Source organism: Myotis daubentonii, chromosome 1 (assembly GCF_963259705.1).
Source record: "Myotis daubentonii chromosome 1, mMyoDau2.1, whole genome shotgun sequence".
NCBI classification, from domain to species: domain Eukaryota; kingdom Metazoa; phylum Chordata; class Mammalia; order Chiroptera; family Vespertilionidae; genus Myotis; species Myotis daubentonii.
Genome location: NC_081840.1, coordinates 150,976,790 through 151,048,878, shown reverse-complemented (window position 1 = coordinate 151,048,878; position 72,089 = coordinate 150,976,790).

Here is a 72,089-nt window from a genome sequence, read left to right as displayed (position 1 = left end):
TTACCTTACTAGAAAATTAATCAAGACTGACCTTTTAACTCTCTTTGATAATAAACATGCCCAACTGAAAACTCCCATTAGGATCAGAGGTATTACCTATTTCTGGGGAAGAGCAGCATCTTTGCAGATGATAACTACTATACTCTATGAAGTTCATGCTGGGCCAGTGGCTCATTCAGCTTTGTGGAGGCTGACCATGCTTGACTGAATGATAGAAAGCCCCTGAGGATCTTCAGGATCATTTACTTCATAAAAAATGTCACTTAAAATTATAATTCCCTAAGTTCTTGAATTTTTTCCCCCTTTCCAGTTCCATTTCTAGCTCATGAGGATAGTCATTGGAATAATGCATGTTATTCCACTTTCAGAAAAGATATTTCTGATTTACAAAGCTGAAACACATCAGAAATTGCTACCTACTGACTGCCCTAGCACTACAGATACAGGCACTGATAAGACAGCCCTGCTTTCAAGCAATTCTCAGCTTAAGCCTATCTAAGTCATTACCATGGACATAGGCCTCTATATTAGGAATGTCTTATAGTTCACTGTCAGCCAGCAGGTGAGGGCTATGGATATCGGTGAAAAATACCCATTTAAGAGAATACATACCTTGTGGACTATGTGAGCTCTTCTGTCTTTTTTGTAACACTTGAAACGAGATTAATTTATGTTCTTACTGTCTTAATACCATTAGGAACTAGTCTAGTTTCAAGGCCTTTTAAAACAGCAATCTATTTGATATAGTTGTTTATGCAAAGTGGTTGTGAGTCATGGTTAAGTGGTTGTGATACCTTTCTTTTTCTTCTTTTTGACAGATTCATTCATTTATTTTACTTGAAAAATAAGTTTTCCCAAGAGAAGTGTGTTTTGAAATATTCCTAATTCTTAAAAAATCTGTACATCTTTTATAATGCTGAGATTTCATTGGAACTAGAGAAGTGTTCCATAGACAATGGTTTAGTCTTTACCAGGGCTGGGAGATAAACTCTTATGAAAAGGCAATTTATAACTTTAGGTGAAGAAACAGTTTTATATCACAAATATTTAAACAAATGTAGCTTTCTATAGCAAATATTTATAGACTCAGATTTAAAAATCTATCTTCCTTAGATTTATTTTATTTTATTTTTTTTAAAGAACTTGTGACACATTTGAAAGGCAAACTTATGTCACAGAAAAGAAGAGCTCTCTGAACATATGATTACATACAGTTTTGTAAAATCATCTAGAAACTTTGATTTGGGAGAGGCCGCATCACAGAGAAATTCTGAGAGCACGCTGGTGATGAAAAACTTTAAATACATATCTGAACTAAATTTTATATGTGCTCAAATTGCCACCTGTTTTGTGACCATCTGTGTGCCTATCAAACATTTTTCCAGACTCAGTGTAAGTGGATATTCTAGAAGTCCTTGGAAAGTGTATACATCCTCTCTGATATTTGATTTTAAGTTTATTTCTAATATTCACTGAAAGTATGATAATATAAAAAATTTCATTCAGGATTTCCATGTTTTAATTCCATTGCTTTTCATAAGACTATAGAAATAATGGAAGTAAAAAAGAAGGCACTTAAGAAAGTTGAAAGGAAAGTTGCTTATTTATTTGATAGTATGTGGCATTCTTTAGCTCCTAACTTTCCACTCTGAATTCATCCAAATAAACATTTTTCTTCTTTTTTATTCATCCAAATCAACCAGTTGGTGATAGTTTCCTAATGTTCTAATTCCTCTTGATTGCTGCATATGTTGTCACCTTACTGTGTCTTTTATGTGCTTTTTATCAATGCTTGCAACAGCCTACAGGACATTACCAGAAAGAAAATTACATTATTATTGGCAAAGTTCATTTCATGAGAGGCCAAATTTACTTTTCCTTCTGGTTCTGTTCCTTTTCTTTACCCACAGTTCTCCAGGCATTTTGCCTAATTTTCCCCAGTTTCTGATTTCATCAAGGGGTATTTTCCTCCTCTATGTAATAGGAAAGGGCCTTAGATTTATATTTAAGATAGTAAAAATAAATAACCCATTCTCCAGTTGATTTCAAGAACCCCTTATAACATGACTGTGTTGCCAAATTTAAAGGCTCTCTCCCTCTACCATGTCTCTTCTGTCTCTTAACTTTTGTGGAGAAGAAAAGAGAGATGGGAGAGAAAAATGAGTCAGATCCAAGCTCTACTTTGTTGAAGTTTTCCCAACACTTTTCTCTAGGCTGAATTTACTGGATTTTCATCTGTATTTGCACTGTTTGCTGTGAATTTCTTAGCATGTTCATTCTCCTAGTTGACTTTCTTGTCTGTTTCTTCATTAGACTGGATACTTTTTAAGAACAAGAAAATTCCTTGTTTGTCTGCCTGTCTTGAGACCTTAGGCTTATAACAGATGCTTTGAATGTTAACTCAATTCTGCCAAACTCACTGTGATAGAAAGCTGTTTTAAGTGTTTTCATTAGAGATTTCCAAACTATTGAAAAAATATAATCAGCACTCAATCACTACTTTTTTAAAAATATATATATTTTATTGATTTTTTTACAGAGAGGAAGGGAGAGGGATAGAGAGTTAGAAACATCGATCAGCTGCCTCCTGCACACCCCCTACTGGGGATGTGCCCGCAACCAAGGTACATGCCCTTGACCGGAATCGAACCTGGGACCCTTGAGTCCTAAGGCTGACGCTTTATCCACTGAGCCAAACCAGTCAGGGCTCAATCACTACTTTTAAAAAATATTTATAAAACCCACATATTATAAAATTTAGAAATTACTGAACAGTTTCTAGGAGAAAATAAAATTTTTATAATTGTACCACCTAAATAAATCCTTTGTGATTTTTAATATGATTTAGAATTTTTGTGAGTTGGCATATGTGAATACCTATATATTTACATTTCTTTCAAAATTATTTAATTATTGTTCTATTATGTGAAGTTGTTTTTTTCCTAATATTTGCTTTTATGTATATCCTGTTATCAACTTCCTTTAATATATATCTTTATTCTCATCTATTTCTTTTAGATTAAATAGCAATACATTTACTTATCTTTGTCCATGTTGTCTAATTATTTTCCAGAGCGTTTACTAGTGTACCAGGTTTTCCCACCAGCTGTGTGTGAGACCCTTCTCACTACACTCTTGGCAGCACTATTGTCTTAAAATGAAGACAACTAGCTATCAATCAATGCTTCTATCTTTTAATTGGCATCTCTTGATATTAATAACTTGAATATTTAATTTTACATTTTATTAACTATATGTCATCTTCTATACATTTTCTATTTATACTCTTTCTCCATTTTCAATTAAAGTGTTTTATGAGTTTGAGTTTTTAATATGGTAAATATTATTGAACGTCTGTCATTGTTCGTATAATTTTTTCAATTTGAATTGTCTTACAATTTTATGAGGCTTTGTCCTTTAGATTGCTTCAAATTCTACATAGGTAAATTAACATTTCCTAATGGTGTATTCCACTTGTTTCTATGTTTAGAAAGTGCTTATCTACTCTGAGATAAGTTAAACAATCATATTTACATCAGTTTTCTGCTTTTATTTTTAAATAAAATTTATTTTAATAGGTGATATTAAAATTTATTTTAATAGGTGATAGCTCTGGTCCAACTTAATTTATCCATCAAAAGTACAATTTGCCCAAAACCATTGGATAATTCATCCACATGTGTTGGTTTGCAATGCTTCTTCACCCATTGTGATTTTGGCAGTTTTATGATTTTAAGACAGTCTCTAATGTTCTGTTGATTTGTTTGCCTACTCCAAAACAATATTTACAAATGTTTTATGGATGCACATTCCCTGTTAGTGAAAAACATACATTCATGCATCCACATATCCAACATTTGTTTTAAGTCAATCCAAACACCTTCAGAAATCAGGCAAGTGATACCAATGTGCTCAGCAGCCAGATGTGACTAATTAGGGAATGGTGCCAATGAGGTGGCGGGGAGAGCACATACCTGGCCTAAAGACACAAACTCAAACATTAAAAAAAAAAAAAAAAGATTGCACTGACAGCTTCTTGCCCTCAGATATGTTTATAGAGTAAATTTGGATATTCTCTCTCTCTCTGTCTGTCTTTTCTAGAGAAAATATTTTATTTTATTAAAAATAATCTTTATTGTTGAGAGTATTACAGATGTCCCCTGTTTCCCCCTCTACCTGGTTTCTGCCCTGCCCCACCCCAGGCCTTCACTACCCTATTGTCTGTGTCCATAGATAAGATCTGGGTTTAATTGCTTCCCACTCCCCCTCCCTCCCCCTTCCCTCTGAAATTCCTCTCTTTATTTCCAATTCTAGCATGTCTAATTATGGATAGAAGGATTTTATTTGAAACACAGCAAAGCAATTGGAACTGCTTTTGTTTTCTGAGGAGGCAAGAATGATGTATAGATTTTATTGGGAAAAGAGATTGGAGTGGGAGGAGAAAGGAAAGACTGAAGTTTTCAAAGCTTCTATCAGTTCATCCATGTTGCACTCAAGCTGGTGTGTCATTTACTTCTCAGAGCATATGATCTAATCTTTAAACGTTTGGAAAGCTAAATTACTGTGCAAATAAATAGTACTGATGCTTAGGGGTGGCACTTTGGTGAAAGAAGAGATTAGTGACTCTGTCCTTGTTGAGAAGTTAAGTGATGAGAAGTAAAGTTTGCAATAATATGCATTAAGTTTAAATAATATTGTAAAAAATAAGCAGACTACAGTCTGAGGGTGGAAATACTTGCATTAAAATAAACAAAACCTACAGCACTCTAAGTACAAGGAAAGTGAAATCAGATGAACCAGGTAGCAACAGTTATATTTACCATAGAAAATACGTGTTTGGTTCTTTGTGGTGTTCCTTCAGCATTATGCAAGATCCTTTGCACAGACTTGGAAGCAAATTAATTAACATGAAAGTTCTCACCAAGGATTAATTGTATATTTGCTAGATGAAATTGCCGAGGACACCAAACCACTTACCAACATATAAAGACATGCCAAAGGATGAAGCTGGAAGTAAAGGCTTGCTCTTCCATGCCAGAGAACACCCATCGGAGAGGTGAGGAACTCACACATGCCCCTCCATGAGATACCTACTCTCTCAATGTCTTTCACACAAGAGGCCACCATCAGCCACATTAGCCAGACGAGTAGCACAAACCAGCACAAACCAACAGGGAGTCCTCTCACAGGGAGGGAACACGGAAGGGGAGTTTGATGGAAAGAAAAAAGGAAATACAGGAAGAAGGTTTTGTTTTAGTTTGTTTCTGTATGTGTACATCTAAATAAGCACTGTTTATTAAGACATGGTGGAGTATAAACATGAGAAGTTTTATTTTGCTCTAACAGTGCATTCTACATTTATCACATTCTCTATTTGGCTTTTTAAGAATGTTGTAGACAGATTCCATAAACTTTGGACACCCTCAGATTTAAAAACTCAGCCCATCAAGTTTTAAATTCCTCTGATAGATGGTCTAAAGCTTTTCCATGTTAAATTACCTCTTACAATCACAGTTCAAGATTCTTTCAGTGGGAGGTTAAGATGGTCTGCACTTCCTGACCTTCCCTGCTCCTGTTGGGAACAATAGGGAGGAAAGGTGGAAGTCAATCTGTTTTAACTGGTTATAGTTGTACTGCTTCGTTTGTTGGTTTCTGCTGCTCCTCTGGCTAATTCTGACAGGCTGCTGATGGTGGGCGCTTTGTGTAAAAGGCCTTGATAGGGTTGCTGTCTTCTGGAGGGGTACATGTGAGTTCTGTGCCCTACCCCATGAGATCTCCCTATGGTTCACTTCTCTGACATGGGGCATCTCTTCTGGCACAAGCACTTCTAATTTCTTCTACTCAGTTCCTGTCCACAGTGGTATATGCCACAGACTCCCATGCTGTACTCCGTTAGTCGGGAGGGTTGCTAGCAAAATGATCTCAAGATTAGCTCCTTTTCTGGTATTCCCCGGACCTGTGAGAAATTCACACACCCTTAGCACAGCCAATGGTAAGAGTCTTGGCTGCTCTATTGCCACCTTCTGTCTTAGCTTACCATCATTTTTCATTAATTCACAAGAAAAGGTCAGCAAATCTTAGCAGATAGTCATTGCTCAAATATAAGGCCAGGTGCTCATCTAGGAGGATCAAAAATTTCCATTCAGCAATCTCTGAGAGAATCCCCTCTTGTAATCTTGACTTGAGGCCTGGGGAAGTACCTTTTTCCATGAACACTATATTCCCTATAAGCCCAATGACCTTCTCTTCTCTACCTTCAGTTATCTTATGTAAGTGGTGGTGGGGGGGGGGGGGGTAGGGCCTGGCTTGGGGTTGTAGGCTTTTCATTAGATCTTGTGAGAGATATTGAACCCCAGAGCCTCTTTTTAGAATGTAGTATAATAATAGTACCTCTTTGTCTAAAGTTTGACTTAAGTTAGGCCAGTGTAATTAACAAATTTAATTAATGAATTGTACATGTGCATATCCATGATGCTGAATTATTCTATTAAATGTTGTTTCACGGTAAAAATGATGGACTAAAATAAGGCAGATTATCATGTTCCTATGATCTGTGTGGAATTTAAGCAATGGAGTTATCTTGTTGCTTAATATTCTCTTCCTGTTCTTTTTTTTTTTAAATGCTTTTTTACTGATTTTAGAGAGGAAGGGAGAGAAAAAGGGACAGAGAGAACACATGCGCACAAGAGAGACACATTGATGTGAGAAACACTGATATGAGAGAGAAACATTGATGTGAGAGAGAAACATTGATGTGAGAGAGAAACATTGATCAGTTGCCTCCTGTGTGCATCCTGACTGGGTCTGTGCCACCTGGGTCTGTGCCCTGACTGGAATTGAACAGGCAACCTTTGGTGCATGGGACAATGCCCAACCAACTCAGCTACACTGGCCAGGGCTCTCCCTGTTATTATTGCCCTGGAGGGTTAGGCTGGTCCTGTGGGAAAAAGTCAAAAGACTTGAATATTTGCACATTAAACACAGAGTGTATGAAGTATTATGTTGGTAAACTGGTCATTTAAAGAAATGAACAAACAATCTATAAAATATATATATATCAGAAAACTACAAAAAACTCCAATCCCAAACCAAACAAAAACATAAAACACTGGTATTTGAATTGTTTGCCAAGTTACAAGATATAAATCCTTTCACAATGCGGATGTCAACCTGACAGGAAGTCACTGAATGGGGGTAGAAAAGAGATCCACGTAATCGGCTATTCTGGGCCATACAAGCCAGCTGCAGTGCATCTGCAAGTCTATGTGTATTTGACATGTCTCTACAGAGTCTGATGGAAATTATGGCGATATTGTAACCCTTATGATACATTCCATCCAAGCTACCTGTGGAGCTATCTCTATGTTAAAAAAAAATTACGGACAAGTTATCTCTGAGAGGAGGCAAAACGGAGTGGACCTGAAAACAGAGCCACAAGGGAAATGTTGGGGCATTCTTCCGGGGGGAGGTAGAGTTAGGTAACAGATGAGAAGTTAGGTTTATCAGAAAAACGAGTGAAATTGATGGTGATGGGGAAGCCTAATGAGCTAGGTGTGACAGAGACTGCTAGTTGTACCGGAGTATCATTTCTCCCCTTCTTTCTCTGCAGCGGAAGCCCTGAATTTCAGCTCGGAGGTGGCCACCCAGAATAAAACTTCATTTTACAGCCCCCTTTGCAGGTAAGCCTGGCTATGTGACTAAGTTTTGGACAATGGGAGGTAGAGCAGTTGTGGATGGTGACAAGGACGGGAGTGCCAATCTGGTTGTGGGTATCTGAGTTGGAAGTGAAAAAGGTTTCTTGGAACAAGTAGGCCAGGGAACTGAAGTGCTAGGTTTTGATGGGATGCTGATGTCCTTTAGGCAGATGGCAAGATTCCTCTCACATGGAGGGGGAGGGAGACGGAGCCAACTGACGAAGGCCAGCTGACAAAGGCTTTCATTTCACTTGGTCACAATAACAGGAAAAGGGCAGCGAGTGTAATAAACTGCATGAGTCTGAGAATGAGTTTCGACAGGATGGGGAGTAGTAATGGTCTAGAAGAGTGGTTGGCAAACTGCGGCTCGCGAGCCACATGCAGCTCTTTGGCCCCTTGAGTGTGGCTCTTCCACAAAATACCACATGCGGGAACGCACATATAGTGCGATTGAAACTTCGTGGCCCATGCGCAGAAGTCGGTTTTCAGCCGGGGAGAGTCTATTTTGAAGAAGTGGTTCGGAAGTGGGGGGTGTCGGTCGGTCGGGCAATGGGAGACGCAGCGCGGGGGAGGTGCACGCGATTCATGAGTGAGCCAGTCAGTCAGCAGTCTCATGTGCAGTGGTTAGTGCTAGTCGCATCCGTAAACCGTGCACGGGTGACAAAAGTACCTACTCGAAGCATAAAGTTACCTGTATTTTTCCAACCAGCTGCAAATCCTACAGGTATTTTTGTCATCAATTTAAGAATTGTAATTCTTTTGTGTTGGTGGCTTTATTATTATTAAAATGAAACATTTTTTTAGGTGCCTTCTTTGACATGGCTACAAAGAAGAAGCAAAGAAAAACGGAAGGCAAAAACCGTGAATTTAAAGTTGAACGGACCGAGACTTCCTCATTTATTCAAAACTAAAATGGCCTTCCGACCTGTCGTATTTGTCAGGAAAAATTGGCGCATAACAAGAAATCAAATTTGGAGAAACACTTTACAACTAAACACGTGTCATTTAGTGCTAAATATCCTGTCTGTGATGCAAGGAAGAAAGCAGTTGAGGAACTTCAGAAGAGTCAAGAAAAATCAAGTTCTGTATTTAATTACTGGATGCAATCTTCCAACAACGTTAATATTGCAAGTTTTGTGGTTAGTCAAGAGATTGCTAAGAGAGGAAAACCATATACAGACGGTGAATACATAAAAAGTTGTTTTATAAATGCATCTGAAGAGCTATTTCAAGATTTCAAGAACAAAGCAGATATTCTAAAAAAAATGAAAGAGTTACCATTGTCTGCTAAGACAGTGAAAGATCGAACAGTCAAAATGCCTTCGAATATAACCAACCAGCAAGTCGAAGATCTTAAATTGGTTTCAGCTTTATCAATAGCAGTTGACGAGTCTTGTGACATAAATGAAACAGCGCAAGTTTCACTTTTTGTACAATTTATTTCATCTACAGGTCCTAAAGAAGAACTTTTAGGATTATTGCCACTCAAAGGTCAAACACGTGGAGAGGATATAGCAAATGGTGCAATTGAGTGCGTTAAAAAACATCATATTCCGCTCGATAAAATTGTCTCAATTTCAACAGATGGGTTGAAAAGTATGACCGGCATAAGAAACGGGTTTGTTGCTATTTTGAAAGAAAAAATTAATCACGAGATATTTACCATTGCATCATTCATCAAGAAGCGCTTTGTGTGCAGACATTTCCAGAAGAAATTTGCAAAGTTATGGAATTGGTGATTAAGATTATCAACTCCATTATAGCTAAAGCTCTTAATCATTGCCAATTTAAAGAATTTTTAGTTGAAATGGAGAGCGAGTACACAGATCTTCTGCTGTATAACAAGGTACGTTGGTTATCAAGAGGAAACGTTTTGAAATGTTTGGTTTCCTTATTAACAGAAATTAAAGCATTTCTCCTTGAGAAGGGTGTTCACTACCCAGAACTAAATAACGATCAGTGGATCCAAAAATTTTATTTCATGGTAGACATTACGTCTCATCTAAGTCAGTTTAATCATAAACTACAGGGGAAAGGAAACACAGTTTTTTCGATGTTAGAAGAAGTTATTTCATTCGAAAACAAATTTTCTCCTTTTGCTCAACATTTTGAAAGAGAAACTTTGATTCACTTTCCAAGCCTGTTGAAACATCGCCAAGAAAATAATTCTGATATTGACATTTGCTATTTCAAAACAACACTTTTAAATATGAGGGAAGCTTTCCTCAATAGGTTTCAGGAATTCAGAAACAGAAAAGCGACATTAGCCTTTGTTAAAAAAACCTCTCAATGCTACTGTAACAGAATTAAATTTTTCTCCCTTTAATATTGACATTGGCAACTTTGAAATGCAATTGCTGGATTTAAAAAACAAAGAAATGTGGAGCTTGAAATTTGAATGTCTTTGTGCTGATATAGAAATATTGGAGAAAAACAAATGTGAACTTAGTTCACAGCACAAGTGGTCTGCTTTGAAAGATCTGGAGAAGGAAGATATGTTGATTTTTAACACCTTGAATAGTATTCCTGACTCATATAATTAACTGAAAAAACTAGTGTTTGCTGTTCTTTCTTTAGTCGGGTCTACATATTTATGCGAACAATCATTTTCAAGCATGAACCTTATCGAGAGTAAATTGAGAAGTCGTCTTATTGATGAGAACCTGGAATCGTGCCTAAAATTAAAAACAACAACATACAAACCTGACTTACCCAAACTTTCTAAGGAGATGCAAGACCATTGTTCACATTACTGTTTGTCAGTCATTGTCATGATTTAATTTTATGGATATTGTAAGGTAAATTGTAAGGAATTTAATTTTATCAATAAATATTATCGTTATTAAGTATGATATCAAGTTTTATTCAATGTACCTATAGTTTAACTAAGACTTAAAACTTTAAGTAAAGTTTATTGAATTAATTTTAGGGAACGTTGTGGAGTGAAAGAAGATGTTGTGTCGAGGATTGAGAAAGGTATGTTGAGATGGTTTGGACATATAGAGAGGATGAACGAAAGGAGATAGACGAAACAAGTATACAAGACGAGTGTGGATGGGAGAGTTGGAAGGGGTCGACCTCAGCGAACTTACCTGAATCAGATATATATTAATTAATTAATTATTGTGTTATTTATTATGAACAACTGTAAACCTACTTTTACCCACCTCTGTATTTTCTTCCTGTCTTTGTATAGGAAGATATTTTTCTCTACAGCCAGTTAGATCAGGGTTCTCAACCTTCCTAATGCAGCAACCCTTTAATACAGTTCCTCATGTTGTGGTGACCTCCAACCATAAAATTATTTTTGTTGCTACTTCATAACTGTAATTTTGCTACTGTTATGAATCGTAATGTAAATATCGGATATGCAGGTTGTATTTTCATTGTTAAAAATTGATCATACTTAAAGCATAGTGATTAATCACAAAAACAATATGTAATTATATATGTGTTTTCCTATGGTCTTAGGCGACCCCTGTGAAAGAGTCGTTCCACCCCCAAAGGGGTCACGACCCACAGGTTAATGGCTTGTGGCAAAGCGATGTCAATGTAATAAGACAATTTAATTAAAAAAATTCATAACCAGTTTCTAAAAACAAATCTGGTTATTCAAAATGACTAATCTGTTCATTTTAATAAGAGTTTAAAAGCAAAATTTTCTGCCTTTCAATATTCTCCATGACAACTGTTTTGTTCCTATTTTCACCTGTTATTCCATAGAAAATTCTAAAACAGATGGGTACTATTGTATTTTGTGGTTTATTTTAAAACTATGCGACCCCATACATCAGCCATCAACTGGAACTAGTAATCAGAAAGGGAATTGGACTTACTGTTTAATGTGGACCCATCTGGGAAAGAAAATGGCAGACAGGGATGGCACAAACAGTGCAAAGCAGAATTTTTTCTGAAGATATGGGTAAATAACATGATTTAACAGCCTTTGAACATGGGATATATATATATATATATATATATATATATATATATATATATATATATATATCTCACATATTATATGTACATGTTTTGATGTTTTAAATTAATTGCTTTTTTTTTAGCAAATATATTTTGAATTCTTATATGTTTCAGACAATGCATAAGTCTTAGATGTGAACAAACCAAACAAAATTGCATTCAAAGGAAAGACATTTAAACAAATAAATGTACAAATAGTATAATTTTAAATAATCACAAGTACCGGGGAGGAAAGGGAACAGGGGATGACTAATGGATAGAGATAGGGACATACAAGGCTCAGATTCCTGTTATTTCTAAATTTGCCCCAATGTAATAAAATTTGGCATATGAACCTCATTAAGAGAATCAAGAAGTATCTAAATAAACACCTGCTTCGAAGGTTATTTATTAATAAAATGCATGCTTTTTAAAAGATGTATTATGAGAAATGTTGATATATTCAAACATTACCTAGACCACCTGATGTTTGTAGGCAAATTAGCTATAATTTTGTGCTGAAGTTGCTAGAGGTCCAGACCATTATAAATAGGGAAGCAGGTCGTTTACCACAACAGTAGAAGGTGTCAAGTTTGTGCCCCATACAGGTTACCTTACAGTTAGGTTCTTGGACGTGGTAAATCCAAGGTTCCAGGGCCTCACTGGGTGCCGTGTCATTCCTGGCAGGTGGATGAAGGGACAAGTATACAATAGGCCAGGAGGCTCTTTGGAGTTCTTTCTGTCAAAAATCACTCAGACATGATGTTTATTTGTAGTAGCCTTTTTGTCTGGACTAAGGGAAGATGGATGAACTACAACCTACTTGGACTTGTCATTAATGGCCCAAATCAATCACTGCAAAAAGTCACTGCATTACCTCAAAAAAGAGGACTGAAACAAAGCATTCTGGTAAAATGAGAAATGACAACTTTACTGATGCTTATTCTAATCATAAATAATTCGTTAGTGCATTCCATTGGTGATTGGAAGATAAGTGATTTGTTTGTATTAAGGTGTCAACATTAACTTTTCAAATTAAAAAACTGGAGAAATTTTAACCCTTCAGAAAGGAAGTACATAAACAAATATACAAATATACTCTATCTTATATGATAATACAAGAAATCAACAAACAGAACGTTTGCACCAAATTTTCCACAATAGTGCTTTTCAAAGCAGGGGATTAATGACTTTGTGGATTGTACTGAACATGCAGAAACTCAAGCAGACCATGAAGTTAAGGCAGAGTGGAGCTACGGGAGGTTCCTCAGACACCATATTTATGGTTCAGAACTGCTTCTGCTCAAAACTGTCTTTCATTTATACTCCTTAGTATACACACTAGAAAGTGAGCAAAAGAAGCTTCATGAATATAGAATTAGTAGATAACACCTCTGTATTGGTTTTCTGGCCTTGGAAGCCCGCTGACCTTTGGTATTAGCAAAGATCACGGCCCAAGTAATGGCTAAAATACGATCATACTCACACACCACCACCCCTTGCTAGACAGAGAGTTATTTGTAAGGGATGTAAGTCAAAGATAGTGATGGATCATTTACCTTTGGGAAAACTCCAATATTCGGAGTATAAAGATGTTCTTCTTCTCTGGAATTTGTCCACTTTCAAGAATGTAGGTGATCAGGCAAAGGAATACTTTACTGGCGTGACTGTTTTCTAGACTTTTTGACTCCAATGTATTACAGTCCAGGAAACTGAAATAACTTGCAAACAAGATTGCAGTGTGTCTATTGTTTAATGCTAGAAATTAAGAAATGCCTTGTTTCAGTTTAAAAAAAAAAAGAAGAAAACAGAAAATATGAATTGAAGACTGCCAGGCTTTGTGTTGATGCTGGGTAGGCGTATGAAACGGGACCGCAGCTGTGGTTTGTAGGCGTCGTGAAGGAAGTGGTGACTAGCAGCCTAGTTGGCTCAGTGAGAGGAAGTCATGTTGTCCTCCCTTTTTGTTTACTCAGTTACAAGACTAGTTTATTTCTTAGGGAAAAGTGTCCCACCAAAAACCAAAGGCTAATTAAAGAAGTAAAGGGGTCTCTAAGGCTATCTGGCTGTTGGTAGAGAATGCCACATGGAGACACAAATCCTTACTGTAATACCACACACAAATGCTTGCAAATGTGTTTCTGCATATCTCTGCATCCTGACTTCAAAATGACAAACGTGATAGGAGAAATTTTGCTGGTAGGACACTCCTGTGATTCTCAAGGATTGAAGAGACAGAAAAGAAGGGAAAATTGGATATTAAAATCTAGTATAAAGTGAAAAAGAAGGATAAAAATTATGCCCTCTAAAATGAGGGGCCTTGAAAAGTCAGGCAATATGTAGATTTGAGTTGTTACTGATGAGAAACTATGATTTCATCCCAGAGAATATCAACAGACGAATAGGATTACTATGAAGAGTAGACTGGGATGATTAATGTAAGGTGGCCTCTTAAGTCTGCATACATGCTTTAGACTCTGTTCCATGTAAAAGTAGTTATATGTTAAACTCAGAGAGATTGCTATATTATATGGCTATAGATTTGGGAGAAGGTAACTTGAAGGATCAGTGTAAAATTCTCAAAGACTATCCAGGCAAGTTTCAAGAAAATAGTTATGGCAGGTGACTATGCAGGTATTGGCTGTACCCTGTGAAACACTCCTGAAAATTATGGACTCTAAGGGAAGGCATAGCAATGACAAGGTTTATCTGCCAGCAGCCTGTTAGGATAAGAAGAGTTTGAGTTCAGTTAGACCCTGGTTGGATGGGAGAATATGCCTGAGTGGAATTATCTGACTCCAAAGTGATGATGGATAAAAGTTACATGACATAATGCTGAGAACTCACTGATTACATAACTTTCAGAAGATGAGTGTCCACAAGATGAAATCTAAAGTACTGTATTAGAAAAACAACAACAACGTATTCACCAGAATGCAAAGGGAAACAGGAGCGAATGCTCTCAAAAATCAACAAACAGAATTGGCCTCACTTATGGAAGGACTAGAAAAACTCCTAGTGAAGAAGATGGAACTGTTACAAATTCAACATAACAGTCTGACAGTGGTGTTCAGTGGCGGTTGCACGTTAGAATCACTGAGGGAATGAATAAGTGATGCGGTCTGGGCCTCACCTCACACCAGTTTAAGCAGAGCATCTGATGGTGGGGTCCTGGCAATGACTACATGTGCAGCATGTGGAAAAACGCTAGAATCGGGGACCAGGAGAGGATAATGCTTATTTGAGACTCTTCCTAGGGCCAAATAGGAAATGTTTTGCTTCACACTAGGCACCAGCGGTCATGAACTTCAGAGGCATCAGTAGAAGTCTCAAATGGCGTTCTACTGAATGGTTATTTTCCAGCTGGAAAAAAAAGGAGTATGTGGGAGAAACTTTCCCCAGGAAGTAGGTCTCATAGGCTAAAGCAATTCAATGGCAAGAGGTAGTGGCAACAGAACAGAGCAGCACCTGAAAGCTCCCTCAGGAGATACAAGTCATGCTCAATTGCACTAGGAAGATGACAACACAGGCTCAGAGGGAAATCAGGAAGTTTTAAATAAGCTAGATGTGGGAGAAGGGGTGGAAAGCCTTTCCAATAAGGCTGGTTACACTACCAGTGCAAATTTCTATGCAATAATACTTTCTCAAATCCCACAACCTGAGAGATGACCATATGTGTAGGTGGACTTTCTTCTGCAAATAAATGTACCTAGCTTCTTAAAGGGCAGTTTCTTTCCATTGAAGTTTACAGGTCATAGATTTTGATAATGGGCAGCATAGAATGACTGATATCTGGGTGAGATTGAAACTAAGGAGCTTGGGTTTAGGAGCTATGACAGCTTTCACTCGAGAAGAGTCATTCAGTGAGTCACTAGCCAAGTTTCTCTTAGAGCAAGTAGTTTAAATGAAGAGTCAGAGATGAGGTTGGGGATAGAGAAGTTGTTGCTGATGAAAGAGAGGAGTTTTAGGGGATAGTTATGAAAATTTACTGTTTCTCAATAAATAAACTATTGGCCATTTACATGAGGTAATTCTTATAGTACAGAAATTGTTCATGAATGGCAGGATTTTTAACATCTCTGGCCCCTTCATCAAATGCCATGAGCACCTCAGCTGAGACCTAGCAGAAGAATCAGTTAGGACTAGGAAGAGCTTGATCAGAATAGGGGATCTATACAGCTGTAAGGGGGGCTCAGAGCTGGGAATGAAGACTGTCTGAAGAGTATGGAGTGGCTTGAGATTTCAGTGATGGGAGTAGACTAACCAGGGATCTAGGGCATGATGGCATTAGTCTTAAAGGTCTTCAGGAAGAGGTAGTTAGCTCCAATTACATTCTCCTTTGGGGGATGGTTTCTTAAACAATTTGCATTGGTGACACAGGTAGTTTTATGGGGTAGGGAAGTATTAGTCTCATTGGGACAGCGTGGAGTTCTGAGTCCCCTATAAGTTGTGTTGGTAGTTCTGAGGCAAGGGAGCAAGGTGAACACTCTGAGCCCTGTAGTTTCTTCTGCCAATCAAGTCTTATGTAGACAATTTCAAGGTTGAGAATATGCCTTAGATTCCATGAAAGGAAGCTGTGGCTAGTGGAGGCTTACTGTCACTAAAACCCAGCAACTATTTCTTAACTAAAATTCTAAGTAAAAGGAAGAGGACAAGTTAATTTGTTTTTAATAGTAAATGACAAAATAAATGGTATGATATTAAGTTATATCCATAAAAATCACACACAAAAAACTGTGATATCTACTTTCATGCCTATGCAAACATTTTTAGAGGCTTCAGTTAATGTAATAAGAAGTAAACCAATGGAACTATTAGATTTAGATCTGTTTCAGATGACAAAAACCCAAAGGATTTTTAAAATACTATTAACATTAAGAAAATGTAAGCCCTAACCGGTTTGGCTCTGCCGGGAGCCGGTCCATGCTTGCTGTTTCAAGGGACCTGGCATATATGGCATACTGTTCTTAATATGTTTGCTCACCTTCTTGGCACTATGTGTTTTAACCAAGGTCTCTGAGAAAGGTGGTTTCCCCAGGTATGGATTTTCCCCTGAAGTTAGGGAGGGAATAAAACCTCTTAACTAAGTGCCAGGCGGGTAATTAATCACTTTAACTACAAACAATCATGCTTTAGCTACATAATCTTTACTCCCTGGAATGGAGATAAGAAACGCCCTAACCTTTGTAATAGAGATTGATAGGATTGAATCAACTGGTATAAATACAGATGTAACAAGACAGCAAGACACAGAACTTAGAAGACAGAACCAAGAGAGACAGAACCTAGGCACAGAACCTACAAATAACGTTCTCTAGAGACAGAAGAACTTCGCTGGAGAGAACATGGCAAAAGATCCTGGACAGAAACTGGCCTCAGAACCTAGAGACAGAACCTAGCAAGAGAACATGGCAAAAGATCCTGGACTGAACCTGACTACAGAAATTGGCAAGAGAACCTGACTAGAACCTGGTGACTGAACCTGGCTGGAGAACCTGGACAGAACCTGGCTGGAGAACCTGGAGAACCTTGCAAGAGAACATGGACACAGAACCTGGCTGGAGATCCTAACCAGAACTTTGCTGGAGATCCAGACCAGAACTTCGCTGGAGATCCAGACCAGAACTTGGCTGGAGATCCTGGCTAGAGATCCTGGCTAGGCTGCTGATCAACTGAACGCTGTCTCTGTGTCATTCCTTCTTCGCCAACTCCGTCCACACCTTTGGGGACCCCTGGACCTGCTGGAGTTGGACCCCAGCATGGCTCAGTGGATAGAGCGTTGGCCTGTGGACTGAAAGGTCCCAAGTTCGATTCCAGTCAAGGGCATGTACCTTGGTTGCGGGCACATCCCCAGTAGGAGATGTGCAGGAGGCAGCTGCTCGATGTTTCTCTCTCATCGATGTTTCTAGCTCTCTATCCCTCTCCCTTCCTGTCTGTAAAAAAAAATAAAAAAAAATAAAAAAAAATCAATAAAATATATTTAAAAACATATTTTAAGAAAATGTAAAATAGTGGTAAAATAAATTTAACAAGCAAGATATTTCCTACATGAAAAAATATAAAACACTTATTGGAGGACATTATGTAAAGCTAAACAAATATAGAGCTATAATCTGTTTTCCAGGGTAAAAAGTTAATGTTATAAAATTATTAAATTTCATAAATATATCATTTCAATCAGAATTCCAGTGGAGTGGAATTTTCATTTACTAGCATGAGATAAGTCAAATTTTATGTGAAAATATTATTTCTTGAGAATAGCTATGTCAACTTGAAAAAATGATTCTAGAGCACTTGATTTACCAGATATTAACTACTCCTATACTGTATAATTTTTTTGCTCAGGTAGTTTAATTGCTATAACTAGCAAACCTAAAATTTTAGAGGCTAAAAACAATTAGTTTCATACTTGTAACTGGTAGGAGGGATGAAAAGCTTTTTTTTCAGCAGTTAGTCAGGGTTTTGCTGTGTCAATCAGGAGACAGGAAATATGCTAGTAATTTGAGTGGGGAAAATTTAATATGGAGGTTTATTAACTAGGAGGATTAACTACTAAGATATAGAGAGAACTGGAAAGAACAGAAGAATAGAATATAGGGGAGCAGTCATGACCTCTAGGGCTAAGGCCAAGTACCCAGGGGAGGAATAAACTTGGAAGAGCCTCTTCCAAACCCTGAAGGTGAGAGCCAGAGCTCCTGTGGACCATTGCAAGGTGAGAAGTTTCGCTAAGGGGCCACAGTCTGGAGCTGACAAGCTGAAAACTGCCCACTGTGGTGGCAACTCACTGAGACACAGATAACCAAGTAATGGTTGCAAGATGGGAGGCGGTTGGGCAGATGGGTAAAAAAGGCAAAAGGGATTAAGATGGTTAAATTGCTAGTTATAAACATAGGCATGGAGTTGTAATGTACAGCATAAGAGATATAGTCATTAACATTGTAATAATTGTATTTGATGTCAGAAGGGTACCATATTTATTGAGGTGATCACTTTGTAAATTATATATATGTCTAATCACTATGTTTTAAGCCTCAAACTAATATAATATTATATGTCAACTAAAAAATAAACGAAACACATTTACTGGTTACTTGTAAACCTAGTTGTTTATATTAAAAAATAAAAGCTCCATTATAAAAAGATATCTATATTGCAGATTTTTTGTAATGGTTTAAAAACACAAATATCAGCAAAGAAGCCCATGAGTGTCCAAGTTGAATCAATTATGGTATATAATATTAAGGAATATTCTATGATTTAAAATGAAAGAGATCTGCATTTATTAACTGTAGTAATTTTCATAATATATGAAGTGAGAAGTGCAATGTGTTTGGTACAATTCTATATTTGTAAAAAGAAACATCTAAGAATCCTAAGTACATGTATGCTTATATGTATTTGCGGGATCTAGGAGAAACATGTTAATATTAGTTTTTCTGGGTGGGTGTTAGATTGAGCAGGAGTGAAATCATTAACTCTTTCTTTGTGCATATTAGCTTGTTTAATTAGATACCATTGCCATGCATTTGGTATCTAGTAAAATAGTATTACATATTAAAATGTGAAGTGAAAGAGTTAAGCTTTGTCATAAATTCAAATAAACACATGTCTTAGGCCTAGAAATCCAGTCAACAGCAAGTCACCTCTTCTGAAATGTTGACAGACACAAATTTGAAGGAGTTACTTGGCTTGGCTATACTTTGTCTTACAACACCTCTCCACCCGCCTATCTTTGAACACTTGCAAGAGAGAACTGCTCTTAACAGTTGGATGGCAACACAGACATAGTGCTGTTTGGGTGATAACCATTTTTAGCTGAAGGAATGTTGGTATATTTATACTGAAGGTGTGGGAAAGCATTTAGTGTTTAATGAAGTGTAAGTTTTCATATAGCTGGTGTGTAACATTCAGATTATGCTAATATTTAATAATAATATATACAATTAACAAAATATGTGAAACAAAAAGAAGTGGAAAGATTCAGTTAAATAATTAAAGACAACAAAGGTAATACGTTTACCTTGAATGATCCAATGTTTCTGATACCTTTTCCCCAAAATAATCCTAGAGCAATATGAACACATTCAAAAACTCAGCATAATAGTCCCTCCCCTTCTTACATGAAATTTCAAAGAAATCTCAGATTTTTCCATTTAGAAATTTATGTGAATTTTGTAGTTTACTCCATATATTTTGCAAGTTTATTTTATAAATCACTTAACTCATCTCCAAACTGACCTCGCTCCCCCTGCTAATTGAAGCATTCCAGGAAAATGCACAGTGTTTGTTGTGTTGTGTGGTTTTAAACAGCCTGGAGAGCAATTGAGTATCCCTGAGAGCAAATGAATCTGACCTACAAAGAGAGAAATACCTGACACCAGGAGCCATCCAATGGTCAAAGAAGAAATGAGATGGTTTGTTTCCTCACTCTCACTACATTCTTGGAGATATTCCTTAAGAGACAAGAGGCAACTTTCTCCCAGGTCACAGTTGTGGCAAAGACAGGCTAGTACCAGGGGTGGGCAAACTTTTTGACTCGAGGGCCACAATGGGTTCTTAAACTGGACCTGAGGGCTGGAACAAAAGCATGGATAGAGTGTTTGTGTGAACTAATATAAATTCAAAGTAAATATCATTACATAAAAGGGTACGGTCTTTTTTTTTTTTTTAGTTTTATTCATTTCAAACGGGCCGGATCCAGCCTGCAGGCCATAGTTTGCCCACGGCTGGTGGACGCTCTCCAATCTCATTTCCTTTGCTGGGCAAATAGAGCTATGTTTAGCAGCTTCCCTTGCAGAAATATTGGAACCATAGTATCAAGTTCATGTCAGTTAAACATTCATGGAAATGTTGAACTCCATTTCCAGGCCTAGACACAAATGCACTGCAAGATTTTCCTCACTCTCAATATTTTTGCTGTTTAAATACAGAGTAGCCAGTGGATAGTGATTTGATGAAAGAAAAGGAGTCAAGATTCTGAAGAACCATGTAGAAGGAAGCCAAGGGAGCACCTTGTCTTTTAAGACACTGAGATTACCCCAACTAATACACCCATATCTATGTATATAAAAGCCTAAGTGACCAGCCGACCAGCTGACCAGCTGACTGGCCGGTCGGCCAGTAGCTATGATGCGCGCTGAACACCAGGGGGCAGATGCTCAATACAGGAGCAGAAACCACAGGCATGGAAACGTGGAACAGACTGATGAACTTCAAAGGGAAGGGGAGGGGGGAGGGGAAAGAGATTAACCGAAGATCTTATATGCATTCTAGAGGCCTGGTGCACAGATTTGTGCACAGGTGGGGTCCCTCAGCTTGGCCTGCGCCCTCTCGCAATCTGGGACCCCTTGGGGGATGTTGGACTGCCAGCTTTGGCCCAAGCCCCTAAGGCAGGGGTGGGCAAACTTTTTGACTCGAGGGCCACAATGGGTTCTTAAACTGGACTGGAGGGCCGGAACAAAAGCATGGATGGAGTGTTTGTGTGAACTAATATAAATACAAAGTAAACATCATTACATAAAAGGGTACGGTCTTTTTTTTTTTAGTTTTATTCATTTCAAACCGGCAGGATCTGGCCCGCGGGCCGGAGTTTGCCCACGGCTGCACTAAGGCCAGGCTGAGGGACCCTTCTGGTGCATGAATCCATGCACCGGGCCTCCAGTATATTATATTATAGCAATCTTTATAGCAGCCCTAAAAGGATAAAGTTTTTTTAAACAAAGAAACAGAATTAAGTACTTATTAAATTTTCCATAGCTAAGTGGTAGAATCAGAATATGAACTTACTTCTTTCTGATTCTTAAGTAACTGCAACGTTAAAATGGATTACCTATAGGATTTCAAGTGCCTGCACACAAGACATGACCAATAAATGTGAGTTGTTGTCACTGTTACTCTAAATATCATTTGTAATCTGCTTTTTAAAAAAATAGGCCTCTGTCTTGCTGCCAACGATAACGATTTCTAATAGATAGGAACTGGCATGCCTTCCCTATCATATTAGGGTCTAAGGAGCCAGATACTCATACTTTCCTCTCTCCTTGAAGGAATGACTTTTATATTAATCACTTATGACATGTAATTCGCATCTTGAATTGGTTTCCTATGCTGTGTAACAAGTTATTTCAAGTTCAGTACTTAAGGCAACACACATACATTATCTCACACTTTCTGTGGGTAAGGAATCTGGGTTAGGAGCCTGGGTCCTCTGCTCAGGGCCTTTCAAGGCTGCAAACAGCATTTTGGCCAGACTGTATGCTCCCCTGAAGGTGGAGGTGCTTTTCCAAGACCATGTGGTCGTTGATAGAATTCAGTTCCTTAAGATTGTAGGTTGAGGTTTTCATTTTATTACTGTCAGCAGGAGGTTGGTCTCAGCTCCTATGAGGCAAAGCCCTTTCCCAGCACGGATGGTTACTTCTTCCAGTTCAAGAACAGCAGCACAATCTCCTTCTCTCCATCTGCCAAGGCAGAGTCTTGTGGAATGTAGCACACCAGGGAGTGTCTATTCCATAGCCTTGCTCATAAGGCATAACCTAGTGAAGGTAGCGATTATTTCATCATATTAACAGGGTCTGACTACACTGAGGGGGTATGCACACCAGGAAGCAGGAATCTTGGGAGGATCTTAAAGTTCTCTTGATCACCATGCTTGAGTTAGCTTATGAAATGAAATAAGATCAGCCCATACCAATAAATGAATTTAAACAATTAAAAGAAACAGTACTAAAATAATAAAAAAGGTCGTACCATAGTTAATAGGGAATTTAAAACAAGTTTACATTAATCATGTAAAAAATAAATGTTTTTAAATTCTAATATTTAATGCCTGGTGAGGAAGTAAAAGCTAACATATATTTTTTTCCAACCACATGTCGTATTCCAGATATTTTTATATACTGTCTCATTTAATCCTCATAAACCTGTGTACAAGTGACCAAGACAGAGTTTGACCCCAGGTTTCGCTCCAAAATCTTGATTTAGCATGGGAGCAATTTTTAAAATATATGTTTATATTGAGAAAACAAATCACTACACTTACTTTAAATATGAGCTGCATGTCTGAAATACTACAAATCAGTTCACTTTGGGGAAAGTTATGTTATTAGTTGAGAGGTTTGGGGATTCCTATGTTAAAGTCATCTTTTCCAAACGGCTGCACTATTTAGAATGCAGTCTTGCTTCCCCCCCCCCCCCCCTTTTTCTTCCCTTCTCAGATTACTTTGTGACTTTCTATTTCAATCCATCACTGACAATAGCACTGAACTGGAACTAATGGCAGCAAGAGAAGCTGAAACTGCAGCATCCAAGTTGAAGGTGGATCAACACAGGTCTTCCACTTGAAGTTGATGGAGCTTCGGTACAGTCTTCAACCCCGACCCGCGCTGCGGAGTGACCCCTCTCAGCATATCACGCCGTTTATCTTCGGCCCTTCAGGCATGAGGCAGTATTGACGGGCGAACCAAAACACAATGAGTGTCCTTGATTTTTCAAGTATGGATACATTTGGATGATTCTTTGAAATGTGTTCTTATCGGACTCTATTATTGATAAAATATTTCAAGAGAAAAAGCAACTTGAGCAAAGATTTTGGTATCAGTCTTTTTCTGAGTGCGGCGTGTATGTCAATCGAAGGGGAAACAATTGCGCAGAGGCTTGTCTTAAAAGCTAGATAGGAGCCCTGTGCCATGTGGTACGAGGCCCCGCTGAGAGATTTACTGCCTGCCTGGGCTGCCCCTGCAGCATGATGGACCTGGCAGATGAGGGCTCCAGAGCAGAGAATTCCCATGCTCTGTGCACGTGTGTAGCTGGCAGCGTCCAGGGTCATGGAGGGGCAGGCCTATGTTTACAGTCAGGTTTTGTGGGGGGGAAATGTTATTTTTCTCTTATCCATCATGGTAGAAAATTCATCTCATTGTTTGGTTAGGAGACACTCCCAAATGCCCAAACCAAAGACGAACATTAGCACTCTAGAAATAATACCTTATAGAAGTTCAGTAGCATAAAAAATAAATCACAAATGCCCAAAGATTAAACTAACTTGCTTGCCCACCATGTTAAATAAAAAGCACTCGATGTACACTAAGGACAATGAGGGCACGGACATGATGAGAATTTGTGAGTACTGTGCTTTTTGTTCCCTTTCTGTAAAGAGTACTGATCATACCATATAATAGGCAGAATTTCAAACGTACTCAGCTCCTAATGAACTAACCTCCAATTTAACACCAATACAGTGGGGCCTTGACTTATGAGTTTAATTCGTTCCGAGACCGAGCTCGTTAAGGAGCTCGTTAACTCAAATTACTCTATCAACTCAATGCAAAAAATCTGCTGAGAGACAGCTGGTATCTCAAAAAAACTCTTTAGTTGGGACACTCGTAAGTCAAGGCCCCACTGTACTGGGTAATTGGTAGGGAACCACGGCAGAAATGCTATAATGCCACCTAAATTTATTAGAAATTGTAACTACATGAAGTCTAGAGGAAAAAGGGACTATTTTGGGAAGTGGAACTATAGATTCAAGGCACCAGTTGACAGAGGGATTGTGGGTAAAAGTAGAGAGAACAAAGTTGGAGCTAATGGGTGAGCATGGAGAACTCCGCACAGATAGTGGTGGGGAGCACTTCCTTCAGGCTGTGTTGATACCCTATGCTGGTCCACACATGACTGACTTTCCTTAAAGAAAATTTTAACCCAGTTAATTAGGGCACATCTCCACGCCCACCCACTATTAAAACGATTGGTAATTAAATTGGTAGTTAATTTTTGGGAGTTAAAAATATCAACCAAAGGACTTGTATGCATGCATATAAGCATGACCCATGGACACAGGCAGTGGGCAGGGGGTGAGGACCTGTGCTGGGGGGAAGGGGGAAACGACCGGGGAGAGGTCAATGGGGGAAAAAGGAGACATATGTAATACTTTAAACAATAAAAAAAAATCTTAAGTAGTTTAAATTAGTAGCTAGCTAATGAGGCAGCACATTTTGATAGACATATATTCTGTAGTCAAATTTGCTGATAACTGTTCTGTTACAAATACAAGATGTCTTAATCCGTTTCTTTATTTTAATATCAATGGTTAGATTATGTGATCCTTACAGATCCTCTATGTTCCTTTCTGAACCCACACACCCAGCACAGCCTGGAGCCCTCGCATAGGTACTTAGTGCATATTGAGTTGGTGTATAAAGGGAAACTGCTCAGACATGAAATTCATGTCAACACTTTTGTTCTCTTATTTCCTGAACTCCTAATGCCATTCTCACTTTGTGGCCCACTTCAAATATTTCTCTGCTTGGCTGTGCCCAGGCGGAGCAGCAGAACTGACTTTGCTCAGGTGGGTGTGTTGGTGCCGGGGACAGTTTTGAAATCACCTGATAATAATAATGAGCTGCTGCCAGGGTTTAAATGAGTTTGCAGATCAGCTGCGTTAAGCTCCAAGTGACTTTCGTATTTAACACTCGGAGTGTGTGGGATGTGTGGTAGACAAGGATGGTGTCACAAGTTGAAGAGTTTCGAGGAACTCTAGGACATAGGATACAGACCCAGACACAGAGCTTTTAGGGTAACTCAATTGACCTACTTCTTGTTTAATGTCTTAGTAAAGTGCAACCCAAACCAAACCCAAACCAAAACACACGAATTTAGCCCTTTTCACACTATATTGTAATTATCTGTTTATAAGTCTGTCTCTTTTTAGAAACAAATTTAAAGTAAAGTTTATTTTCTATAGACATTTTTATGTTTGTCTCTTTTATTAATGTGTGAGGTTTACTAAATCTGGTATTTAGTGCCTTACATAACCAGATCTCCAATAATCATTAATTAAACCAATAAAACAAATGAGTGCAGAGAGAACCTCCTCTTACTGTGCATTGGAAAAACATGTATGTGTGTGTGTGGCTTTATTTGTAGATTAAATATAATTGTACTAGAAGACCAGTGTGTGAAATCATGCAGCTGCATCCACCCGCCCGCCAGCCAGCCACCAGGCACCCAGGAACAGGCTGCTTCACTCTGGCCACTGCCACCACCCTCCTGGTTCCCCATGGGTCCCCGTCTGGTCATTGGTCATTACGGCATTATGGCATTACGGCCACAGGCCTTTTATAATATAGATCGATATAAATATATATTTTATATAATATACATATGTGGTATTTGTGGGTTATTTTGGTTTTAGTGCATAATAGAATCATGTTCATTGGGATGTGTTGGTTGAAAAATTAAATGCAGATAAATTCAAGATTAACTATCTAGGAGTTTTGAGGGTTTGTAAGATTGATGTACAATAATGTGCTGTACAGGTCTGTATCCTACTGTTTTTAGTGGTTTTTGGAATGTTCTCTATGGACTTATAGTTGCTCCCATATTTTTAGAAAAGAATAAATAATGGAAACATTTTTCATTGAGAATGACTTCACTATTAATGAAGGGAGAATGGGATTTAAAGCCATTTATATACCTTAATGTGAGAAGAAAGCTCAAAACATCTTACATTTTGTTTTTTCATGGACATTAGCATGACATGGCATCACTGTCAGCCCCCATCCTCAACCCCCCAACATACATGCAAAAGAACTCAAAATTTAGGGCACAGAAAGAGAGTGTAGACTAGCAGTGGCTCTCAATATTCCTAATGCCGCGACCCTATAATACAGTTCTTCAGGTTGTGGTGACCCCCAATTTCATTGTTACAAATTGAACATAATTAAAGCATAGTGATTAATCACAAAACAATATGTAATTATATATGTGTTTTCCGATGGTCTTAGGCGACCCCTGTGAAAGGGTCGCGACCCACAGGTTGAGAACCGCTGGATGAGTAGGGCACATCTGTCCCTAACAGGCTGTCTGTTCTTAAGTAAAGAGTTCATCTTTGAGCATCTTTCTTTCAGAACCTGAGACAATAGGATGGCAACAGTCCAGTGAACTTGTCTTGTCTCACCCATAAGGGACATGAAGGACTTAGAGCTCCCTGCTCTTTATTGCACTGAGTCTATTATTCATCAGCCTCGATACTTTATCCCTTTGTCCTGAGAAAACGTTTTACACATTCCCTAAGATGGATTTTACTTGTCACATCGCATTAGGCCATTTAAAATCATCAAATCATTTATTTGAGCCTCCATCAGAGTTACAAGTTGCCTGTTTGGCCCAGTTAGAGATAGGTTGAATGGAATGTTCATAATGTATACAATTGGAATCACAACATACACTTTTTTACTGGCATTTTAAATGATTTCTATATTTGAGCAATAAAATGTAAATATTTTATAATAAGCATGAGTGCATGTTAAGTTCCAGATATGATAGCTACCAGCAATTTACAGTCTTAGTTGTTATTATAGATGACATATAGCACTAACTATAATCATACTGCATAGAAGGGAGTCCTGTGTGGATTTTGGAAATGAGAATTTAAAAATTCTCTATGTTCACCGCTGTTTACAGCTTCTCCATCCCCCTCCACATGGAAAAACTAGTTCTGAAGTCTGTTGACCATGGTCAATTGTCAATATCAATTTTCTAGTAAAACTTCAAACACAGGTAAATGAGAACTCATCTCTAGGTCTGTTTTTTAGAAAACTTTTGAGGGAGCTATTGAAGAGTTTGTTGGGAAAGGCCTTAATGAAATTAGCCTGTAATTTAAGACATTTATTCCAGCAAATGTATATGCATCAATATTGTCAGCATGGTGAGATATAGCGTCACTTTCATCTTCCATTATGTTAGCTGGTGATGTCAAAAAGAGTGCTGTCTAGTTCTAAAAACTATCTGACATATTTTACTATGCACAAATCTCCAATACCTTTTTTCTAATAAGTCAGAAGATTAATAGAAAAGCTGACACAGGAGCTGATAGCAGGTTCTGGGCTAGAGCCTGTCCTGACCACTTAGTTTGTACAAGTAAGATCTGCATTAGAAATATATTGATGCAGTAAAGTCTTAATGTAGAAAAAAATAACTGTTAACAAGGTAATAATGCAAGGTAATAACTTCAAAGTAAAATTGAGCAAAGTAGAACAATTCTTTCATAGCCACAGCTATGAGTAGATCTCTTTCCCAGAACTTCTTTGTCCAGGATCCAAATAGGAGGCAGAATGTGTTATTTTGACGGGCACTTGAAGAAAATGGTAACTTCAACATAAACATGAAAGACTGTGTGTAAATACTGCAGATAATAATTCTGTTTTTAAAAGAACCCTATTTTCTGACTTTTAGTAAATATGTTTATTTCACAGAAATACGTTGTCACAGAATTCCTGAAAGTTTTAAATGAAATATTTTTTCTTTACTCACTAGATTACCAATTTATTATAAAGATATATAAGGGTACAAATCAACCGGCAGATGAAGAGATATCTAGGGTGAGGGCCTGGGCAAAGGAGCGCCTGCCCTTTGGGAGGAGGGCCTGGCGTTGTGGCACAAGGAAGCTTTCTGGTTCCCCATCATGAAAGCTTTCTGCCAAAGACTTAAATTAAACTTTTGAATTTTGTCCCAAGAGCAGCCTTGAGACCATTTGTATTTAATATTAGTGAACCAGAGGCTAGGGAATGGAATTACAATTTGCCACCACTACTAAAGCTTGACGTCCCTCAATTTGTTTTGTGTAAAGTGATTACACCATTTACCAAATATTGCCATTAAATACTGAGTCCAGATTGTTATTGGTCAAACCTTCATTGACGTTTGAACACAGAGGAATTGGTCTCTACTACCAAGGCAGATTTTGGGGGGTTTTAAAGAGAATTAAGTGGCTGAGGCCTTCCCTTTTCCCAGTTCGTTGGAAAAATCTCACGATGACAAACACATGCTTCGTGTGGTAAGACCTGCAGAGATCTGAAAAGTATCTGTTTACTGTGTGGCATGCTGTGTTCAATCTGGACACAGCCTTATGCAATGGGATCTATTTTATTTCAGAAGTCTTGTTTCCCCAATAAACGGTTTAATAGCTACTTGGCATCTGCTACTGAAGTAATGTTATTCATGCATATTTGTATAGGATTTTGGAGGAGTTGTCCTCAAAGTGTGACCCCTGGCAGCAGCATCACCTGGGACCTTGTTAGAAATACAAACTCCCAGGCCCCACCCAAGACCTGCTGCATCAGATATTCCGGGAGTGGGGCCCAGCCATCTGCTTCAATGAGCCTTCAAGGTGATACTGACGCACTCTAGAGTTTGACAGCCACTGACTTAGAGTTTTCATTTTGGTATTGGGTAGCAGGACATTGGATTTGTTTTTCAGAGGAATCTAAGGCTTAGGTAAATTGACAGATGTGTTCAAGTTTGCTCAAATCTAAGTGACAGAATTTGGACTTGAATCATCTTTTTGCTTCAAGTCTTCCTATTCCTTCTACCCTGTGCTTGTCATCCCAGCTTGTCAAAGTGACTCAAGCTCTGAGAACTGGAGGCCAGGGAACCGACTCAGGCTCTCACCACATACCTTTGTGATGGTGAATGGGGTCTGGATTTTAGGAGTAACTGGCTTAAAAGGGCAAGATTATTTTTTGCCCTTCAGTGGACAGGCAGGAAATGTGAAACATAGTATGGCTTTGACCCCTGTCAAGTTCAAGGAATCAGAGTTATGGTCCTGGAGGCACAGACTGGGATGCAGTTCTCTAGTGAGATGCCCACCACCCTGGCTGTGTTATTTATGACCACGTCCAGAACTTTCTCGTTACAGTGGCAGTAGGTACAAGGGGCACACATGGCTTTCTGCTGAAATGTGAACTCAGACTGGACAATAGGACACACAGTGCAGAGTAGATCAAATGAGCTGACTTAACTCACAACACACAATGTTTAGTATTTGGGTAAATTAATCACGGTTTGCTTTCTGTGCTGATGCCATTTCAAAAACAGTCCTGAGAAGCTCTAACTGTAGCTAAGTTTCCCCAACTCATCCTTTTTTTTTTTTTGATTAGGGGAAAGATCATCAGGTTCCTCTCCTTGTAAAGTATCAGTTAGCATATAAATATATTTTAAAAATCTACATTATATTCACACACTGGTGCCTCATTATTTCGCCTCTGTAATATATATCTTAAAATGTGAAATACCTGAGTTTCTGACAAATCTTGTTTTGGAATGGAAGCAGAAGACTAGTTTTACTACATTTTAAGGTTAAGTCACAAAATACTTTAAAACTCAATTTTGGTTAGCATTTTAACAGAGTTTTCTCCCATCGCCTGTTCTGTAACTTCAAACCTAATTTCAGAAAAGAATCCTATCTAATAAAAGACAAATATGCTAATTGATCATACCTTTGCTATGCCCATCAGGCAAACAGAAGAGTATGCAAATTAACTGCCAACAAAGATGGTGGCTAATTTGCATACTGCAGGCAGGGCGGGACAGCGTGAACCCCCATCTGGGCCCCCCATATGCAGCCCTAGGCAGCGGGGTTTGGTGGCGCGATTGGCCTGAGGAAACCCTGTTCTTGCAGGAATCGTCCTGCAATAGGCCTCTAGTGTATAATAAATCTGAAGAGAAGAGAACAATTTCTTATTTGGTCATTTTTTGCAATGTGATATTTAAACTGATAAAAAGGATAATTATGATATAATTTAGTAGTTTCTAAATACTTATTAAATAAATTCATCTACATGTTTTTGTGTAATTTTCAAAATAAAAGTTTGATTAATTTTATTATGTCTACTTCATATTGAAGATACTGTGGTTTAGCGGAGTCACATGAATTTTCAAAACTGAGTAGCAAAGCAAGCCCTCTGGCATGAAACTCCATTCACTTTCCACCATAGTGACCCTACCACAAATGACAGTGAGCTATGCTTATAGGTGCTAAGTAATGGAAATATTTTACTGGTAAATGTATAGGGAATTTCTTTATATCTATGATAAACTTTTATTTTTTAAAAATTATGAAATAATCTTTTTTTAAAAAAGCTATATTGTTCCACTTCACCTTTGAAGTAGAGTAACTATTTCATAGATAACCTTGCAAACATGGAAAATCCTTGTAGTTTGAAAATTATGATCATTTACTCTAATTAAATTGCTTCTAATATGAGTTTTTATTTTAAAAATATCACAGTGGAGTAAGTTACCCTCAAAAACTATTTTTTTCCTAATATGTTTCCTTCTTTCTTCTTTTCTTCCTTTCTATGTTTCTACCTTCCTTCCACATCCCACAGTTCATCATAGTGAATTGAAGGACAATTAGAAAAAGTTGAAAACTTTAATATTTCTCATTTTTAATATTTTTCACATTCTGGTTTGTGTTTCTCATATAACTGGCAAAGAAAAAGAAATACCACTGTTTGACCAGAGAGATTTACAGATATCCAAGTCTGTTAGCCACCTCATATTGGTACAATCTTTGATTACTGAGTTTTAATAAAACTCATAAAAGTCTTAAAATTCATCAATGGGATGCCTGGCTTATGGAGAAAAACTTGAGAAACCATATGAGATGATTTTACACTTTATTGACATCAGAGAATCCTTGATCTGATGCCAGGGTCTGTTATTAAAACAGTTTTAAAAATTATCTTCAGGGGAAAAATATGTGCTATCAATTTAATAAGCTACTATTTAGGCAAGCTGTGGCTCTGGAAGCTGCTGTTCTTGACACACCTAACTATGGAAAAAGTTGAAATTGGTGAGTCAGATATTGATGGGATCAATTTAGTTTGATGTCTTGTGTCTTTTGATAGTTCAGTTTGTTCACTAAATTGCACTTATGACTGAAATCATATGGTATTTGTCTTTCTCTGACTGGATTATACAGACTCATATATAGAGAGCAGATAGGCAGCTCTGGTGTGGGGTGGATGCTGGGAGCGGTGGAGAGATTGAGCAAAAAAGTAAAAAAAAAAAGAGAGAGAACTCATGGACATGAACAACAGTGGGGTGATGGCAGGGGAGTGGGGGGAGGGTGGAGGTGGAAGGGGGCATAAATTGTGATAAAAAAATAAAATAACATAAAAAGAAATCTCTTTTGAGTGCTGCAGAGGATACCTTTCCATAATCCAAAGAAGGACCACTTTTTTTCTTAAGGCGTTAATAATTAATTATTACATAAATCATTATTCCGTGAAATGTTATTTCACAAAATATTAGCATTAGTTAGAATGGGAAAGAGTCATTACCCTGTATACTGGTCTGATTCTTTCAAGACTAAAATACTTAAGTGTTTTGTTCTTATTCAGGCCTTGAGTTTGACTACCACCTGGACAATAGGAGAACCAAGAATATAAAAACTTGGCAGCTGTAATTTGAAGTTCTGTGTGTGTATGCCAGCCACATTGTCTGTGAAATAGGAGGAAAGTATGATGTTAGTGTTTCTTTGTTCCTCATAGAAACCTGAACACAGGCATTAGTTTTCCTCTCTCCTGGGGAATCACAGTGGTAGATGATGTTGTCCAAAAATGGCACAAGCATTATTGTTGGTATCACATGCTCTTCCACCACCTCACCACCCCATCAAGAAGTGAGGTTATTTTCCCTTCTGAAACCAGGTAGCTTTTGGTGAGACCCTCCACAAACCAAATGCTGTCAAGTCATATGACTTCAGAATGAATGACTCCTGAGGTCAGGTCACAGGGTGGCAAGGCTTCCTTCTGCCTCTCTCCCTTTTGGGACTCTTGGCCGTGGAACCTAAGCACCGTGCTGTGAGGAAGCCAAGCATCCACACAGAAGAGGCCTAGCTAGGTGTTCAGACTACTGCTCCAGCTGAGCTCCCCGGCATCCTCAACCAGCACACATGTGAACGAAGGCATCTTCAGGTAATTTCTGGCCCCCAGCCTTTGAGCCACCCCATTTGATACTGAACCGTGCTCACTGGGTCCTGCCTACATTCCAGATTCATGAGAAAATGAGAAAAAAATTTACAACAGCATTTCATATAATTATAGTCAGAAAAAAATATTGCACATATGTAAAATACTTCTGAAAGCTAGACCTCATAAATGTCTACAATTCATTAGGAAATTATGTATTAGACAAAATAAGGAAAATCGCCATTTCTGAATATCCTTTGTTTTTGTCCTACACAAAATGCCCAACAGTATTTTAAAGATCTTCACCACTTCTGTTTCCAATGCCCTTATTCCCCTTTGGCTTTCCTATAAGTCTAAGTCTTTTTTTCTTTTTTTTTTCTAGCCAGGAGAAAAAATAGTAGTTGCAAGAAGACAACTGATCGATGATGCATGATGCTCTTTTGGAACATCAGTACTAAAAATCCTGTATGTAGACATGAAAGGGAATGGGCTGAGAAGAAAACATACCTGAAATAAAGTGGCCTTTTCAAATGCCACAGAATTATGGCTTTAATTTTTCTATTTAATTGTAAAATGTGTATCAGTGGGTATCACAATAGCGGCTAATGGTTGTGAAGATTGAGAGTTAATTAATTAATTAATTTTAGTACATTTTATTGATTTTTTTATAGAAAGGAAGGGAGTGGGATAGAAAGTTAGAAGCATCAATGAGAGAGAAATATCGATCAGCTGCCTCCTGCACACCCCCTACTGGGGATGTGCTCGCAACCAAGGTACTTACCCTTGAATGGATTCGAACCTGGGACCCTTCAGTCCACAGGCCAATGCTCTATCTGCTGAGCCAAACCAGCTAGGGTGAGAGTTAGTTTATTTAAAGCTCTGAGAAGAGTTCCTTAACAAACACTATTTGAGTATGTATTATAATTATGATTGTCAACTTTGTTATAATTTATTGAAATATCAAAGTAATACTCCATTGTGATTTCCTACTTTGGACCAGGAGGGGATTAAAAAACAAAGTAATACATCTATTATTCAACAGACAACTAGAAAATGACTATGGAAGCTTTCAAAATAAAGAAAGACAGTCTAGAGAGATGGTTTTTCTAAAGTTTTAGTTGCCACTGGAGACACTGATGACAGTAAGTTAGGATTTCCAGCTCAGCTCAGGACAGGACACACAGTAACCTAATTTGGGGCTGTTTTGTTGCTCATTTACTCATTTATTTTTTTAGCATTTAAATTTTCTTCTCTTAAGAAACAAATTTATAATTAATACCAATGTTGACTACAAATTAAAACTAAGCCTCATGTATTTGGTGTCAAAGATTTTGACAGAGCATGTATATGGTTCTACTGCTTGGGTGAAACAGCCAATTCTAACTTAAGCTGAGGAAACAAAAACTACTGGCAAAGCAGTTCAGTTTCAGTAACCTGGGTTTTCCCAAATTGTGACAGCAGAGCCAGTCATTTTGAATTGGACAGTTTGAGTTCCCCTTCAAGAATCTGAAATGGAGGTCAGGGCTTTGCTGACATTTCTGTTTGCCTCATAGCTGAGAACCTGAAGTGATCACTGACAGGCAGCCGGTGGGGAAAGAAGATGTGACGTCGGTTTGGCTCCGAAGTGGAATTACGTGCTTCAAACAGACTTTCAAAAAAGGTGTAGCCTTAATTTTTATGTTGCAGTGACCTGAGAGTCTGTGACTCTCAAGAAGAAAAATCTCCGTGTAAAGAGAACGGTCCACAAGACCACTACCTTCTGACATTCTTTTCTACATACTATGAACTGAACTAGCTTAAGTGACTGAATATTGGGTCCCTATCTTTCTCTTACTCCCTGGTAAGGAGAGGAGCTGGTCCTGATCACCCAAGAGGTGTAACAGATCATGCATTTTATTGCCTCCTCTAAAATAGTTCTCACATTTCAGTAATTGTTATCACATTTCAGTTAGCCCTAACTTTTAATGTTTTATCAGCAGGGAAATGATGGAAATGCGTGGGGTTGGGTTCAGCTTTCTCAGCACCCTTTCACACAGAAATGTTCTGGTTCTCATGAAGGAGCCTGGGGTCCAACACAGTCATAAACTGTAGAGCTTCTCTTTATATTCCCTCGATTACACTAGCCTTGCTCTTATGCATTAGTGCTGCCTCTTTTCTCCCCTACACATCACCTTCTTTTCTGTTCTCCACTGGTTTAAAGGGCACAAACGGCCCTAACCGGTTTGGCTCAGTGGATAGAGCATCGGCCTGCGGACTGAAAGGTCCCAGGTTTGATTCCAGTCAAGGGCATGTACCTTGGTTGCGGGCACATCCCCAGTAGGGGGTGTGCAGGAGGCAGCTGCTCAATGTTTCTCTCTCATCGATGTTTCTAACTCTCTATCCCTCTCCCTTCCTCTCTGTAAAAAAACCAATAAAATATATTTAAAAAAATAAAGGGCACAAACGTTAATTGGAAAATACACTGAAACAAATTTTCCCCCAATACAAACTTAGTGGATTACTTGACTGAAAATTATTAGCATTGAATTATTTGAACTGAAAGTTTTTTGCTTTACCTTTCCCCCACTCATTTATTCAGAGTTAATTAATCTCTTGTGATGTGCCAGGTAGTGATATGCACCCAAATATGAATGCAATACATCTTCTTCCTACAGTGGGGAACTTTGTAATAATACACATGACCTCTTTTTTTTGCTTCTCTGTTTCTGACTTTCCTGGGTTCTGTTAGTCTTCAGGATGGGGTAGGGAGTGCTGGGAAAGTGAGTGTATATATACAAAGAGGCCCCCAAATGATCCACTCACCTGCACCATTAAGAACTGCTGTTAGAGGTTTACAGTATGAAGGGGGAGATGAGATAAATGAATATTACAATCCTCCAGGTGCAATACTAATAGGAGTATATTCAAAATGTTACTAAATACATTCAAGTATTTGGCTAACATTGTTGGAGTGGAGAAGCAAAAGTAGAGAAATGGGTTCTCTATTAGATTTCCTAGTAGATAACATTTTCTGGACAAAAAAGATAATTGAAAAAATTAGAAATTGTACTCAGTTACTTTTAAAGTTCACTTTTTCTTTTTGATGTTCGTCAGGCATTTGGCATGGGTCATTTTCATGATTAAACTGAGTGGTGATTTATTAATAATTATGGTGTAACCATGGACTAACATATAGTTTCAGAGGAGAATGAATTTAGTTTTATAATAGTAGAAAATTTAAAAACACAACTGTTAATTGTTTAACACCATTCATAGGCTTTTCACTGTAAGCAGAAAAAATAAGCCTTTTTTTTTTCTTTTTCATTAAAAATAAATCTATATAGATGTAGCCTGGAGGGGATGAAAGTGTCGGTTTTTACATTTAAGGATTTGTGCTTCATGAGCCTTGATACATTAATGCTTCCTCTGGGGCCGTTCTGGATGAGCACATTGCACAGGTGGCCCATTGAATTTATAGACACAATAACCGAGCGGCAGGAATAGGAGGCCAGAACATTTGTGGCACATGGGATGCAGCTGGCGTGGCCACTTAACAGCCAACATAAATTTTATGTGACAGCCACTTACCGAAACACAGGAGACACTCTTTTTCCTGGGACCCCAACCTACTGCTTTTTTTACTCTTCCCTTCTTCCAGCACAGAGCAGGGAAGGCTCTGAGAGCTGCTTTGTCAAACTCTGAAATGAGCAAATTAATTTACAATAATTTATAACATTCTGGAGCTCCTTGAAATGAACATCTGTTAACTGCAACTTCACTTTACAGCGTTGTAAAACTCAGATGAGTTAAACAGTTAAGGGGCCGGGAAATCTGAAAAAAGTTAAGTGCCTGTGTCTGAAGAAAGTTTGAAAAAGCCAGCAAACTAACTCTTGCAAATTAAAGTGGCTATTTTATCATCTAAATTATAAACATGACTTGTGGGTGGAGGGTAAGGTGCTTTGACCAGAATATCCTCAAGACCATTGAGATATATAGGGTCAAACATTGTTGAGAATAAAAAGAAAAGTGGACACACACACACACACACACACACTGTCTAAAAGACGTAGAACTATTTATTGGAAAATAGTCCTAAAGATGCCCTTGCCAGTTTAATCTAAGCTAGTGCCATACTCTACACAGAAGCACTTTTGAGCACCCTAATTCCAGTAAGGGATATGGCCCTGGAAGAGAGAAGAGAGATGAAAATATGAGAGAAATGGAAAAGTTAGAGAACGAGTGAGATATGAAACCAGTGTAAATGAGACATAGGGAATGATAGAGAGAAAAGAGGCAAACATGTTGTTTTCTTACCTTTGTAAATTATTTTCAAGCAAGATAATTTATTAAGATAATTTATATTTTATTTTTCTCTCTATTATTTTCCTTAGATTAAAACTTGTACCCAGTTTGAACCACCTCTGCCTGCCTGCCTGATCATCCCTAACCACTCACCTGCCTGCCTGATCGCCTCTAACCCCTCTGGTGCCCTTAGAAAATTTGTTTAGAGGGTAAAAGCAGAAGTTATTTGCAAAATCTGTGATTTTGGATTTTGTTTTCTACAGGCTCAAGCTCTTTGAGGAGAGAGGTGGGAACAGGGGACATGCCTTGAGGCTGTGGGCCCAGAAGCATTTGCTCCCCAGCTCAGAGGTGGAATGGCTTAGGAGGGTAAAGCCAATAAGATGGGCCCTAGCAGGGGTGCTTGGCCTCTGGTTTCCAGCCTCAGCCAAGATTCTCTTGTGTTACCTATGGCACAAAGGCAGCAGGTGCCCAGGGCCCATGTGAGCTTGAGAAAGGGACATCTCTGCACCTAACTGTTCAGAGAGACATCCACAGGAGCCTTCCTGAGGTGCTGGCACTGCCCAGGACTTCTGGATCATGGCAACACCCCTAGAGAGGAAGGAATCCCACCAACAATGACTGAAGGAAAAGTCCCTGCCTTCCAAGGAGACGAGGGCTCAGCGTAGGTTGTGTAGTTTCACATCCTCGTGGCTACATTTGGTTTGTGGGTGTGGAATTTCCTTTTTTAATAGCTCCTGAGTCCATCTTACCCATTGTCATCTCATTTCTAGCAGAGAAAAATATTCACAGATGTGTGTGCATATATATACATATATACATATATACACACTAGAGGCCTGGTGCACAAAATTCATGCACGTGGGGGCAGTGGGGAGGTCCCTCAGCTCAGCCTGCACCCTCTCGCAATCTGGGACTCCTCAGGGGATATCCGGCAGTCAGACATCTCTTTCGCAATCCAGGACCACTGGCTCCTAACTGCTTGCCTGCCTGCCTGCCTGATCGCCCCTAACTACTCTGCCTGCCTGATTGCCCCTAACCACTTGCCTTCCTGCCTGATCACCCCAACTACTCGCCTGCCTGCCTGATCACCCCAACCACTCGCCTGCCTGTCTGATCGCCCCAACCACTCGCCTGCCTGCCTGATTGCCCCTAACTGCCTCTGCCTCGGCCCCTGCCTCCATGGCTTCATCAGGAAGATGTCTGAAATGATGTCCATAAGGTCGTTTGGCTGTCTAGTCTAATTAGCACATTATGCTATATATATATTCAATTATTATATATAATAGTATATATTCAATTAAACCTGCCTTTTCCCACAAAGGATTTTAGACAATTCCACTTCTTGGTATTTATCCAAAGAAATTTAAAACACTAATTCAAAAAGATATATATATACCCCTATGTTTATTGCAGCATTATTTACAACTAGAGGCCTGATGCACATAATTTGTGCAAGAGTAGGCCTTCGTTCCCCCAACTGCCAGCACTGGCTTCCCTCTGGCACCCGGGACCTGGGCTTTCCTCTGGCCACTGTCAGGCACCCGGGATCCAGGCTTCCCTCAAAGCCCTGGCTTTGTCTGGAAGGTCATCTGGAAGGATGGTCAGTCTAATGAGCATATTCCACTTTTATTATTATAGATAGCCAAGACATGGAAACAACCTAAGTGCCCACCAATAACAAGTGGAAAAAGAAGAGGTGATATCTATATCTATATCTATATCTATATCATCTATATCTATCTCTATCTCTATCTCTATCTCTATCTCTATCTCTATCTCTATCTCTATCTATATCTATCTATCTAAAAAGAAGTAATATGCAAATGAGGTTGGGACTCCGTAATGGCCATGACCAGCTCAGGAGGAGGGGCCAGGTATGGTGCGGCCTGGAGCCTGAGAGATCAACACAGAGGGGCACCTGCTTCGAGCCTCCGTGGCACGGCTGGGGACAGGCCCTCAGTAGGCACACACACACACACACACACACATACACACACACACGGGTGCCTGCTCCGACCCTCTGCAGCCAGACTGTGGCTTAGGCCCGTTCCCCATAGGGAGCTCCTGGACTGTGAGAGGGAACAGGCTGGGCTGAGGGACCCCCACCCCCCAGTGCACAAATTTCATGCACTGGGCCTCTGGTATATTATAAGAAATTAGTCATAAAAAATAATACAGTCTTGCCATGGATGGACTTAGTGGGTATTATTCTAAATAAAATAAGTCAGACAGTTATAGGCAAATACCATAATTTTTTACCTACATGTGGACTCTAAGAAATAAAATACACAAATAAAACAGAAACAAACTCATTCATACAAGGAACAAATTGATAGGAGTGGGGGTGGGGGGATGGGTGAACCAGGGGAGAATGAATTCAGATGTACAATTTGCAGTTATGAAAGTCATCACAGAGATATAAAGTGCAGCATAAGGAATCTATACTAATAAAAGGGTAATATGCTAATTAGACCAGATAGACATCCCTTTTGACAAAGCTGGGGTGTGGCTGGCCTGCAAACTGCCTGCAGCCCCTCGCCCAGGCTGGCCCTGCCCCCAGCAGCGACCCCCTACCCTGATCGGGATTGGGGCCAGTCTGCAAACTGCCCATGGCCCCTTCCCCAGGCCAGCCCCAACCCCCAGTGGGGACTCCTACCCCAATGGGAGGTATGGCCAGCCTGCAAACCCTGGTGGCTCCTCGCCCAGCCTGGACAACATCTCGATCCCTTCCCCCAGCCATTAGGCACTGATCACTCAATGGCAAACGGGAAACCAAGGGTGGGTGGCGCCAAGGTGCAGCGCCGGCTGTGGGCAGCTGGGGAAGATGGCCCTGATTGCAGGCCAGGCCTAGGGACCGTACCCACGCGTGAATTTCATGTGCTGGGCCTCTAGTATAGTCAATAATATTGTAGAAACTATGTATGGTGTCAGCTGGATAATAGATTTTTAGGTATGATAACTTTGTATGGTATATAAATCTCTAATCACTATATGGAATACCTGAAGTTAACATACTACTGTATTTAAAATACTTTTTTTTTTTTAATAAAAAGGAAAGATGGTCCTTCTCGCCAATAATGGCTGCAACCCTTGGCCAGATGGGACAGGCAATAAAGGCTCTCGACTGTTCTATATTGAATGGTTTGTTTTGTTACTTAAGAATCGAACATGGATTGTGAAGAAATCTGTGTTTTTTCCTGAAAATGTTCCAAATTCTGTCTTTAAAGTTCTCTCTGTCCTTCCTTTTATCTTCCAGATCTAGGCAAAGCCTGGATCATAGGATTTGCTCTGATGACTCATGTGTCTGTGAAACATCTTCTGTTTTACCCTAGAAATAATGACTCTCTTTGAGCTGCAGTTTTTCTGTCTTCTGGAGTTCATGGCACAGGTGCGAGGAACGCAGTATGTTCTAGGTCAAGTGTTTACTGAAAAGGATTTTAAAATTTTCTTGAAAAAGTCATGAAGAGAAGAAAAAGGAATGGAATGCAAGGTCAAGTAAATTGTTTCGAAAGCAAACATTGCTTCAAATGCTTATTTAAGGTTCAAGAGGAGAACTAGTTTGTAGCAGCAGAAAGAATGAATCAAAAAAGTTAATATCTAGTAGATTTTTTATAGATGCTTACTAATCTAGGCATTATGCTATATTATTAGTGGGAATATCTGATTACAAAAAAATCATTCATTGATTAGCCCTGTTTTAAAAAAAAGTTTAGTTATTGAGCAGTCAAATAATATATTTTTCTGACTTGTAATAATTTATCCCAAAACAGTTGAATATATGCACTAACTTGACCATGTTACCTTGATTACTATAGCTTTATATTATTTTTTACTAACTGATAGAACAAATTTACCAATATCATTCCTTTAAAAAATGTTAATTTTTATGTATTTATTCACTCAGAGAATTGATCTCTGTCATATTCAGTTACCTTCACCATAAACTTTACTTTTATTTAAATAGTATTAAGCACACAAATAAATAAAGGAGAATGCAATCTGTACAATTCTGAGTTTTTCATCTAAGAATATTGAATTAATTTTAACTTGAAGGAAGTATTTGATATGTAGTTATGTGTAATTTAATATTTGTAGTTTGAGCTCATTTTTATGCCTATTAAGATAATTTTTAATCTTTCCTTAAATATTCACCTAATATATATTAGATATATAACCTAATCTTCTTAGTTTAAAAAATTTTTGCTGAGGATGCCTTTATATGTTCAGAAAAATAATTGTTAAGGCTGTTAGCAAGACAGAGCTATGCACACCAAGCCATATAATATACTAAATTTAATGGCATAGATGTGATTAATTTAAGAAGTTTAAGTAATCTCTAACTTCCTTTTACATTAAAACTATATTTTAAGCGTAAAATTTAATTTAAAAATATTTAAACTTACTCAGGAATCATTGAAGATCTTTATTGTCCCCATATCATCGTTTATGTGCTAATGACTTTTATTTCATCTATATAATAAAGAGGTAATATGCAGATTGGTCATTGCAACATCATAGTAACCACCGTTCAGCAGGCTGCAGCAGGGGTCTTGCGGGAGGCTCGCTTCCCTGACCCTGGCGCTGGGCGCTGGGCGCTGGGCGCTGGGCGGGGGCAGTGAGGCTGTGTCTCCCGCCCAGCCCAGCACCGGAGTCCTCTTTTTCTTCTGGTATTCGTGCCCGACAAACACTGCCGTGACACTGCACCCCATCTGACAGCCCTCTGCCCGGGGAGCCACCAGCCCCCCTGCCCCAGGTGAGGGGGCCGAGGGGTGACACCCACACGGCAGAAGGCCCGTTCTCAGGGTGCCGTCTGCAGACACCAACCAGGGGGCACGAGTGTCAGTGGTGACCTCCGGGAGGGGTCCCGCACACAGATCGAGAGGGTGTGGACCCAGCACGAAGGAAGGGCCCAGGCGCGATGACAGAGTGGACATGCGGTAAGGCACCAGACCTGACGGGCCACCGGGTAAACAATGCGGGGATCCCACCGCCACAGACACACAGGGTGGCCCCGCGACCCCCGGGATGCCGGTGGATCCTCCCAAGTACACAACCTCAAAGCTTCCTCCTGTTGCGTGGACCGGGCCCCGCCGCCGTGGAGACCACAGGCGACCCTCACACCATAGGGAAGCCGCCCCGGCTTTCTCCAGCCATCCATCCATTCATCTGCCTGGTCCGATCTGGACAGAGGCTCACATCCTGGGCGGAAGCCCCCCGCCCCCCACCCCCACCCCCCACCCCCCCGACCCCCAGGACAAGTCGGGCCCTGACTGTGCCTGTGCAAGCACGCCCATCACCTGCGAACTGGGGATGGGAGTGGACGAAGAGCCACTCGAGGCGTGGGAGCGGGCACGCCAGGGGACGGGAAGGGCCTCCACGTCCGTCCCCCCCCCCCACCCCGCGCCCCCTTCGACATGCAATGGGAGAAAAGCTTTGTGAACCCACGAATGTACATGCGTGAACATGTAACGCAGCGGTCCCCGCAATGGATGCCGACACAGGCTGGGCGGGACCCTCCCCGACTAAGAGGGGAGAGGCGCCGGCCACCGTCAGCAAGACGTGGCTGCGTTGTCGCTGGGCCCCTCAAAGCCAGTGCGAGAGAGGCCCTAGTGCCCAAACAGAGGCGGCTACAGGTCCCAGAGAGGAAAGATGTCAAGTACTAAGACAGGATGAAAAGCACAGAATTTTTAATTAGCCTGTAAGGGAGAAGGGGGGAGGATGGGGAAGAAGGGAAGGAGGGAAGGAAGAACTTTACAAAGGAGTCAGTAGACAGCACAGTTAAAGAAGGAAAGAGGATGTGTGAGTGAACTGTAGGAGCTATAATGAAAATCAAGTATAGTTCTGTACTGGGGACAGATTTTAAAAGTAGGAGTCAGAGAAGGAAAAAGACAAATGATAGTGAATAATTAGGCAGGTAGATAGATATTAAAACACTGGAAGTAAGTAGAGGAGAGTGTATGGGAAAGGTAGGATGAGAGAGACAAAGGGAAGGAAGAAAAGTTTTAAAGGGGAGCTGGTAGAGCTTAAAAGGAGAATGGGAAGAAGGAAGAAATGGGGGAGGGAGCAAAGCAGGTCCGAGGGAGGAAGTGAAGAAAAACACTAAGGTGGGAAGGAAGAAAAAGGGGAGGGAGGGGAGGGGATAAAGATAAAGGAAAGAAGGAATGTGGGGAGGGAGGGAGGGTAGGGAAAAGATGGGAAGAAGGATGATGGAACAGAAGTAGGAAATAAGGAGGAAAGAAAAGTTTATAAATGATGAGTCAGTAGGAAAAAGTGTTACATGAAGGAAAGAGAAAAATTGTGTGAGAGGGAGAAGCCAATGGCAGAAGGACAGGTTGCTATGATGTGCACTGACCACCAGGGGGCAGACACTGGATGCAGGAGGTCTCACAGGAGGAGTGTCACTCAGCCAGAAGCTGGCTCAGGGCTGGAGAGCACAGTGGTGGTGCTAAGGACTCCTGGGGGGATATCTGACTGCCCGCAGGGAGCAGGCCTAGGCCAGAAGTTGGACACCCCCCCGAGGGGTCCCGGACTGCTAGAGGGCATAGGCTGGGCTGAGAGACTCTCCGCTCTGCCCCGCCCCCCTGCCGTGCACGAATGGTGTGCACCGGGCCTCTAGTTTATATATAAAAGTATTGATCATTTAGGTTAACAGTTGGCAGAATGCCAATAAACAGATTTTCTTCCTAAATACAGCATGAAAAATTACTCTTCCCCCACAAACAAACTCCATGTATCTCTGCTCCCTTTTCAAAATCTCACCCTCCCTCAAAGACTCTAATCAAATCTCTTCTCTGTGTTTCTTTCTGCTTGTCCAGGTTGTCCACTGTTTGGCACAGTTGCTGAGGCAATATAAATCAACTTTGACTACTAAATAAGGACCACTCAGTCTGGCTATGAAAAAGGGGTAAGAATCACCCTTGCCCTCAACTTTGAATCTGGTGTTCAGTAGCTGAGCCTTGACAGTGCACCAATGTGCCTTTTCCCCAACTGACTCCATGTGGACCCCATGGTCATAGTTAATAATCCAAGGTCTATCTAAAATAAAATCTTGTTCAGGACATCATGCTGATTTGGGTCCTATCCTCACTAACCCTTTATTGCTGAGAAGTTGAATTCTCTAGTTAACCCCAGTCATGCTGAGACATCCTCTCATTCTTTATTCTACTTTCACTCCAGGTCCAAGATTCCCCTTGCCTACAGAGAGGTATTGCCACTTGCCAGATTCACATCATCATGGCCCCACCTTCCAGAATGCACTCTGTGTATTGTCATCGTGAGTGGAATCCCAATTTGTGATCCCCCGTTAGGCATTTAATTTGGATGTTGGTAATTCTGCTTGAATCCAACTCCAGAGTTATTTTACTTTTCACAGACTCAGAATTCCCTCAGTTCCAAATATTTGCTTCTGTCTGCAGCCTACTATTTAGGTAGCTTCAGACATTATATCTGTGACTTGAACATCATGAAATTATCATGTCTTCCTGAACAATTTTAATTATTAATTATTTTTAAAGTATTAAATTATTTTTCATATAGTTTGAAAATTCAATTCCAGACTTCTATTATGCCTTATATTATTGCCCATTATTGTAGTAACCATATTTTTTTGGAAAAAATTTAGATACCTGATTTGATAAATTCTAGTATACTTACAGAGTTGGGGCATAGATGATTTAAAACAGGACCTGACATTGTAACTTGACTACTGTGGTTGCCTTATTTCTAGTATAGTTTCTTGATTGTGGTATTCAAAATGTATTTCTTGGTTGATTATATGAATGGCATATGAAATGCATTGTTAGAAAAAACATTTTTCGGATTGCTTAAAATCATAATTATTCTCATGGAGCTTTTGAATGAATTGCTCTGTTGAAAGTTTTCTGAAAATTATTAGCATTCATATAAGGTGCCTGGGGGACCTTTCCCACTCCGCATCAAATAGTCTTTTCAACACAGCCCCTGAAGGGGTCACTCATGCACAGAACAAATATGCTATCAGTGGAGTAGACTCTTGATTTGAATGTAAAATGTCTGAGCGGTGGTAGGAACATCTTACATTAGTTCTGAGAGACAGAGCAGTTGAATTATTTTCTGGAAATAAAGGTTGTTTACCTAATGAGTGTTTTCAAACTTAGAAATTTAAGTGATAGTCTTCTTGTCAACTCTGAAAAGTTTTATTTCCTTGCCATTTTCCTAGAAGCTTGTTTTAAGAATAGAAATGAAGCCCAGAGCACGTACGCATTAGAGAGTGTAGCCTTGCAAAGGTTTGGAAGGAAATAAAAGCAAAGTCTTTTCAGACTTTTACCCTCTATTTTTTTCATGAAGGAAGGAATTTTAGGAGCAGGGGTAGGAGACTTGTAATTACATAGTACATCTTTTTTTCAAACTTAAATTTAATTGTATTTTTGTTATCTGAAACATAGCTCAAGAAAGTATCCTCTTGCTTCATACTTTATTGCTGATTTCACTCTAGGCAGGAAATATATGAACATTAACTAGGGCAGTTAGATGCATTTATGCATAGCCCATGGACACAGACAATAGTGTGGTGAAGACCTGGGAGGGGTGGGGGGTTGGAGGGGGTCAATGGGGAAAAAAAGGAGGACATCTATAATACTTTCAACAATAAAGATAAATTTAAAACAAACAAAAAACCAAACAAAAGAAATATATGAACACAAGCAGCTCTTGGCAATTAATATTGTTATGATAAAATCTTTTCATAAAACTGAGATTTTTTCATTAAAAATAGGATTGATTAATTTCACACAAAAGGAGATTACCCTGAGAATCCTGTCACTTCTATGATTGTTGTATATTTAATTTATTCTCTTAAAAAATACCTGTGTGCCTAAAACTCCTAGGATAATGAAAATATAATAAAAGTTCTTATTGCTTTTGAAATACTTCGTCCATCTGTGATAGAAAATTAGGGAGGATGTCCAATTTTTCCACAGCTCCCCTTCTCTAAGTAGGTGATTTTTATTTCTAAATTTAAATTAAGGTTAACATCTTAAAGTAGTTTTATCGAGAAAAGTATGGTCACATTCTTAGGTCCCTAATGTTTGACACTTGCATGTTTGAGCCAGGAATACTCATTGATTACTTAGAAAGTTTTTTTATGCTTTGTTAATTTGATAGACCAGGCAATTTATTAGGTGTTTCCTGTTTTTAGCTGTAGTCTGATTCTGAAGGAAATGAGCAGTGTCTGTGGCATAGCAGATGAGTCTGTGTCTGATGAGAGCCATGTGGGCCAAACTCTCATTTTTCATAAGTGCTGTCATTTTACAGATGTATGACCTTTTTCTTCTTTCTTCGGAGGAGGAGGGGCCGGGGGACGAAGATAATGCACAGGGTTCATGTGAGGAACTCTTGTAGGCAGCTACACAAATCATGTCATGTAAACCAGAACAGGCTAAGGAAACCTCACATCTCTTTTCCGAAGACAATAACAGATAGGACAGAGAAAGATGGAGTCAACGATGATTAGGAAAACAGGGACGGTTAATGGATAACAGCAACGTGGCGCCAAGCTGTTCATTCCATGTCATAAAGATATGAAGCCACACAAACAGAGGCCGGGTGAAAGGTCTCTGAATGCATATCCAATCAATGCAGATGTAGATTTGTGCTTTGAGGCTATTTGATGGAGAATAATAAGAAGCACGGAGAGGTTACTTGTAGCAAATTAAGTTATTCCTCCCTTACAAGTCACAGCACATCCAGGACCGGCTTCATGGGCCGGTGGTGTGGTCTGTGCAGTCACACAGGACTCGGCACTTATTTAATGCTCGGCTGTTGTCCCTCATTTTTATTTTGCTCTGGGTCCTGAAAATACTGTAGCCAGTCCTGAGCATATCTAATAAATTTTAGACCTCTCTTTCTTGTGTTTTTAGTACATGACACATTTGCGTTTAAATTATGAAACTACAGGCTCACATGGTCCTTGGAACCAAAGGTGGTTTAAATGGTCATCAAGGTGGTCAGCAGGGAGAGCTATCATAAGCTCTTTTCATACCTAATATTATACCTAACACCTTTATTTTCTGTAAGTCCAAGGGTTTATTTGAGCAAGACCAAAATACGATGGAAAGTTGAGCTCATATCTGGAATACTTTCACATCATAACTCAGGATTGAAATAGAACAAAAAAGATTATTCTTAGACTGTGCTCTTAAGTAGAAACTCTATGTTCTCTAAACTTGATCAACTAACATGCACACACACCTAGGAATGAATTTAGTGATGAAAACCCACAAATTATTTTAAAATTACAATTTTATTTTACAACATGAAAACAACTAGACCAAGTCTAAAATTTTCATACATATGAAGAGATACAACTTCATAGTATCTCCTTATAAAAATAAATCTCTACCATATCCAGTCTTTGTTTATAATAAACTATAACACCAATAAAAAGTGTTTGTTGAAAAAACTGTTAGTTTTTACTTCAATCTTGCTAAAGTATTTTCTAATATTGAGCTACTTTCTTTTTTGTCAGCATTTACACTAGGTCTGACAGTGAGCCCTGTTCCTACATGAAAAAGTCAGCTTCTCGTTTTATTTTGGAAAACTTTTTTGTTCAACGTCTTACTCAGTCCTGTGATAAGATCTCCTGAGATATGAGTGTAACTGAGGAAAGCCCAGTGAATGATCTCATCTGGGGTTCATTTGACTTCATTATTAAAGGGAATTCTCTAATCGGAGCTTCTCAGAGCAGCCTCCACCTCACGTACAAGAAAACCTGTCCTGGGAGCCTTGCCTCAGTCTCTGATGCAGGAGTTGATGTTTATTTTGGGGGCAACTACAAAGGGAGAATCTCTATCATTTTTAGTTGATCTTTTTCGAAAAGAAGATTATATGCTTTGCAGCTATCCAGATTGTATCTAATGATAAATGCGAAGAGCGACTCTAATATCAATTAAATCAACCTTACACATTTATCTTAAAAAACACTCAACTTACATGCTTTCCCGCAGTGTCCAAGTGGGCCATTAAATGACAGTTGCCTAGCAATTTCTATTTTACAAATCAATTCCATACTAAGTTGAGGTAGATGGTAAAAACATCTAATCTATGACATAGTTTAAAAAAAATACCCTTCTCCCAACCCAATCTGTTAATTATTGCACAAAGTTGCAATTAAAGGCTGGAGAGATTTGTCTAGAGAGATAACAGAGAGAGGAAAACAAGGACATGATCTCTCCATGGGGCATTACATCACACTTGATAACTCTCTCATGGATGCTATTGTGTTTGTTCCTTCGCAGAATGTCCTGGTCAATAGATATGTAGAAATAAAGAGCAACCGAGATGTACATCTGCCTGATTACTGGAAAGGAATACACCCTATGAAAGGCCTGAAAGATTTCCTCTATCCAAACATATCAAGCTCAACTCCCCCCCCTTTTTTTTTTTGCTTTTTTGTTTTTAGTTAAGATATCAGGAAAATGTTATTAATTGGAATATAACTATCTAATCACTATTCTAAGCTAAGGGATGGTAAACACAAGATAGACTTAGCAATTCTTTTAAGAAATAACTGAGATTCCTTATAAGACTTAATTTGTTTAATAGAATAGAGCTAAGACTACAGAAAGAGCTAAGAAAAGTGTCCTATACAATATTCTTTATTTTTTCCATTACAAAACTTAAAGGTTCTAAAGTTGCAGTTTTAAGGTGACTATAGTTTGTTTTGGACATTGTTTTGAAATCTTTTCTATTGCTTATAAAATATTTGTTCCTTTCCTTTTCTTCTTCTCTAACTTCAATTTTAAAGTCATCTATTTCTGAAAGTAATTTTCCCTCTCTTTACTTTCTCTTTTTAAGTGATAGTCAACTTCTTGTCATAAACTTCTGAAATCAAGACATTTGAAACTAGAGATAATTTAATCCTCTAATTAAATTTTTACTTTTCTTTTGAATTGTCCCTCATTTATCTAACCTTTGTTCAGAGTTTCCTTGTGTATTTAATTTTAGGTGCATGCACATGTATCTTTCAGCAACACAATCCATCTCCATACCAGAGACAGATAAAAATCTACCTAGTAATTAAGTTACTTTTCCTTTTCTTAGCTATCAACACTAATAAAAGAGAAAAATGGTAATTGGCGTACGACGATACCCTTTTCATTGGCTAATCAGGGCTATATGCAAATTAACTGCCAACTAAGATTGGCAGTTAACTGCCAACAAGATGGCGGTTAATTTGCATATGTAGGCACAATGCAGGGAGGCGAAAGGGAAAGCAGGAAGAAGCCCCCTGCCACTGACAGTGATTGGAAACCCAGGGGGGAGCTAAGAGCTGGGGGGCAGGGCAAAGGCGGCCCTGGGGCGGCCTTTGCCCTGCCCCCCAGCCATGATCGGAGAATCAGGTGCCTTTTCCGCCCTGGCCACTGATAGCAGGAAGTAGGGGTGGAGCCAGCAATGGGAGCGGGGCACGGTCGAAGCTGGCAGTCCCAGGAGCTAGGGGTCCCTTGCCTGGGCCTAACACGGAGCCCATGATCGCGGGGCCGCTGCAGCTGCAGGTCCCCGCTGCCCGGGCCGGACACCTCAGCCAGAGGCCTCAGGCCTGGGCAAGGGGCCGATCCTGCGATTGGAGGGTGATGGGGGTCAACGCCTGAGGGCTACCAGTATGTGAGAGGGGGCAGGCTGGGCTGAGGGACACTCCGCCCCCCACACACACCCAGTGCACGAATTTCGTGCACCGGGCCCCTAGTTGCATTATAATATAGTTTCTTACTTGACATTAGAAATGATATACTTTCATCTACTGGTTGAAATCTACATGAAATAAATAAAGAGCTACAATGCTAGATATATTGAGTCTCAAGATAGGTCAAAAAGATATTTAAAATATTTTTTGATAAATATAACTATAATAACTATATACTTACATAGTCTTACAATTTCAGGGAAACCTTTTTTTCTTGGCATAAAGTTTGAAGATGGCCTAGGAAAAGTATGAACTAGCCATAAAGTAAAGTGTTCAGCAGTGGTTGGGAGAGGTTGGGGTTTATGCTTAACTTTCTGCTTGTATTATCCATACTAATAACAGCCTAGGTGGCCCGTGTGTGTGATGTCAACACAAGATGGCCTCCATAGATGGCTGCTACAAGATGGCCACGTGCACAGTGGAGGCGGGGCCGCTGCTCCGCACGGTGAAGCCTGGGGGTCCCACAGCTACGCATGGTGCAGAGGAGGCTGGTTCCGGCGTCTCTGCAGCCTTGCATGGAGGAGGCGGGTCATGGCAGGGGAGGGAGTTGTGGGTGATCAGGCCAGCAGAGGAGGGCATTTGGGGATGATCAGGCTTGCAGGGGAGCAGTTAGGCATTAATCAGGCTGGCAGGGGAGTGGTTAGGACAGCCGTGGGCAAACTATGGCCCGTTTGAAATGAATAAAACTATTGAAAAAAAAGACCGTACCCTTTTATGTAATGATGTTTACTTTGAATTTATATTAGTTCACACAAACACTCCATCCATGCTTTTGTTCCGGCCCTCCGGTCCAGTTTAAGAACCCATTGTGGCCCTCGAGTCAAAAAGTTTGCCCACCCCTGGGTTAGGAGCTAGCAGTCCCAGATTGTGAGGGGGATGTCGGACTGCCAGTTTACTGACAGTCGGACAACCCTGAGGAGGCCCAGATTGGAGAGGGTGCAGGCCGGGCTAAGGGACACCCCCAACTCCGTGCACAAATTTCATGCACCGGGCCACTAGTTTTACTACAGTTTAGTTATGTTGAGATTCTAAATGATGTTTTCCCTATTACTAATCAATAATAAATACAAATAATTTTTAAAAACCAGCCATAGAATTTTAATGAAAAAATTTTATGTGAATTTAAAAACACTATCTGTGAGGATTATAGAATTGATTTTTCCTAAGACTCACCTTTCAAATAGATCTGATATATATAGGGTGTCCCAAAAAATGTGTACACACACTTTTAATAATTATAAAGGCAGTGGTTATTAAATACATTTCATCTTCAAAGTTGAGCTATCAGCTGTTAAAGTGTGTATACATTTTTTTTAGGACACCATACATATAGATGAAACCTGAAAACACTGGGTTCTTCTTCTAGTGTGAAATCTTCTTGACCCATTTTCATATGACCCACTTAATCTTTCATTTATATTGAATCTTCAAAAACACTGAAGATTCTAATTTATGGCTTAAATTGCAATTCACACAGCTTCTGAGTAGTATTAAGAAGCTCAATTTTATCATCATGAGAGAGCATATACCGGTTCTTTTTTTAAAAAAAATATTTTTATTGATTTCAGAGAGGAAGGGAGAGTGATAGAGATGTAGACACATCGATGAGAGAGAAACATGATGGATTGGCTGCCTCCTGCATGCCCCCACTGGGGATCGAGCCCTGATCTGGAATTGAACCATGACTCCTGGTTCATAGGTTGATGCTCAACCACTGAGCACACTGGCTGGGCCAGCTCTTCTTTCTTAAATGCAATGATCTAATATTTATACGGGGTTGTTCCCCTGGGCAGGATGGCTTCCCTGAGCTCTTTGTCTGTCAGACGTGAAGAATGAAACCACGGATGGAAGGTGGTATAGCAAAGGTGGAAATTTATTGAAGAACAAGCAGACTCCCATGTGGGGAGGGGGAGAGAGTCTCACAGCACAGACCCCCATGTGGGGAGGGGGAGAGAGTCTCACAGCACAGACCCCCATGTGGGGAGGGGGAGAGAGTCTCACAGCACAGACCCCCATGTGGGGAGGGGGAGAGAGTCTCACAGCACAGACCCCCATGTAGGGAGGGGGAAAGAGTCCCACAGCACAGACCCCCATGTGGGGAGGGGGAGAGAGTCTCACAGCACAGACTCCCATGTGGGGAGGGGGAGAGAGTCCCACAGCACAGACCCCCATGTGGGGAGGGGGAGAGAGTCTCACAGCACAGACCCCCATGTGGGGAGGGGGAGAGAGTCTCACAGCACAGACCCCCATGTGGGGAGGGGGAGAGAGTCTCACAGCACAGACCCCCATGTGGGGAGGGGGAGAGAGTCTCACAGCACAGACCCCCATGTGGGGAGGGGGAGAGAGTCTCACAGCACAGACCCCCATGTGGGGAGGGGGAGAGAGTCTCACAGCACAGACCCCCATGTGGGGAGGGGGAGAGAGTCTCACAGCACAGACCCCCATGTGGGGAGGGGGAGAGAGTCTCACAGCACAGACCCCCATGTGGGGAGGGGGAGAGAGTCTCACAGCACAGACCCCCATGTGGGGAGGGGGAGAGAGTCTCACAGCACAGACCCCCATGTGGGGAGGGGGAGAGAGTCTCACAGCACAGACTCCCATGTGGGGAGGGGGAGAGAGTCCCACAGCACAGACCCCCATGTGGGGAGGGGGAGAGAGTCCCACCGAGTTCCTTTATCCATGGTTTATAAAGGCTGCTGATCTTTGTGCCTTGATATCCCCTCTGGTCACTATCCTTCTGATTTGGTCACTAGAGCAACTCCTGAGCTCAAAGGTCAAACCTCACAAGGGACATGTGAGGCCCTCCTCTCTCATTGTTCTCCTATTTCCTCTGGGCTTTCTTCCTCCTTCTTTATTTTGTAAATATAGACCTTTGGCTATTCCCAGTTCCCTTATCTTATGGAAATGTAACTTCTGCCTTTCCCTTAGCTTATGGAAAAGTAACTGTTGCCTCTCCCAACTCCCTTGTCTTATGGAAATGTACCCTTTTGCAACTCTGTAGCCCTATGTTTTTTCCATGGACCCCCTTAATTTAAAAAATTCCCCAAACCTGCCTATTTCACCCCTAAAAATTCCTCTTTCAATATGATTTTGAGAGTTAAGTCCCCATTTTGTGTAATGTCTACTAGGCAGCAATTCTCTGTTGAAATAATGTAGCAAACTTTATGCATTGAACAGTAACATGTAAAAACTGTAATTTTTAGTCTCTCTTGCAGGAAATTGAAAACAAAATACAAAATAGTATGTCTGTTTTCCTTAACCACAGCATTGTAAAATTTAAAATTCAAGAAACATGCAAATTAGAAAATAACATCCTAGGAACTGGTCAATCAAAAAAACCCCCTCTGATTAAACAACTTGTTTGATAAGCCTTCAAAGAGACCCTCATATTCTTTCTCTCTTGGCACACTTGTTTTCCTTCTTATCCACCCAGGCCTAAGGGGTTTCATTTGCATTTTATTTGCATTTTGTTCTTCATGATGGGGGGTGGGGGAGGGGAGAAAGCGAGCAGATAAGAGAAAGAAAGAGAAAGCAGTTCCAGATATCTAGCAGTAACCAATTCCTTGGTGTTAACTGTGCTTTTGAATATTTTATAATTTATAAACTGAAAACACATTATGCTCTGCTTTTCAAACAGGCTTTGTCACATGCCTTTCCTAAACCTTTTAAGACAGAAGGCTGTGACTGGGATAAAATATATGCATCCTTTATTTCCACATATCTCCTGCAGTGCTACACTGTGGAACTGTAGGAAAGGAGGAGGTTAGGAAGAGGTCTGAAGTGCCCCCTAATCATTTACAGAGGCAAAACTGACTTTTAACTTTTAACTTCTATGAACAAAAATATATGTTGATACTTTTAAAATATCAAGAGAGTGTATGTTAGTGAGAGAAGCCCCCTTCCTGACTTCTTCATCATCCTCTGGACACATATTTTGAGAATGCTACTGAGAGATGTATTGAACCTCATTGAATTAAGGTGAACTCATCAATTCTTAACAGGAATAGAGTTGAAGTTGATTCCTAATAGCTTCTGGAATGTAAAGAAACGCTGACCTTTCGTCTAGATGTCAATGGAAGCAAAGTCAAGAGCAAGGGTTTTGGTAAGAAATTTATACATTGCTGATAAGAGGTGGAAATAGTCTCTGCTTCATATACTGGAATCCAGAGGCCGTGTTTCTACTTCTGCTTTTGTAAGATGGAGACGGGTCACTTAACCTCCCCATCTTTTATTTGCTTTGCTTGCATGAGAATTAATGCTGGCAAATTGCTTTTCCGGAGACAAAATGAAAGCTACATGAATGCAGCATATTAACCAATTGCTGCAGATGATATAAACGATTTCAATTTGCTGAGAGAAAAATCCCAAATTAGCTGAAGACCGGGTCTGGAAACGGAGGGAACACTGAAGAGAAGGGCAGAGCCTGGCTGTTCTTTGAAAAGGGTGGCCTTGTGCCATGCAGCTCCCAGACAACTGCCCAAGAGCCAGGCAGTGCAGGGATCCTGTAAAACTTCAGCCCTTGAGTCCTGCAGTGATAAGGCTGGCACTCAGGATTAACCGCCCTGTCAAGGGTAACCCTCTGAAGTGCTTATTTGTTTAGAAGAAGAACCTCATTCATCATCGGGGAGTGATAGAAATGGGGGCTCACTGACACTATGTGTGCAGGCTACCTGGATGGATGGGCTCTTTTGGCACCATAAAAAGCAAGGGGAGAAAAGGCACTGTTGCTGTTCAGATCCAACATGGTATCAAAATGAAACGTGTTGTATGTGTTCAAAAATGCCATTTTTTGTGTGATGCCAATTTTATTTTATATATTTTATCTATAAATCTTTTTTGGGAAAAATTTACCTTAAATAAAAATCAGAGGTGATAAATGTAGTTATGCTGTTAACTAATGTAAAGACACTCCAAAAAAAAAAAAATAATAACACTTTCATAAGATCTGAAATTAGAATTGCAGTTTCCTTTAATTACTTCATTATGATAGTTTTTGAAATCTGTTTTATCAATCTATTTTTTTTTCTAGCCAAGCATGTGGATCTGGCATTTATCTGCTATAATAAACAGCTTATAAACCCAAATAACTTTTCTATTTAAAAATGCTGTAGCTGAAATAGTAATTAAAAATGAAGATTTTAGAATAATTCAGGATTATTTTTATAGTCTAGAATCTATAATGTTATGAAAATAAAAAAGATTAAGAGCAAATATTATTATCTGTGGAAATGCATGATAATAATTGATGTAAAAACTGAGTGCCTTGAGTAAAAATAAGAATAGAATTACTTGCTAGCTAGGTGAATTTTAGGTACTATAATGAATCAGTTATGATTGACAATTAAAGTTAAATTCTGTGATTTTGAATGTGCATATCTATAATAATCTATACTAATTGAATGGTAATATGCTAATTAGACTGGATGTTTTCCAGACGTCCTTCCGGACAAAGCTACAGCGGCTACCTGAGCCTCAGCCCTCATAGGTGAGGCTCAGGCAGCGGTGGTGGCCAGCAGTGGCAGCAGCAGCAGTGTGATGGGGGCATCGCCTTCCCCTGATTGGTCTGGTTGCCTCCCGCAGAGGGAGGCCAGACTGTGGCTTAGGCCCGCTACTTGTGGGCCTAAGCCATCAGTAGAACATCCCCTGAGGACTACTGGACTGTGAGAGGGGGCAGACCGGGCTGAGGCCTCCCCCCAGTGCATGAATTTTTGTGCACTGAGCCTCTAGTAAAAGCATAATATGCTAATTAGACCAGACGTCCTTCCAGGCATCCTTCAAGATGATCTTCCAGATGAATCTGGGGCTGCCCGGGTCCCAGGTGCCAGAAGGAAGCCAGTGCTGGCAGCTGGGGGAAGGAAGGCCTACTCTTGCACAATTTTGTGCATTGGGCCTCTAGCAATTGATAAGAGAATTTCAGTTTTATTTAAAACAAAATGGCATATATATTTAAGTTGCAAATCTGTACTTACATAGTGCATAGTTCACAACTAGTACATAGTGAAGTACTCATAAGCAAGAGTGGATGTGTAGATAATACAATGCATATCTACATATTCTAATAGCTATTATTTATTGAAAATTATTTACTAATAATTATCTCCTTATAACATTTCTACAAGTAGATATTGGAATCTCAAGTCCATTGAAGAGGAAAGTGAAGTTTAGGGTGGTTAAATATAAGACCACACAGCTACTATGTAGCAAAAACAAGGTATGAAGGCAGATCCACTTGGGTTCAAAGCCCTTGCGATTTACTTGCAGTCACATTGCCTCCCTTTTCTAGGTCTACATGCGTCTATCTGCAAGTTCATTCCCATTGCTAATAATGTTCTGTTCAATGCCTTTCTCAAAGGTTCAAGCAAAACAAAATGTTGAAATTTGTTGCTGTTTTAAGAACCAAACCAAGTATAAATGATCAAATGTTGGAAGAAAGTAGGCTGATATTAGAAAAAAAAATTGTACTATAGGCAGTGTGTTTCTGGTATCACCTCACTAGTCATTCTGTCAACTCTGTTCCTTCTTAACCTCCCTTGGGAGTCCTCGACATTTCTGCTTCACTCAGATCTGTCACCCCAGGATTGTTCCTCCTGATTTCCCAAGGCCTTGATGTTTACTGAGTAACTATGGGAAAAATAGATTATCCCACTAATTTAATTAATGTAGTAGTTAGCTAATTTGTACCTATTCTGAGAAATGCGACAAAATATTAGGAAGAATGAATAATAATGGCCACCAAAACCACTACTCACATACACTGAGGACTGAAACTATCTACCACCCCTTCTATATTACTCCCCCCCAATCCCCGCCACACACACACACACAAAGAAAACAAAACAAAAAAATTACTGTCTATATTAACATAACTGCTATTTCATTTGACTCTTGTTCAGACAAAAGACTTGATTGTTCATACAGGAACTTCCCTAAAGACCCGCCAAATCTTTAATGGAAAGTATTAAAACACAAGGCTGGACAACTGTATAGTAATCTTTGCCTCTAATTCTTATCAATCCCACTAACTAAAAGACATACCATAAATCAAGCTTCTGAGTCTTAACAAATTTTGACTTTGCCTCCTTCCCACTTCAAGACAATGACAGCTCTGCGCAGGCTGGCTTCTCCCTCACCGAGGTAAACAATAAACAATCTGTTATCTACAGATTGTGTTAATAATATTTGGGGAGCTGGCACTTGAGAATAATAACTAATATCTACATAGTGCTTAATATGTGACAGGAAATGTGTGTACATGGATGGACATGCACACACATACACACATCATTTAATCCTCATAACAACCCTACGAAGCAGGCATTAACATAATCCCCATATTATATGAGAGGGAACTGGGGCTCAAAGAGGTGTTAAGTAGTTTGCTCATATGACACAACTTCTTAAGTGGCATTCTAAACTGCCTCTTGTGTTTCACCAACAAAGACATGCATCTTCAGGAGTCTCTGCAGTAATGACTGTTAAAGAGTAGCTTGTGGAACTGTGATAGAAACTTAGGGAGACAGTTGTTCACTGGGTCCAAGCTTCAAATTAGACTAGGATCTATCATTGTCCACAGGTGGTCCCAGCCTTGCATGTGAGTAAGTCAGGTTGAAGGAAGTTAGTGTGGCACATCCGTTGAGGTAGGAAAGTTGTTCTACTACATGTCTCAGTGAGATACGATGAGCATGCAAAACAGTCCTCAAGACATGGTTTCCCATATCAACTCCATTCACAATTCCAGAATATTCTCCTATGCTCACTTTGGAGAGGAGTTACTTCTGGGAAGAGGACTAAAGACACAGAGGAAAGAAGCTACAGGTGTAAAAGCTCAGGGAGGAAAGAAGCTACAGGTGTAAAAGCTCAGGTCTTCATACTCTTGAGTTACGTATCACACTCACAGTTGTAACAATAAACAACCATAATGATTCATTAATAGGAAGACAGCTGGGGTAAATCCTATCCTGATAGTCTGAATTCTCTATCAATAAACCTCCAGGTAAATGTTAGAAGAAAGTAAGCTGATATTAGAAAAAAAGTTACATTCCTCTACACTGTCTCTCTCTTACCCACTGTTCTCTGACAGCAGAAGCATCCCTGGCTATCCGGACTCACCAAGTTTCTGAATTTGGGTATCAGGGGACACCTGTATGTTTCTTAGTTCTCTCTCTAACCTTTCCATCTTGCTTCTTATGATGCTATCACAATGTTGCATTTAGGTTCCTTTAGGTGCTGACTAGGTTGATGTGTTTTGCAATCGGCATCTAGGAAGAGAGCCTCTGTTGAACTGCTATTTAGTAAAAATGTTTCCAAAGAATAACACTCCAAGGATCATTTAGCTTTCTGGAAAGTAGGAGCAAGGAGTCTTGACACTCTTTATGAATTAATATAAAAGAAAATACCAGGTAAAGTATGAAACATTTAAATACTTAAATAATTTATCCTACATGGCTGTCAAGTGAATTGCCTCAATAGGATCCTAATTGTTTTTATGTTGTATACTAGTGGCCCGGTGCACAAAATTCGTGCAGGGGGCGGGGGGTCCCTCAGCCTGGCCTGCACCCTTTCCAATCTGGGACTCCTCGAGGGATGTCTGACTGCTGGTTTAGGCCCGATCCCACAGGGCCTAAACTGACAGTTGGACATCTCTTTCACAATCCAGGACTGCTGGCTCCTAACCCCTCACCTGCCTGCCTGCCTGATTGCCCCTAACCACTCTGCCTGCTGGCCTGCTCACCCCAACTCCCCCCCCCCCCCCGCTGGCCTGCTTGCCCCAACCTGCCCTCCCCACTGGCCTACTCTCCCCCAACTGACCCCCTGCCAGCCTGCTCATCCCCAACTGCCCCCCCACCAGCCTGATTGCCCCCAATGCCCCCCCCACCAGCCTGATCACCCACAACTGCTGTCCCATCCTGGCCTGATCACCCAGAGGGCCTGAACACAACTGCCCTCCCCTCTTAGCCCCTAACCACCTCTACCTTGGCCCCACCACCATGGCTTTGTTCAGAAGAATGTCTGGAAGGTCTCCTGGAAGGTCTCCCAGTCTAATTAGCATATTGCCCTTTTATTAGTATAGATATGCATATATATCTCTAAATTCTAAGACAAAATAGCATACTGCTCTTCCAAAAAGAACTCCCCTGCTCAAATTCTTTCCTGACCTGTAACTAAAGTCTGAAATATGTTCTGGAGCTTACGGCCCACATATCAGCTTATCATGCTTTCCTGCCACATTTTCTAGAGCAGAGCACATCAAACATTAACTTGCACGTGAACCACCTGGGGATCTAGTTAAACTACAGCGTGATCCCTGAGGTCTAAGGTGAAGTCCAAGACACTGTGAGCCTGGCAGCACACAGGTGGTGCTGATGATGCCGATGGCCGAGGCAGAGCAAGAAGGCTCTAACTCCCAGAGCCTTGTTACATTGGCAAACAGCCATTTGCTCTGCTCATTAGCACTTTTAACAGTCCTCACCTCTGCAGCCCACTTGTCTCTGCCCATGCTCTTTCACATATACCTCTCTTCTCTGAGCTTTGTTTTATATACAGAAATGTAAGTGAACGGGATGATTTTACAGCAATGTCCTTGTGCACTTTCAAAACCACATCTCTGTGCCCGTGAAAAAGGAACAAGAAAAACTCCTTGCTCTCCAGTTTCCTGAGCAAATGCATTTCTCTGAACCACCGCCTTGTGCTGTCAAGAATTCCCAGGACATGGGAAGACTCCACAATTTTCTGTCTATGGTCATTTGATGCAGTGACACAGTGACAGTCACCGAAGGGGCAGGCAGATTGGTAAAGTTGTGGACTAAAATAACACTTCCCATAAAAATATTGAGAAAAGGTATCACACGTGCTCCTTCTCTTTTTCTACTAAAAAACACACTGCAGTCTTGGGATGGACAAATCTAATTCTGGGATTAAGAAATAACACACGAGGCACTTGCATCCTGGCTGGTTCTGTGAACGAGAAATCGTCCTGATTTCTGGGGTGACTCTTCTGAATCTGTGCCCCTTTCAACGTGACTTTCCAGTGATTACCTTCACCTTCAGTGACAAGCTCCCCTAGAAAGTGCGAATTAATATGCTGAAGAATCGTGTGCAGTGTTTATCGTCCTGGTGCCCAGGTGGTTGGGCACACGCATGCCCACTGGCATCGGCAGTCCCCACTGAGTGAGTTTGCCTTCCCAGATGTGCTCCTCACAGGCCTGATCCTGCTCTTGGGCCTCACAACACGGACTTCTGGACAGTGCTGGTGGCCTTTGCTTTCCCAGTGAAACCCTCTGCTCACCTGGTTAAACTGGATAATCCTATATCTGGCTTTAAGATTGTCACTTAACTCTGAAGCCCTTCAGCAGGATTCTGAGGTAAACGTGGCCTAGGCCACATGAAAATGAACCAACAGAAGATTTAAAAATGGACAGCGCCTCCTCTGCCTAAGTTTATTTTTATTATTTGAGAATTAAGGTTATATGTCATCTTCAAACAATGGTATATGACCTTCACATCTACACTAATAAAAGAGAAAGATGCAAATTGACCATACCTTCATGACACCCACCAGCCAATCAGGACTAGGTATGCAAATTAACCCAACAAAGATGGTGGGTTAATTTTCATACACAGGTGTCCCAACCACTTTGGGCCTCTGGGCAGCATGGGAAGATGAAAAGGAGGCTCTGGGCAGGAATGAAGGCAGAAAGGCAGCTCCAGCTGGAGTGAAGTGGTGCCGGCAGCCAGGGGAAGGAAGGCCCATTCTTGCATGAATCTTCATGCATTGGGCCTCTAGTTTTATATAATGCTACATAATTAAACATTAGGCAACAAAACAAATACACATTCTATTGATTTTATTTCTTTTTAAAGTTTACTGTTGACACATTATGTTGCACTTAACATTTTAATATCTGCCAGGTATTCTTGCTTCTCATTTACCCATTCAGCAATACACACTTTTGAAATACAGTTGACCCTTGAACAACAGGATTTGAACTCTACTGCTCCACTTACACATGAATTTTTTTTCAATAAATATGTACAGTATTGCAAGTGCATTTTATCCTCCTTATAATCTCATATTTTCTTTTTTTAGCTTACTTTATTCTCAGAATATAATACATAATACATAGAACTACAAAATATGTAAATTGACTTTATGTTTTCAGTGAGGCTTTTGGTCAATAGTCGACTATTCACAGTTAAGTTTTTGGAGGAGTCAAAGTTATATGTAGGTTTTTGACTGTGTAGTGCTGGGCTCCCCTAACCCCTGTGTCTTTTAGTCAACTGTGTGTGTGTGTGTGTGTGTGTGTGTGTTATGAAAAGAACCATGTCACTTTGAAGTGACTATTTTTCTCACTTTTACAATGACAGCAAAGCAATATTATTGTCCCTATAAGAAGTTCTCAAATTTATAATGAAAACCCCTACAAACCTACCAAAGTTCTGATCCAGTAGTGTTATAATGAAGGCAGAAATCTGTATTTTTCTCAAGCCTCCTAGGTAATTTTGATGCAAACTTAAACCATTCTGTATATTTCTTATTGAATAAAGTTTCCTTTTTATTTAAAAATTTCTCATCTAAAATTAAAAGAGTGAACGGTAAACTCATAAGACGCAGGGTTTGGGAGGACGTTGGGGTGGTGCCTCAGTGATGAAAGGAGTCACCCAGATGGCGGATAACCGTCACCTCAGTGGTCCCACCAGCGCAGGGCGGGGGCTTGGCGGGAGCAGATCAGTGCAGGAAGATTCAAGGGAGAGGGAAATTGGGAGTTCTGATGAGTGATTTTGAAAGGAAGGAATGATTTGAGTAGAGGCCACATGGTTTAACTTACAATGAACCTGCAGGATTTTAAAATTGCATGCTGGATTTCCTCATAAACATCCATCAATCTCAGGGAGCAGGAGGCTCTGCTCTTTGGTATGCAATCTTTTGGGAGTGTTTTTTTTCTCATTCACTACAAATACATAGGAAATATACACTGGAGCTGAGAATTTGAAAATGCAGAGAAATAAAAAACAACTTTCAATAATTTAATAAGAAGCACATGGGCAAAAACGTGAACTCTAGTCACTTTCTATTTAAATTATGAAACCATTGCATTTGCTTTTAGGATAATTAGCAGTGTCCCTTCTCTCTCTCTCTCTCTCTCTCTCTCTCTCTCTCTCTCTCTCTCTCTCTCTCAAAAACACAAACCTACATGTCATTTAAAAATGAAGGGATAGCAATTAATCTCGGGGACCCAGGCAAACAGGAGCACTTACAGGGAGAATGATGCATGGTACAGAGTGAAATTGAGATTGTCACCTGAAGCTCATTCTTAAGCGCTTGTCTTCCCCCATACACAGTTATACAGGGAAAAAAGAAATATGAACACAAAGAGATATAAAAGTATTATTTTGGTGTTTTTTGTTGGAATTAATAAAATAGACAAAATCTCTGGTTTGTCTTGTTGGGAAGCTTAGCAAATTTTGCAGGATTAAGTGGCTTTCCTCTTCTGTGAAGGGTCTGATGTAAACCCTTGTACCCAGCTTAAAGTCTTAGGGCTGTTAGAAGTTTCCATCAGTCAGTCTGTATGTCAGTGGATAAAGTCAGTTGCTGATCTAGCCTATTCATTGCTCTTTGGAAAAATGCATCAAACTGCCGAAGTATTTTTTAATGATGAAGGAGGGCTGAGGAAATGAAGGCTTGTCAGATGATAAAATGTGCTTTCTAACTGGCAACACTTTGGAACAACATATTACCACAATGTTTTCCAAGGAATTTTAAGTGTCGTGTTTGATGAAGTGGTGAAAAAAAAAAAAAAAAAGAAAAGAGATCAGTTGTCTGTGGTCATCTATCTTTAGTTACTTCCATGAACTGAAAGTATCTCTCCTTTTCATGTTAGAAAAGTTTGCGTTCTATGTACATATATTCTTCTCAAAAGAACTGATTTTGCACATTTAATACCAGAAAATTAAGTGAAAGGACATACCCTTTCCCCCACCTTTCCTCCTTCCTCTCCTTGATCTTAATTTTTATGTACATTTTTAATACTTGAAATAATTGCATGCTACCAATATTGTGCATAGTTGGACATAGGCACTGTTAATAGTTATTTGACACTGCCTGCTGAACTGCATACTACACTCGTGAAATGCTAGAAAAGGGGCAGACAAGGGTAGAATACAGATAAAATACCACATCTGGCCTTCGCCTTGGCCCTCCAGGGGTTTAGGTAGTATATTTGAAAACATATGATTGTAGATCTTAACAAGCTTGGTTGAAGTCATATGAGTATACATATGCTTTGCATGCTGGCGAATTCCTAATAGGCTGCTCTTCTAGTTCATGTCACCAAGTTCACCAAAGGAATGTGCTAATGATTTAACAATGTTGTTGGAATTGCTGGGTTAATTTTCAGTCTAGTCAGATGGGCAAACTTTCTATGAAGCAGTTTAATCAACATTAACACGTTCAGTTTCAATAATAGGATTCCCAAAAGACTGGTCAGCCTCCATTTGTTACCTTGCTTTTGCTATTGTTTGTAAAGTTATAGTACATTACATTTAGCAGGTATTCTCAAGGGATAATTATGACTATAGAGAATTAGTTGATTAATAGGTATCTAAGGAAAATTTTGACATTTTCCTTCAGTTTGAGCAACTGCATCCCAGAACTGATTTAGTCTCCGTCTGGTGGCCAGGAAGATAAATGCTAATATTATTCACATTTCCAACAGTCATAACTATTTCTGACATGAAAGCATATTGAAATAAAGTCTTGTTGTGGGCTTAGAATAATACAAGTTTTATATATGAGCAAAAGTTAATAATAGAAAATGACAAACTTGGCTTTGCAAGTGAAACGCGTTGATTAGAAGAAATTCCATCACTTTGACAAATACAAAACAGAAAAATGGTGTTTTTTGCAAGTCTAAAATGTTTTTAAGCCAAACCCAGAGAATAAATCAGTTACTATGAGTTTCAGTCTGAACCTTTAAAAAGGGTATCAGCTCTGGTTGGATGTTGTAAAAGTGGCTAGCACTTCTTAGGAGAGATGCTCATTCCCATATAGCATATGGCTCAGTGTTTGCTTCATTATATTAGCATTTTTCTTTTAAAATCTGGTATTAATTTTCTGCTACTACTTTCTATCTCAATTTATGTGATTTTTTGGAGTTGGGATATTGTAACTGCTTTCTTTGTTTCCACCTCTCAAACCCCCAACCCAGATGTTGAAAAAAAATTTTATTTGAATACAGAAAAGCCCATTTACTTTTAAAAAAATTATCTTTATTGTTGAAAGTATTACTGATGTCCCCTTTTTACCCCTTCTTGATCCCCTCTATCCCACCCTCTTCCCATGCCTTCATCACACTATTTTGCTTTATTTTTTATAATATATTTTTATTGATTTCAGAGAGGAAGGAAGAGGGAGAGAGAGACAGAAACATCAATGATGAGAGAGAATCATTGATTGGCTGCCTCCTGCATGCCCCCACACTGGGAATCGAGTCTGCAACCTGGGCATGTGTCCTGATCAGGAATCAAACTGTGACTTTCTGGTTCTTAGGTCGTAGCTCACTGGCTGAGCCACACTGGCCGGGTGCACACTATTTTGCTTTAAAAAGAACTTTCTTAAATATAAAGTACAGGAAAAAAAAGAAAAGAAAACCTTATTCAAACTTATAAAAAGTTTTAAATGTTAGATGACTATAAAAACTCTCCTTAACAAAACCTTAAACAAAATAAACACTAAATGTTAGCCCAGATTCTAAGCAATAGAATAACTCACTATCCTATCATAGTAGGTAGGAGACATTTCCTCCTTTAGTTTTTAAACAATGCTTTGACAATAGGTTGCCAATCACTGTAGTCATATGATTTGACTTCATGGTTGAGGTAGGGGTCTAGTGTGCTCCTCATCTCATCATCTTTATAGTAAAAAACAACAAAAAACAAAAACCCACAAGCCAATAAAGCCTATCTTGGTTAATTTTTGTAGCTGACTCTATTAGTAGAATGCAGAGTTTATCATTTGGAAGGAAGACAAAACCATGATAGATAGAAAACAAACATTAAACTCACATAAGCACAAACACAAGCAAAACAAAACATTGGTCAATCCCACAATAAAGTAACTATATGAAATAGCCCCTAAAAAGGATAACTGTGCTTTGCTTTGGACTATCCTGCTTGTGGAAGACTATCCTTATTAACCTTCTTTAGACTTTCACTCGTTTCCCCAGCATTTTTCATTTTAATCTGTAATATTGAAATGAAACATTTTTTTTTGTATACAATAACTACTAAAGGTTTAAATATATTCAGTTTATGCTAAACTCCATAAAATATGTGGGAGGGCATTGGATCTTTACTAACATCAAAATCTAAATGCCTTATAATTGAGATTATTTCTAATATTCTATTATTAACCAACAAATATTTTCCAGACCAAACCAGAATTTCATCTGTTTATTGTTACTTACCATAAAATTGGCTTTTGCTTAAAGCATCTGAGTTATTACAAAGATATTACAAAAGAAAAACTTAAAATATGTGAGCAATTGCTAAAAATATTCTTGCGTGCTTTGGCTGTCTGCATAAATAAAGATGTCTTGACTTTGAAATTTCATTCATCTTTTTCCACAATAAAATTTTGTTATTAAAATGCTAAGTAGAAGCAATAGTGTTAAAATTTTTAAGTTCACTACCTAAATGCCATTGATATAAATTTAGTAATTATAACCTTCCAATAATAAAATGTTTTATGGATGGTTTTAAATTTTCCTCTAAAATATATAGATTTAAGAGGGAATTAGGATCTGACCTCACATGATACATCTTTAGTGAGAAAAGGACCCTGTTTTCAACCAAAATTTAAGAAATTTTAATCAGGGGACTAATAATAATGTGTAATATCTATTAACTGTTTATTCTTTGACAAATATGATTTTAAGTCCTTTATTGACTTTTCACAACAATACAATAAACTTATCATTTTATTCCCATTTTACAGATGAAAAAGCTGAGGCAAGAAAAGGAAAGTAGCTTGTCCAAGTTCATACAATTAATAAATGGCAGCATCAGGATTTGAACCCAGTAAATACTACTAAGTAAGTGTATTCTTATTCATTAGAGTTATTCTGAGCATGAAGTAGTGATAAGGATAAATGTTCCTATAAGTAATGGGTGCTTCATATTTAGATATAGTTTAAGAAAAATCTATCTGCTGCCATAATTTTCTTTAGCATTTTAGACTTAGGTCAAAAGTAATGGCATGTAATACTAATTCTGGTGAATTTTAAAAATGTGTAACAGCTGAGATAATTCCAAATAAAGTGAAATTTAAGTTTATTTTCACTTGGTATATTTATTTTAGGTTTTCAGACTCTGGACCTCCATTAATATGTGTGGAAATAGTCAACCAAAAAAAGGGAAGTTGTAAAAGAAAATAAGAATTTGTTGTGGATTATATATAAGGATATTAACATTTAATTGATGTCAGCCATTCTTGGGTTTTTATAAAACCAGGTAAATGTCAACAGTAGGTATGCATGGTGGCCAATTAAGTGCCAGATATTAACATATTGGTTTAATAATTTTTTATTGAGCACAGCATATGTGCAATTTTTCATCTCTGACATAGATACTTTATAATATTTTGTATTTTTATAGTTACTTTTGTAAGAAATACCATCACATTTTATCTTATTATTAATTCCACTAATGAAAATTTATTTTTGGAAGAAATTTCATGATACACATGGATCTTAGTATTAAATTCCTAAGATGATATTGAGAATACAAAAATTCTTAATAGCCCGTTCCCTCATTTTTGAAAGCATATGCGTGGGCACACACACACACACACACACACACACACACACACACACACACATGAATAAGAGAGAATCTGTATCTCTCTTATTGAGGAAATAAGAAATTGAGAAAACAAACAAGATAAAGCCCTAATACTTCCTTTTAGTGAACTTCGTTTTCTCACATGGCGATATTTTAAGGTAGTTAACTGGTGTTACAGCCTTCAAATAAATACCTTAAAATATAATATAACTATTCTAATATAACTATCACCTCAGATGCACTATGTTTGATCTTATCTGACACTCTCTGCCAAAAGTGTACATATTTTTTCTGACATGTATGGAAGATAAATTATAGTAGGGATAAAAATTTATTTTAAACTGTGTATTTAGGGGAACACCTTATTTAAATTTCCAAATAGGCAAACATTTATTTATTTGCTTATTTACTTAAAGATAGTGTTAAGGGAGACAGCATGTCATACTTTTATCCTTCTTTCCTCATTGCTTGCCTGCCCTTTCTGGTTCCCATTGTTCTTGGGATGCATTGAAGTCCATTCCTACCTATAAAGGATTTTTAAAAATTGTGTTTATATATATGTAACATAAAATTCACCATTTTAACCATTTTTAAGTATGCAGGTAAGTGGCATTAAGAACTTTTACATTGCCGTGCAATCATCACCACTATTCCCAGAACTTTTCATCATCCCAAACAAGAAACTCCCCCAATTCCTTCTTTCTTTTAGATCCCAATAATCTCTATTCAGTCTATGAATTTGCTGATTCTAAGTATCTCATGTAAGTGTATTATAGAATATATTTTCTTTAGTGTCTAGGTTTTTTCCCATTAGCATAATGTTTTCAAGGTTCATCTGTGTTGTAGCATGTATCAGAATTTCATTTTTTTAAAAGAGTGAATATTATTCCATTGTATGTAATGTACATACCACATTTTGTTTATCCATTCACCTGTTGATGGACACTTAGGTTGTTTCACCCTTTACTGTTGTAAATAGTGTTGCTACGAAAATCTTTGTAAAAGAATCCATTTGAGTCCCTGCTTTCATTTCTTTTGGGTGTATACCTAGGAGTTAAATTGCTGGATCATAGAGTAACTCTATGCATACATTTTTGAGGGATCACCAAACTGTTTTCCTCAGAAACTACACCATTTTACATTCCCACCCACAAGGCACAAGCGTTCCAGTTTCTCACTTTTCGTCAACACTTATTTTCTGGGGTTTTTGTTTTACACTGGCCATTCTTACGGTGTGAAGTGCTATCTTATTGTGGTTTTGATTTATGTTTTCCTAATGACTAGAGATATTGCTTTAAAGGATTTAAGCGTTTTGACCAAACTATAATAAACTTTCCAAGAGACATGCTGATATTCATCTATTACACCTTCTCAAATTATTGAATGTCAAAAGTTAAAAAAAATCTTCCATCAGAGCCAAGAGTAACTATATGAGAGACAACACAGTATGACATAAATATATGATTTATTAGTAAGCAGAGAGTGAATTCAAATTCACCCCTTCACTTGTTAGCTATTAGATCTTGTGCAAATTTCTATAAAATGGGAAACAATTACTGCTTATGGAATATTATGAGGTTTACATGGAACTGTGCATCTACATTTACTGTCTGCAGCATCCCCAACAACTATGCACCTATAATTGTGCCTGGGGTATGATGAGTGCTTAATAAATAATTGCTGGATGAATGAATAATGCTTATACCATAATTCATTATAACTCTTTTTATCAGATAATCAGAAACATGAACTCTTCTTTTAAATAATCCTAAATGGCAGATATCAACATGTCCATTTTATAATTTTAAATGTATCAAGTATATTCATAATATAGGTGTATATATAAATACTAGAGGCCTGGTGCACAAAATTCGTGCAAAAGTAGGCCTTCCTTCCCCTGGATGCTGGCACCGGCTTCCCTCTAGCACCCGGGACCCGGGCTTCCCTCCAGCCGCTGGCAGGCACCCAGGACCTGGGCTTCCATCGCAGCCCTGGCTTCATCTGGAAGGACGTCCAGTCTAATTAGAATATTATGCTCTTATTATTATAGATAATTATTATTATCTATATCTTATTATTATATTGGATTTACAATGCGATATTAAATTTCAAAATTTCTCACAGAACCAACTACTGAGTAGCTGAAAAAAAGAAACCTACTTCAGTTTATATTGCTTAGGTTTAAAATGATTTGGGATAGCCCTAATCAGTTTGGCTCAGTTAATGGAGCGTTGGCCTGTGGACTGAAGGGTCCCAGGTTTGAATCTGGTCAAGGGCATGTATCTTGGTTGTGGGTACATCCTCAGTAGGGGGTGTGCAGAAGGCAGCTGATCAATGTTTCTCTCTCATCAATGTTTCTAACTCTCTATCCCTCTCTTTTCGTCTCTGTAAAAAAATCAATAAAATATATTAAAAAAATTAAAAAGTAAAATGATTTGGGATAGCTATATATATAAAAGCCTAAGCAACTGACCGACTGGCCAGTAGCTATGATGTGCACTGGCCACCAGGGGCAGATGCTCAATGCAGGAGGGGAACCACAGGCATGGCAACATGGAGCAGACTGATGAATCTCAGAGGGAAGGGGCGAGGGGAAGAGTGGGAAGGGATTAACGAAAGATCTCATATGCATACTAGAAGCCCTGTGCATGAATTTGTGCACGGGGGGGGGGGGGTGAGTTCCTCAGCCTGGCTTGCGGGCATTGGGCCAAACTCGTTTCTCTGACATCCCCAAAGGGTTCCTGGATTGTGAGAGGGTGCAGGCCAGGCTGAGGGACCCCACTGGTGCACGAATCCGTGCACTGGGCCTCTAGTTTCTTAAATAAGAATTTGATTGTTTCCCAGTAATCAAGATATTGTATATTCAAATACCAATTACTACCAATGCTTTGGTGTATATCTAAGTGAATTGATTTGGGGATGCCATCTCAGTATGAACTATTCATTCTTAGAAAGTAAATTTGTTTAAATATCTGCACATGTAATATATAGACAAGCTAAATCACTGCCTTTTCTCATTTTTTTGTTTGTTTTTAGGTATTTTTAGTAGTTCCTTTGTGTTTGAATTTTACAATTCATGTTCTTTTAAACTCACTCACAGTGTTTTTATACTGTATCACAAAAACATGGAAAACAAATCAATATACTACAAATAATTCAAGCTTCTTGTGACCTTTTAAATTTGTTTTAATGATAGAAAAATTGGTATATACTCATTTATGTTCCAGACAGGTAAAAAATGAGCTCTCGTGCAGTTATATCACACAGCCTTAGAAAATTATCTTTAAAGGTTCCTGCTTAAAAATAAAAAATTAAAAAAGAAATCTCTTGATAGGTTCCCTCTTATACAAAATTAACAACAATATAACCATTAATCTTAAGTTAAATGCATTCTTAATGGCTCCTTTTAATATTATGCTGATTTCTTCTCTGGGATGATCTCATGGAAAATTTTCATGTTCTCTGAGGTTTTTCATTTTTGTTTGAATTATATTTGAAAAATTACATTTGTCAGTATGTTCTTTTGTCTCTCTCTCTCTCTCTCTCTCTCTCTCTCTCTCTCTAGATGGCAGCATTTGCATTGTAGATCATTTCCCTTTTCCTTTCTAGACCACCTTTTTTTTTAAGTACATATGTACCAATTTTAGAATAATTTTAATATTTTAATATCTATATTGGATGAAAATTTTATTGATAATTAAGATTTATTTACTTAGTTTTAGAGTATATCAAATACTATTGCAGAATCTATTATTATTTTTAAATACATATATATTTATTTTTATTCTTTATTTTTTATTGTTTAAAGTATTACACATAGCAGTACATGTGTCTCCTTTATCCCTCATTGACCTCCCCCTGGCTTCCCTCACCTCCCGGCACATGCCCTCATTCCCCCAACCCAGTGTCTGTGTCCATTGGTTATGCTTATATGCATACAAGTCTTTTGGTTGATCTCTTACCATTTCCCCAACCTCCCCTGCCTTCCCGCTGAAGTTTGACAGTCTGTTCGATGCTTCTTTGTCTCTATATCTATTTTTGTTCATCAGTTTATGATGTTCTTTATATTCCACAAATGAGTGAGATCATGTGATATTTATCTTTCTCTGACTGGGTTATTTCGCTTAGCATAATGCTCTCCAGTTCCATCCATGCTGTTGCAAATGGTAAGAATTCCTTCTTTTTTACAGCAGCATAGTATTCCATTGTGTAGATGTAGCATGGTTTTCTAATCCACTCATCAGCTCATGGGCACTTAGGCTGTTTCCAAACCTTAGCTTTTATAAATTGTGCTGCTACGAACATAGGGGTGCATATATCCTTTCTGATTGGTGTTTCTCTTTTCTTGGGATATATTCCTAGAAGTGGGATCACAGGGTCGAATGGGAGTTCCATTTTCAGTTTTTTGAGGAAACGCCATACTGTTCTCCAGAGTGGCTGCACCAGTCTGCATTCCCACCAGCAGTGCATGAGGGTTCCTTTTTCTCCGCATCCTCGCCAGCACTTGTCGTTTGTTGATTGTTGATAATAGCCATTCTGACAAGTGTGAGATGGTATCTCATTGTGGTTTTGATTTACATCTTTCTAATGATTAGTGACTTTGGCCATGTTTTCATATGTCTCTTGGCCTCTTTCAAAGTGTCTAGACCAGCTTCTTAACAAAGGTGCTTAATAAATAAAAATAAATGCTGACTGATGATTACCAGACTGATTAAATAAATGACTGATGAAATTTAAGGTTATTATTCTGCAAATCCTATTTGTATTTTCTCAAGAAAAAAGTTGTATTTTTGAAAATAATTCATGCAAATTTAGGGGTAAGCATTTGAAACAAAATGAGTAAATCTTCTATCTGAAGTCTTTACCCCTCCCCAAAATGTTCACATGGGATTCTGGGAGTCTTCCATCTTACAATAATATTACTGAAATCTTGACCAACTTAGATAAAACCCAAAAGCTCACAAACTATTTTAAAAACGGTTTGTTTTCTAGCCAAAGTAATCTGTGAAAAATATTTATCCTCTTGATACATGGAAAAGAAATAAAAGCCCCCAAATTTTTGAGGTCTGCACATCTCTAATGCAGATTGGTGGTAGGAATAATTACAGAGCATAGGACTTAAAAGTAGCTGAGCCCTGGCTAGTGTGTTTCAATGGTTAGAGCATTGGCCTACACACCAAAGGGTTGCTGGTTTGATTCCTGGTCAAGGGCATGCATTTGGGTTGCAGGTTCAATCATGGGCACCAGTCAAGGCACATGCAAGAGGCAACCAATCTCTTTCCTTCCCTCCCTCCTTTCTTCCCTCCCTCCTTCTCTCATTTACTCCCTTCCACATATCTAAAATCAATGTAAAGATATCCTCTGGTGAGGATTAACAAAAATAAAAAAAATAAGAAAATAAAAGTAGCTGAAATTTGCCACATTCAGGGCTGCCTTCATGGCCCTGTGTAGCTGCATTGGATCTATACTCAGAAGATCCTTATATTTTGTTTAATGCTCTTTGTAACTTTCTAGAAATTCTCAATACATTTTGAATAGGCCCCATATTCTGATTTTTGTGCTGGGTCCCATAAAATTATGCAACCATTCCTGCTGCATTTTTACTAGTGGCAAGTATCTTAAATTGACAATACCTACATAATGAATGATAACAGAAATTCCTACTGAATTGTGAAGTAAACCAAATGATATATGATAACTAGGGTGTGTAGGTATAGTAGAAAGCACTTGCTTAGATTTCTTAAATGTTTAAAAATCACAATTTTGTTAAATTAGTAGCAAGATTTTCTAAATTCAAGTCAATAGAGGAAAAGTAATGATTGGTGGAAATAGTGTTTGCCCTTAAAAAACTTAATA